The sequence below is a fragment of the Telopea speciosissima genome, chromosome 6, assembly GCF_018873765.1.
Source record: "Telopea speciosissima isolate NSW1024214 ecotype Mountain lineage chromosome 6, Tspe_v1, whole genome shotgun sequence".
Lineage (NCBI taxonomy): Eukaryota > Viridiplantae > Streptophyta > Magnoliopsida > Proteales > Proteaceae > Telopea > Telopea speciosissima.
In genome coordinates, this window is record NC_057921.1 from 49,627,138 (window position 1) to 49,692,461 (window position 65,324).

Below are 65,324 nucleotides of genomic sequence, written 5' to 3' on the forward strand. Positions count from 1 at the left end.
CCTCGGTAACATCCGCGGTGGTAGGCTCGGCAAGGGGGTCTTGGGGTTCAGCGTCAAGGTCGAAGAGGTCAGCCTGCATAGGTTCCTCAATGGGCAGAGCCTGGGTGACCCCGGCTCCCTCCTCATCTCCCAACTCCCCAGCAAAAGTAGTGGCGTCGTCGTCAAAATGAGAGAGATTGAGATCGGGATAGACCGCCTTGATCTCGGCCAAGAGATCAGCCCGGCCTGCCTCAAAACCTTCTGCATAGGAAGGCTTCCTGATCTCATGGCACACATCAGCGTACTCCTTCGATTGGAGATAGTCGCTAATCGCCTCGTCCCGAGCCAGGGCCAGGTCTTCCTTGGCCTTCTCCTCGCCTCGGCGAGTGAGCTCGCGAGCCGGACCTTCTCTTTCGCCGATCACCTCGGCCTTAGAGCTCTCCACTTCGGCCTCGGCGGCAGTAAGCTTCTCTTGGGTCTCCCGACGCCTCTTAACGACATCCTGGGCATCCTGGTAGGCTTTCTTGCACTGGACGCCCAAGGAGTGGTTCTCGATCAAGAGTCGCTCAAAGCGAAGCTAGTCTCCACTGCCTTGGCGAAGCCCTGCAAAAAAGCATGAGAACAAAAGTCAGGACAGATTACATAGGTCGGACCTAATCATAAGAGCCGAGCATAAAACTTACCATGTTGAAATCCTAAAACAGGGTGGAGAGGAGCTCGGGGTCAGACAGCGCCTCAAGCTTCTCCCTGTCGATCGGGAGCCGACCTGCATCCAGCCATTCCTTGGCATGCGTAGCTGACATCAATGCCGAGTCCCCTGAGAAGAGGCGCCAGGTCGGCCTCACTGGAACGTTGTTGGCTGAGGCCCTCCCCAAGACATATCGGGAGATGTTGAGGGGAGAAGCCACGGGCGGAAGGCCACCACTCATCAGATTGACCGAGAGCTTCTGACGCTTGGTATCTTTCGGCGGGCTCCTCTCGCCTTTTTGGCCCTTCCCTTTCCTCGGAGACCCTGTTGGGCCAGTACTCTTCTCGGCCTCAAGGCTGACCACAGCGTCTGGCGAGCTCGACAACACGGCCTTGCCCTTGGGGGCCTTGGAGGACTCACCCCGGGACTTCTTCTCAGCATTTTTCTTCCTTCGGTCCGCAACGGTCTCGGCCCTTAGCCGAGCTGTATCCATAGGGGGAATATGGCCGACCACTGTAAAAGAAACCAAACATCAAAAATAAATTAAAAAAAAGAGGTCAGCTCGGGGACAGAAACTGGCTCGGCTCAGGCTCCTACCAGGGGTCATGTGCCACCTTTGAAGAAACCCCTCGTCCTGAAGCCGAAGGACATCAAAGGGTGGACGCTGGGGGATTAAGTCAAGCGAGGTCAGCTCATTCTCGGTCAGGGGCAGTACCCTATTGACGTAGTTCAAGTTCATCTCCTTCCACTCGGTTCGGAGAGGGCTGTTTGGAATGGAAGCAAAGAAAAAATGAGGCTTCCAATACTTATTGAAAGTCAGCGTGCCGACCAAAAATTTGTGGCTGCCCAGGGCCACACTCTTCCCAGATCGGTGGCTGAAATAGTACCACCCCTTCTCTGGAGACTTTTTCAAGAAAAAGAGCGGAGAGAAAAGTGCCACGCTTGCACCTCGGCCCATCTCGCAAATAGGGTGTAGAAGCCATACACGGCTAGCCAAGAGTTCGACACCAGCTGACCTGGGGACAGGTGGAAGTGGTCCAAGATTTGGTCCACCAAGCTGAGGACGGGGAGCCTGAACGCGTACTTGAAAGGCGTCTCATACAAAGCCACCTCACCGGGCCTGATGAAGCAGGCCATCTCCCCTGGGTTGGGAGCTCAGAGCTGGATGTCCTCGGGGATAGCATAGGTCATCCTCAGATAGTCGAGGTCGGTATCCGTGATCATGATCGGGATGGTGCCGACACTCCCTTCCTCGGGCGCGGGGGCATCAGCAGACGAGCTGACCGAACCAACCCCCACTTCTAAAGAATCGCCCTCACTTGACTCCTTATCATTGGATGAGGCGATCCAGAGTTCTCAGCTCGGTCCCTGGCGATTGGTTGGGCCACGAGGCCGGACTCCAGGAGCAACGGAGGCTCGGCCACCTCGGTCGGACGAGGCTCCACTACATCGGGCTCGTCCGAGGTCAAGCCCAACAAGTCTATGGTGGGAGAACGAGCTGGGAGCTCTCGGCTCAGACTCACGCCCTCTGCCGCCCCGGCGAGCAGCTCGCCCATGTAACTACTACCAACTGACATATGGGGCGAAGAGGACTTACTGGTTCAAGAACAGCTGAGGACGAGCTGAAGCGAACGAAGTAAAGGCCGAGCTGGTCACGAACCAGAAAGCACCGAACGCTGCAGAGCCAAAAAATCCGAGCTTGCCGAGAAGTTAATAACTTGGATCAGTGAAGAATGAACAGTTAGGACTCGCCTATTTATAACTCTTGGGTTGAGTTGATCCAACGGCCGAGGAGAGCTCAGCATAATTCAACGGTCCAGATCAAAAGACGTTTTGAATTCCCGAGCCTGCCATAATGACTCTGCTAACGTGGCACTGACGTCCAACCGTCAGACCGTGCAACGTCAAATCCACGGCAAAGAATAAGCTTGGCTCGGCCGCAAAAATCTTTCAGACAAGCAGACCTAAAAACTTCACTCATCAGTGCCGAGCCGACCCCTGATGAGTGGGGGGGCCTGTGATGAGGCATAAAACACCCCACCAATCAAAGGCTGCCACATGGCCGACCTGACCTCAGTCCGAGAACCGGATTGAGCCGAGCAGGAAACCAGATCGACCCGATCTCCGATAAGTCACCTGACAGAGCTGGACTCGCACAAGTTAGCCGAGGGTTGTGGCCGAGCTCTGAGCCGAGCCCACATAAGTCAGCCATAAACTCCTGGCCGAGACCAACCTTACGGGCCGACCTCTAAGGCCGACCTCCCAGGCCGAGATGATTGCCAAGACCGACCTCCCAGGCTGACCTTCTAGGCCGACCTCCGAGGCTGAGCCCTCCTCCACAGAAGCTACTATAGTGCCCCACAGGGGATCGCGGAGCCACGTCAGCGCATCCCGAGAATCATGGGATGATGATCGAGCCATGATCCCAGCGCAATACGAAATCACACTCTACATGGACTCTTACCTTAATAAGAGTCCGACCCCGAAAATAGCTCTCCACTCCGCTCTACGCGAGAGAGCCTTCCGAAAGAAGGACTCCTACCATACTAGGACTCTCCCAACCGCCCCATCTCATCCTCACTCTATAAATACCCAGGTATGGAGCATCATTCCCCATCTTGCTTTTTGTTAGCTGTTACGTTGTTGCACTAGTGATCTAACTTGAGCATCGGAGAGTCCTAGGCCGGAGCCACACCGGCCCTCTTCTGCTCATCTCTTGGTCCTTGCAGGCTCCTCCGTGGGTGAACCAAGCGTCGGAGATTTCCACACGCAACAAAAACATACATTAAATACTGATTAGTGTGTGAATGTGTTTGAGAGAGAACATTATAACTAATCTATGGCGCCATCAGAATACCATTCACGCTTATACTCGCCTGTCAAATTCCATTAACTTGTTAAAACGGTTCTTGAATACTTCACTCTATTGAACCACCAACAAATGTAACATCCAATTTATTTGCTGATTGGAATATTTGATCATAAGAAACATAAAGCGGTTCCGATGGCCATACTAATGCATTATTTCAGAACATATTCACCATTTTTTTCAGTAAATCTCATCTTCAACAAGATTTGTTCTACCAACTTTCATTCTATTATGTGGTGAGCTTCCTTATATATAGTTTTTAGGACATACATGTTTTTTTTTTAAGCAAACACCAAAGATAAACGGTCAAAAACAAAACAGAGCAAAGATGACACAGAAATTTAACATGGTTCACACGCCAATACGATGTGCTACGTCCACGGGCGAAGCTGAAGATTTTTCATTATGTAAAGCTGGAAGAATATTATAGTGGAGATCTCTTAAGAAAACGCTAGAGGACTATCATGCACTGTCAATTTGGCCATGTTGTCTTGAACCCACCCTGAGCCCCAACAGGGCGGCTTCAGCCACCGCTACAAAGTTCGATCCTATCTCTCATCGGTGGTTCTACGGTCTACCTATGTATTTAATAGTTTATCAGTTCTCTTATTGATTGGATTATTCAAATCTCTGTAATTTGAAACCTTCTTTGCAAATCTTATCGAGTATTTTTTTGTTGGGTTGCGTGTATATTTCATGTTGTTTGGGTTAAAAGCTTTCGATTTCTTTTCCTTTCTTTCTCCCCTAATGAATTTTGTTGAATCTGACTAGGAGACATGGTTTTTAATCTTCCTGACTTGCTTTCATACTTATTTTTCCGTTCGTTTGATTTAGATTGGTATTTAAGATTTCGATTTCTTTTCCTTTTCCATGTTTGCTTGAATTTATCTGTGGCAATTTTATGTTATCTTTATTATATTTACCCGAATACTCTCTCTAGTACGAATGGTATATAAGAACAGTGTAACACAGCTCCTTTTGCCTTTCTCTTCCATAGTAAACAGCCACTGAATGCCAATACAAGAACACCCACACAAACCATTTATTTTCATTCAGGATCAGGGTAAATTAGGGCAGATACAGAGTCAATTAAAGCAACCCGGCCCGGGTTGAGGATATGTAGGCCTTTTAGGTTAAGAACCCTAAGGTTGGACCAGAACAAGTTTTAGGTGACCCCATTTTCGAGTAGATAGTCCTTCCTACAAAAACAATAACTTTGGAGTCTGGCAAAACCAAGACCGTGGGAACTATCGATCGAAGTTTTAACTGTAGAGATATCAGATTGCAGCAGTAGAGAGTTGTTCCAAGGGAAGCCTTTGTAAGACCTTTATTGCTAGTTCTTGCCCTTTGTAAGACCTATAGTTCTTCCCCATTTATTAGTCTCCGCTGGTTCGACCATTTGGGAATCTGATGGACCGACTCAAGCAATATGTTTCCCTGCACCGGATTTTCAATCACATCATATCATATGTGTGACATACATATAGAATACTTTTTTAGTGTTGAAAACTTATAAAAAGACATTTTCTTGTAACAAAATAGGACTGGTTTCTGTTTCTTTCATAGCGCTTCATCCGAGTTAAGCGGTTGACAAACACTATCACAGTATCACATTTATTTGGTTTTTTTTTTCCATCTCTTTTTTATTAACAATGGAGACAATGGAATGAACCACGGTAGAACTTTAACATAGAGAAGAAAACCCAGGCTTTATATTTTAATATTTGCTTAACAATTTTGGAAGCTGGGAACTTTTTTAGTTTTTAGGGTTTACCTTCTAACCCAGTAAATTGTAATTCTTCCAAATATACAAGAAGAAAAAAGAACTTGCAAATTGACTGAAGAGAAACTAAAAGCGCTGATCATGTTAGGGGCTGTCAAGGAAGCCCAAGAGATCAGGAGGGGGAATTGATGGTGTCATAGGATTCTTTAGCTGTGGTGGAGAATTTGGTACATAAACTTTGCCAATCTTTTGTTTTAAATGCTTATAGAAAGTTGTTCAATATAGAACAATTTAGCACTTCGTAATACTTTGGTGTTTATGGATCTTAGTTTTCAGGATAAATTCTTTAGGGTCTTATTGAGGAAGTCATTGGTATTGTTGCAAAGATTTTGAAATCCATGGGCATGAATCGAAAGGAAGCCGTATGGACGTAGAATTAATGAAATGGAATGTATAACTAAGGCTCAAGAGAAATAATTAAAATAATATTTTCATGATATAAGGAGAAAAAATATTCTTAAAGGTTTATGATGAATATACACTTACCAAATTAGTTTTCTCCAATATCTTAGTCTTGAAGGTTTATTATCATGATTCCTTCTCAAATTCTAGCAACACACGTTTAGATTGAAAAAAGAAAGCAGAAAAAAAAAAATGTATGGCGAATGTTTTGGGCAATGTCTAGTTATATCCATATTTCATGCCACTAATGCATGATAAGTTTGTATATCCGCTGGTCATTACTAAGGCATGCCTTTTAATAACTCTCTTAACAACTCTTGACCCACATCTTAAGAAGGTAATAAAATTTCGATTTTGTATTTAGGGATAAGTTATTGTGCATGGCTGTGTATGGTGCATGGACATGCACAGAACCATTGGATGGGGAATAAGACACATCACACTCACTCTCACCACATCCAATGGCTCTTTACATGCCTGTGCATCATATATGATAGTGCACAAAACCTTTTGCCTTGGGCTGCCATTTCGCCCATATTTTTGGGCGCAGGAACCATGCTCCCATACAGAGTCCTTTTTCTCTTATTTTTTGATGATTATATTATGGGAAAAAGAACTCTATCCGGGAGTGTGACCTACGCCAGCACTCCCATGAGTCTATCTCTCTCTTCTCCATATGAAAAGACATCTATGCCCCCTTGTTTCATATGAGGAGGAGAGAGATAGACACATGGGAGTGTTGGATTAGCTTGTGATATGATTCGGTAATGAATCAATAATATGAGTATTTCCATCTCCTAGAGTCTTCTCTATCAAAGTGAAACTTGATTTGAGCGAGCAATTCCATTAACTTGTTAAAACGGTTCTTGAATACTTCACTCTATTCAACCACCAACAAATGTAACATCCAATTTATTTACTTATTGGAATATTTGATCATAAGAAACATAAAGCGATTCCTATGGCCATACATGCATTTTTTTTTCAGTAAATCTAATCTTCACCAAGATTTGTTTTATCAACTTCCATTCTACTATGTGGTGAGCTTGCTTATATTGAGATTTTAGGACATATATGCATTTTTTTTTAAAACAAACACCAAAATACACGATCAGAAACAAAACAGAGCAAAGATGACACAAAGATTTAACGTGGTTTACATACCAATACGATGTGCTACGTCTACAGGCAAAGCTGAAGATGTTTCATTATGTAAAGATGAAAGATGATTACAAGAAGAACACACAAAACGGCACAAAAACTCTCACCCAGAAATCTTAGCTTGAAAAACCCCAAATCTCAAGACTACATCCATTGGTGATAGAGGCACTTAGATACTCTAAAGTATTGTTGTTCAAAATTTCCTACAGCTTATTTTCCACGCAATTGGTAATTAATTTATAAGTAATGCTACAAAAAATTGATCAGCCACAGTTGACCAACTAATCAACCCCTTCACATTTTTAAATTTGTTGAACAGGAATTCATTGTTTTAAGGGCTTTTGGTTTGTTAAAAATCATATTGGGTTGGTTTGTCGGTGATGGTAATGATCCCCTGTGATTCCTACTTAATTGAAAGTTAAAGATCTTTTACGAGAGGTAAGACATTAACGAGATAAGAAAATTTGTTTTCTGACTTTAGAGATGTTAGTGAAATCTTTGCGATTCATGTTAGTGCCAAGAGGATTATCGTGTGTCAATTTGGCCCTATCGTCCCAAACCCGCCTTGAGCCTAAACAAGGATTGGATCAATGGATTGGATTTTTCAACCCTGAAGGTGGGAGACCTTGGTAGCTGCTCCGGAGCCACCGCGCGCTATAAAGTTTGATCCTCTTTCTAATGTATTTAATAGTGTAAATCGGTGTTGGGCCTGAGGCCCAATTGGTCCGCCCATATGGAGCAGGCCGGCCGAGCCAATAACGAGAGAGAGAGAGGGACGGCCACTTAAGTGACCGATCCCTCCTCTGATTGGCCAATCTCAGGGTTTAGCCTATATATAGACATAAGGCATAAACCCTAGGTGCATTAATTAATTAGATCTCTCCTTCCTTCAAGTTTTGTGTTATCCTAGGGTTTTCATCGTTGCCTAGGGTTTTGTGATGTGGAGTTCATCTTCGTGGAGAAACCTTTGGAGATTGTTCCTGATCGTGACCTGTTCGTAACTGCAAGCCGCATTTGATCATCCCTTCTGCTACGATTCCATTCAGTTCAAGTAATCCCTAAACCTCTATGATTAATGCAATACTAATATGCTGACAAATAGTTTAACAGTTGTCTTATTGATTGGATTATTCAAATCTCTGTTATTTGAAACCGTCTTTGCAATTCTTATCGATTCTCTTTTTATTGGGTTGCGTGCATGTTTCATGTTGTTTGGGTTATTAGCTTTCTATTTCTTTTCCTTTCTCTCTTCATGAATTTTGTTTATCTGATTAAGAGACATGGTTTTTCAGAGATTTAAAATTTAAAGTTGTTGATAAATGGTTTTTTTTTCCCCTGAAATTATGCAGCATCTAAACTTCCTGACTTTCTTTCTTACTTATTTATCTCGATTCCGTTAGATTGGTATTTAAGATTTTAGGGTCAATACAGGGTCAATCAAGGCTAACCCGACCCGGGATGAGGATTTGTTAGGGCCTAACAAAACGAGGGGAGGGTGAGTCACGATGTCATGGGGGTAATCATCTACGACAACAATGGCATGGGAGTGATCATCCAGAAGAACGTAGTTTACTCAAGAAAGGCAATACAGTCTCATCCTTGTGTAGATAGTCGAGACCAAGACCGTGGGAACTATGAGTGGAATAATCATCCATGTAAAGATTTCCAAATGCAGCAGTAGAGAGTTGTTCCAAGGCAGCGTTTATAAGACCTTCATTGCTTTTTCTTCCATATTAATAGTGTCCCGCCAGTTCGATCATTTGGGAATCTGATGGATTTCGAACTCCAATAGATTATATTCCTGCACCACAACCGGATTCTCTCAAGGATGTACCATTTATCGCCCATGCGCCGACTCATGCAATATGTTTCCCTGCGCCAGATCCTCAGTCACATGATATGTGAGACATATAGAATACCATTTTAGTGCTGAAAACTTATAAAAAGACATCTTCTTGTAACAAAATAGGACTGGTTCCTGTTTCTTTAATACCGCTTCATCTGAGTTAAGCGGTTAACAAACACTATCACAGTATCCCATTTATATTGGATATAGTTCTAAGTAAACTGTTGTGGAAATACAGGGTGACAGAATAAGGAAGTGTAACAACTGGATCAATTGGCCAACATGATCATCAAGTAAGTTGCTACAACATCAATGTAAACATCAACAATAAATAAGAGATGAGATATTCTTGTTCAATGTCTATTGAGTTTGATTACACTTCTTTGGTTTTTGTTTTTTTTTTTTTTCATCTCTTTTTTATTAATGATAGAGACAATGGAATGAACCACAGTAGAGCTTTAACATAGAGATGAAAATCCAGGATTTATATTTTAATGTTTGCTTAACAATTTTGGAAGCTGGGAACTTTTTTAGTTTTTAGGGTTTACCTTCTATCGCAGTAAATTGTAATTCTTCCAAATATGCAAGAGGAAAAAAGTAATTGCAAATTGACTGAAGAAAAACTAAAAGCACTGATCATGTTAGGGGTTCTCAAGGAAGCCCAAGAGATCAGGAGGGGAAATTGATGGTGTCATAGGATTCTTTAGCTGTGGTGGAGAATTTGGTACATAAACTCTGCCAATCGATCTTTTGTTTTAAATGCTAATAAACAGATGTTCAATTAGAACATTTTAGCACAAATACTTTGGTGTTTATAGATCTTAGTTTTTCACTTTAAAAAAAATATATATTTTTTCTTTTTATAAAAAAATTTTTGAATTATACACATGGTAAATTCTTTAGGGTCTTATTGAGGAAGTCATTGGCATTGTTGCAAAGATTTTGAAATCCATGGGCATCAATCTAAAGGAAACCCGTATGGAAGTACAATTAATGAAATAGAATTTATAACTAAACTCAAGAGTAATATTAAAATAATATTTTCATGATTTAAGGAGAAAAAATATTCTTAAAGGTTATGATAAATATACACTTACCAAATTAGTTTTCTCCAATATCTTAGCCTTTGTATTTGAAGGTTTATTATCATGACTCCTTCTCATATTCTAGCAACACACATTTAGATTGAGAGAAGACAGCAGGAAAATAATGTATGGCGGATGTTTTGGGCAATGTCTAGTTATATTCATATTTCATGCCAATAATGCATGGTAAGTTTGTATGTCCGTTGGTCATAACTAAGGCATGCTTTTTGATAACTCTTTTAACAACACTTGACCCACATCTTATGAAGGCAATACAATTTCGGTTTTGTAGATAGGTTATTGTGCATGGCCGTGTATGGTGTACGGGCATGTACAGAACTGTTGGATGCATATGGGGAATAAGCTAGGGTACACAGTACACTCACTCTCACCTCGTCTAACGGCTCTTTACATGCCGGTGCACCATATATGACTGTGCACAAAACCTTTTGCCTTGGGCTGTTATGGGCGAGTGTGGATGGTCTACGCCAACACTCCCATGAATCTATCACTGTCCTCTTCATATGAAAAGACATCTATGCCCCCTTGTTTTTGTGTAGGACAGAGATAGACACATAGGAGTACTGGTGTAGAACACACTCTCGGACAGAAAACTACTTCCCTTATATTATTTACCTTTTGAAATAAAGATTTTCTTGATCCATACCAACTAATGCCTCGATGGTCCAACTGGAGTGAAGAAATAATTGCTGCGGTAAGTTAGTACCACTTAAACTATGCACATGTATTGGTATTGAAGGAACTCTTCTCCCTATTTAATCTGGGGGTGGGGCCTCACGTAATAGTGCTTCCTAATTTTTCATTTTGAAATTCTTAGCTACCTAAAATAGGTCCAGAACAATTGTATTACACCTCACAGTCCTGCGCAAGGCATGGCCACTAGTTTAGATTTTTTTTTTTTAAATAAAAATTCATTAGGACTGAAAAATGTGGAAGATTGATTACAAAACTTGTATGTGTTCGTCATTTCACGGTCCTAAAAGTTGGTTAACCTTTTGGGATTGATGTGTGGTTTGTGTGATTACACTTTCATCAAAAGAAGAAGTGTGTGGGTTTAGTCCCACATCGGGTATGTGAGTATGGTGTGTGTTGTGTATATCCGTCATTCTACGGTCCTAAAAGTCGATTAACCTTTTGGGATTGGTATGTGGTTTGTGTAATTACACTTTCATCAAAAACAAAAAACAAAAAAATTATGTGAGCTTGGCATCTTCACTTAGGACTAGGGATGGCAGTGGGGTATGGGTCAAAAGGGAGACTTGCCTCACCCTGAAATCCTTTAAAAGAACTGTAAGAATTGGAAAAGTTCTACACATTGTAATCACTTTGGAACAGTTGACCTACACTCAAGAAAGATTCTTGGTAGAGTTTTAATTTTGAATTAGACTACATACTCTTAGCTGAAAAAGGGAAGGCATATAACCATGTCAGCTAGTCATTCTTCCTCTATCTCCTCTGTAGGCTGGGTTTCATGTTATGGCAGAAGAATTCATAGCAACCTCTGTTAAACTAAAGTGAATGACATTCCCATGGGTTTAAACTAAAGTGAATGACATTCCCATGGGTATTTCATAAGCAAATGAAGACAATTTCAAGATGATCCTCTTCCATCTTTTTTGTTTCTAGTGGTCAGAGAAGCTTTGAGCAGGTACATGAGCAAAGCTGTGACAATAATCTATTTCAAAGATTCCAAGTGGGGGACAACAATGAGGATATCCCTCATTTCAAACAAAGAAAATTGCACAATACTAATGCAACATTTGAGCTAATTACTCTGTTTTACCTTATCTTTTTCTTCATTTGTAACAACATTTATATTATTTTTAGGGAGAGGGTTTCCCATGCTACCAGTTTGGGAAGGAATCTACACATCGTACCAAAAAGTATCACTCATATGGGTCCAAATGCTTAAAATATGAGATAGAAAATAATTTAAAAAAAAACCATGTAAGAGGGAAATTGCACTATAGTAACATGCGATTCTTTCCCCATTATTTTTATCAATAAATTTTTTAATGGTTAAATGCATGTGTAATTTTCAATCTCATTACTAGGTTTTAAATGCTTGAAAAAAAATGTTACAATTAAATACTTACAATATTAATAAATGGGCTTGGTCATTTACTATTAAATGCTTACATTATCTGTAAATATATATAATATAAGGAGAAATGTTTCATGTGGGGGAGTGTACCGCTCACGCCCAGACACTGAGGGGGGCGAAATGACCACCCCACCCCCATGAAAGGCAAAAATGATTGCCCGCTTGATGCTTCCTCGTGTGCTCCCATTGGCCCCTGCACCTACAAGGGGTTGACGCTCCCTCACATGAAACACTTCTCAATAATATAATAAGATAATGTAAGAATAAAAATTTCAAAAAAATTTTAATAATTATAATAATATTTTATGTGAATTCATCTAACATATTAATTCTATTAGGTCTAGAATTGTAGAAAAGTAAGCCCCAAGGTCCCTTACTTGCATGCCAACTTTTATCCCAAACGGAATTGATCAAGTTAATTAAAATAACGCTTCATATTTGGAATGCCGATTTTTAATAGTTAGATTATCATGCAACTTCAGGTCTTAAGCACTATTATCAAAGGATTTATTTCTTTTTCAGTCAAAAAGTCATAAACATTCTTTTTTGCCAGCCGATACAAAGCTTTAGCTTAAAGAAAATTCTTCGATTTAGGCTTCGGTGATTTCAGTTGCTTTGGTTTGTTAGGACCTATCTCGATTGCTTTGATTGATTTCGTTCATTCATTTGAATTCAACATGATGCATGGATTTGGCATATATTCATTCGAGTTAATTTAGATCTTTTCCATTAGAGAGCAAGACGATTTATGTTGGATGTGGAGTGGTGGTGGGTTGGTGATGGAAGTGACAATAAGATGCCAACACTTGAGGAGTAAAGTACTAAATTGAAAAAAAATAGCAGAGAATAAGGGTATGATTGATCCTGGTATTGGAAGGAAACAAAAAATAATAGTAGTAAGGTGTTGAGAAAATAGCAATTGCCAAAGGGCTAGCTCAAAGGATTGCTAATGGTAATGTTACAGAAACAATTAAGATTTGGAGGAGATTATTCTTTAGTTTTGCTTTACTTTTGTAGTTTAATTTGGACCACTTCCTTCTCCAGTTTGGTTTTAAGCTCCACCAACTTCTGAAAAAGTTAAACAAAAAAGAAAATGGAAAGTACAAATTAATGCATGCACAGGACATAATTTATGAACTCGGCTAAACAATAAACTATATTATACCTGCTTTTTATCCACATCGGCAGATTCTACAGACGTGGAAGCCTCCACGCACTCCTGTTGAATCCACATGGACAGCATTTTCTCCATTTCTCTGATTTATATACAAAACTGAAAGCATTAAATAAGATAAAAACAGAAATCCAAAAATATGTTTCAATTCATTGGATACCCCTGGCCTATACCTCTTTAGAGTGACCATTTCTTTTTTCAGCCGGTTCAGCTCTTCCCTGCAGGTGCAAACAGTGTGCTGAGATGGGTGAGTCTCAACCATGTCCTTCCCCACCATGTCCATCAGGAGGTTGTCGAGCAGCATTGTATCAATGATGTAGAAAAATTTATGTTTTCGTAATATTGTGTAAATATTTTTCTCTCGCGGAAAAGATGATCGATGGGAACAAAAGTCCCATCGAAATATAAACCCAACTTCTTTATCTCTGTCCAGGATTCCAATCTTTGTGATTCCGTGGTTCTTAAAATTAAGATCCAATGGACCGACATGAAGGCTAACAGCCACAATCTTGCTGTTAGTTGGAAATGTTTACATGAGCTCACAAATGTGACCTCTACTAAACTCCTGCCTCTCCCGGATAAACGGTTCGTTGAACTTTTCGAACCTAGACCTTATGAGCACGAGATCCAACCTCGAATGCTGAACTGACAAGATATCCAACTTCCCAGCGAATGGCTGCTTTCCGATATTTTAGACACCCCTCAAAATATCCCTGAAATGCAACCCGCTACATTTGAAATCCAATCCTCAGGTAATAATCTTTACTTCAAAAGACGAACACCTGTCCCGAGCCAGTTAACACGGACGCCCAGTGGATCATCCCTTGGCGCCTCCTCCTCTCAACCCCATGGCTCTGCTCATTATGTTCCTCGGAACATTCCTGGTTCAACCAAACTCAATCCTTATTGGTTGAATCCTCGCTTCTTCAAAGGACCACTTTCCTCTGATTTTTCTCCCTCCGAAAGAGATACTGACTCAACAGCAGTCATTAACTTCTTTCACCGATATGTCACTGATGACACCAATATTATTTTTCAAACCAACCAAAATCCGAAAAAATATAGCTATGTCAAAGGACATTTTTCTTTCCCTGGTTTCAAACCCTATGATCTCGATATCCTTATGGATACCGGCGCTACCGGTTGTATCTGCAAACACAGTGCAATTCCCGGTTACTTTTGGGAAAAAATGGATGCACCAACTTATGTTAGTGGTGTTTCCGGCTCCACAACTACTCTAGAGTACCGAGCTCTAAACATTCCAATCTTTCTTGGAAACAAAGAGTGCATGATTCCTAAACTCACGTGTTTCCCTTCTATGCATGGTGATTTCATCTTTGATACGAATTTTTTTCACCAATATCTGCCTTTCACCTTGCTCTCTCAAACTATTCAGATCACCCATTCCACCGGAATTGCCACGCCCCCATCCCAACAAGGGATAAAATTCATTATAAGGGGTGACTAGGACAACGCTTGTCATCCTACTAAGCTGCCAGGATCACTGACACAGTGTCCCAACGCACAGTCATAACTAATATTAAAACAATATAATATCAGAGTGCGGAAAGGGAAATATTACATTCCAAATGATCAGTAGTTTTGCGGAAGCGTATAAAATCAATAGTTACAAGATGATCAAAGCCTAGATGATAAATACTGTAGTTAATCCATTTTTCATTACCATCTAATAATGATCAACAAGGGTATAACAGTAAATGTTTATACATGGGCCTACGCCCTAAAATAAGTAGAAGGGGAACAAGTCCCTAGAATTCCCACGGCCCGTAGGCGCAATCGTCACAAGGACACCCGTTGCCATGTTCCTCTAACACAGCTTCCGGCTCCTCCGTACCTGCATCATAATCTAAAAATTGTGTACACGAGGGGGTTAGCTCTCCACTGAGCCAGTGAGGGGATGGGGATGCACAAACACACAATTCACATAGTCCAATGATGCATGCATATGTTAAGTAAATTTTCCACCTAACATCACAACTAAGTCAGAGGTATATGCTACTGTGACAACTCGGGAGACACTGTGGGTCACTTAACTTATCGCCACAATGAAACCTCAATTGTCACGTGGGACCTACGCCGATCGAAGCCTCCAAGACCACTCAGTGGCAGGCCCCTGATAACCAATACTACCATGACTGGCCTCTCCCACCTCCACAGAATCCGGTGTACTGATTACCCAACACCTAAACCCCTGTTGGTAAGGGTCGTAGCATAAGGGTGTAAAATCCTAGCCACAGCTACATGCAAGTCCTATCGTCCCGAGAGGTAATCCGGGCGCATCAACTTTTCATCTGGTTTAGTGCCCGGTTACCAGCACGGCACGGCGCATACAGTTCAACATGACATTCAACATAATTTCTTCATAAATGTATATAGTGTTCGGGGTTCCGGCACCGAGACCCATCAAGGTACAACATTACCAATCAACATCATAACATTCATATATAAAAATATGCAATATGCGCAAGCATGCTTAATAATTTATAATGATGACATAATATACAATGCAATAATAATATCAAGCCCAAACAACCAAACCCACTCACAACGTATACGCCAAGCACCAAGATTATCAGTTGTCGCCTCGATCAAGCAATAAGCCACAAGATGAATATATTATCCTAAACAAAGAGTGAAATAAGGTTAAACGAGCGAAGGGAAAGGATCTCCAAAAGGTCTTCCATAATCACTTAAGTATAAGGTTTTAGAAACAAAGTGGTTGCATGAGTGGTTTCATGCCCAAATTCTGCAACCACATGCAAATCCTAGGAAACCAGGGGTTCAGGACAGTTTTAGTCAAGGTCGGTTGCAGATGTGGTTTCAGAAAACTGAAACCGAGTGTAAATCCTAGGAAACCAGGGGTTCAGGACAGTTTTAGTCAAGGTCGGTTGCAGATGTGGTTTTAGAAAATTGAAACCGAGTGTAAATCCTAGGAAACCAGGGGTTCAGGACAGTTTTAGTCAAGGTCGGTTGCAGATGTGGTTTCAGAAAACTGAAACCGCCCATAAATCCGAGCTTCACAGGGGCCTTCTCGGGAAGGTAATTTCAGGGTGGTTTCTTGCAGGTCTAAAACCACATGTAAATCCTAGCTAACCAGGGGCTTAGAAAGGTCTCGCCAAGGGTGGTTGCGGTGTGGTTTCTCGGTCCGAAACCACATGTAAAACCACATACCGCAGAATCAAAAATTGAAGGGTTTCTTGCTAGGGATTCATTTTCCAAGGGGTTTAAAGGTAGGGAGGCTTCAAGAAAGCTTCCTCCTAGGTCCATTAGGGTTCTAAGACCTCATTAGGTCCATGTAATCCCATGGATTTAAGAGGAAAAACAAAGATAATCTAATTTATGACATAATAGGGTAGAAACCTTAAATTTCTCAAATGGAAAGAGATTACTTAGGCTTAGGGCTTGTAATGGAGTGAAATAACTCCACCATAGTCTAGGTTTAGACGTTCCATCGATTCCTTGGGTTCCAAGAGAACCCTAGGTCGAATCTCTCCCATTTCCCAAACCTCAAAACTCAAAATAGATGAAGAGATGTGGGTTTCAATGGCTTACCTTCCCCAATGTAGAAAAGCTCCATGTAGAGGGCTCCACAAGGTGAGGTTCCAAGCCTTCAACCAAGCTTTTCCATTCCTCCTTCTCCTTTTCTCCTTCCTTCTTTCTTCTTTCCTTCTTTCTTCTTTCTTCTTTCTCCTTTCTCTCCTCTTTCTCTCCTCCACGATTTAGGTTAGATGGGAGAAGAAATGAAAATGAATGCTTCTCCCCCCCCCCCCCCCCTTTGTCTTATTTATAGAAAATGGGCTTGGGTCCTCTAAGTTAAATGGGTCAAATAGCTAAATGGATACTTTAAGTTAAATGGATCAAGAGTTAAATGGGTGGATCCAAGATAAATGGGTCATTAGGCCAAATGGATAGTTTAAGTTAAATGGGTCAAGAGGGCTTAATGGGTTGACCCATGGTCTTATTTAGGGTAAAGGAATGGGTTAACCCATCTTTGGGTCAAATAGAGTTAGATGGACCCTCAGGTTAAATTGCCACTTAAGCCCAATGGGCCTGCACACTAGTTATAATTAGGAAAGAACCTAATTAAAAGATGAGCCCACATGATATGGGTATAATTGCTCTTCACGCGTTTCCCCAGGGCAAGTGGGACCCACAAATAGAATATTCCCAACTCAACTAAAATAGTCCGGGCGGTCCAAATCTTGACCCGCACTTCGAGGGCATCGAGGGAAAGGGTAAATAAATAAACTTAAGGGCTAGAACTTACTATTTCCTTGTCATGGTTTGTCCCCCATGACCCCGAATAGTTTCCTCCACAGGTAAACCCGCACTGTGGTCAATAATTTTGTAGTTGGGTTTGACCACTAGTGAGAACAGCTCACCAGCATACGTGGCAGTGATAACCACACGTCACGGGGAAAAATAAAAATTAATTATGATCCGGGGTGCGGGTATAACAGGAATAATTGATCTTCCCCTTCTTGCGTCACATCAGTCTATTTGTGATAAAAACTTTACCCCGGAGCGACTGACTCCTCTAGTAATTAAACCACTCAGCCTGAAACTTGTTATCACTCACTGGTTGCTAGACCTCCTCGCACCCAATTTTAGTGACGAACCCCTTCTTTGGTGGGATAAAAGCCCTCGCTTTTGCACCATTCAGCTCGATGCTCCACACAAGATCATTTGAGTCAAACCCATTCTTTATCTTAAAGCTAACATTGAGGAATTTGACAAACAAATCCCTGAATTACTTGCCCTCGGACTTATTGAACCCTCAACTAGTCCTCACACTTGTCCAGCGTTTATGGTCCGCAATCATGCAGAAATAAAACGTGGCAAAGCTCGTATGGTTATAAACTACAAACGTTTAAACCAAAACATTATTTTTGACGAATACTTTATCCCTCGAAAAGATGTTCTCATCCACCGTGCCAAACACGCCTCGATATACAGTAAATTCGATTGTAAATCTGGTTTTTGGCAGATTAAGCTAACTGAGAAATCCAAGCCTCTCACCGCTTTCTCCACTCCCTTTAACCGCCATTACCAATGGACGGTTATGCCCTTCGGTCTTTGTACCGCCCCTCAAGTTTTCCAACGATGGATTGATTCTATCTTTGGTGACCTCCCTTTTTGTGTCGCGTATATTGACGACATTCTTGTCTTCTCCAACTCCCCTGCCGAGCATACGAAACATCTTCGTATCGTAGGTAACCTATTCCTGAAACATGGAATCATTCTATCTCCCGCTAAAATCGAATTGGAAAAATCCCAAATCGAATTTTTAGGACTCATCTTAACTGATCACGGACTCCAACTCCAAGATCATATTCTTACTAAAATTAAGGACTTTCCCACTGTTCTTCATGATAAACAACACCTACAACAGTTCCTCGATATCCTTAATTATGGTCGTAATTACATTAAAGACCTATCTTCAAAAGAACAAAGTCTTTTATTAAAATTACGCAAAGACACTACTTTTACTTGGACTAAGTCTGACACACAGACCGTTCAGTCCATCCAGGATGAAATTACCAAATCCTGTCCTACAGTTTATTTCCCTCTTGCTGGCGATCTGCTCATCCTTGAAACAGATGCTAGCAATGAACATTGGGGATGTGTGCTAAAAGCACGCCCTCTTAAAAACCCCTCGAATGAGCAAATTTGCGGCTACAACTCCAACAAATTCACCCCTGCTCAAATCAATTATCTTATTTATGAAAAGGAAATCCTTGCCATCGTTAATGCAATCCAACGATTTCGGATTTACCTACTCCCCGAGAAATTCCTTATTCGTACTGATAATCAAGCGGTACGTGATTTCTTAAAAACCAAAACTAAGGAAACAAATTCTAGTAGGATTAATTGGGTCAATACAATTAATCAATATCAATATGAAATTGTCCATATTAAAGGCACTGATAATTTTCTTGTTGATTATCTTAGCAGAGATGGATCCTCCTCGCCGTCCTCCGGACAAAAAAGATAAAGGTAAAGGAAAAGCCCATGCGACATTATAAACATCCCTATTTGACATATTGCCACGATCGTGCACCAAGTACGCCTCCTATTTTATTTGCATTGGGTTTCTATATTTAGATATTTCCTCGTTAGATGGCACTCTTGTGTATTTAATCTCATCCCATTAATGAAGTCCTTTACTTTTATGCTCTTCCCAGTAATAGTCCTTGTGATTTTCAGTAGAAGAAAAATATGAATCTATACAAAAACATGAAAAAGGAGCTACAAGCCTATAAGGCTACAAAAGAATCCACAAGCTACAAAGGCAATATCTGTCTCTAACACATTTCAAACAAAGAGAAAAAGAAGCTAATTGAATTGTAAGAATCAAACAACAGGACATCAAGAAGTAAAAGAAGCATAAAAAGATTTAGGAGAATTCTTAACGTACCAAGGGTCTGTTATTTATCCAAACATAACAAAACTGTTATTATCCTCTTAAAACTATAGTTACAGGTGCAGTTGAAAATAAATTGATGAGGGTAATTGAGTGAAATCACATCCACTACTGAAAATTCAAATAAAACTTAATACTTTAATTAACTTTTTTTTAAAGGGTTAAAACGTGATTGACCATAACGAAGCTATAGGTTTCTCTCCCTCCCTCTCCCCAAGTCTCTTGTTCCCTTATTCCTCATTTCTCTTTCCCTCGTTCCTTCCGCACCATGCACCATGTGAATGTCGGATTTGTCGCACTTTGCATCGGAGGCAGATGCGCAACACCGTGCGACAGCTGAATCATGGACTCTGCAACTGAGGTAAAACTCTGGGTTTGTCAATGCATCAAAAGGATCCACAAGTTTAAGGGGACTGGGGATGAAATAAATAATCCCAATAAGGATGAAACTAGAGCAAAAAATTACAAATTCGAAGCACCTATTGAAGATTAAAGGCAGAAACTTCAACCAGAAAAAGTTTTCATAGATTAAACCACAAAGCACTATCTCAGTGTAGCCATACATTCCAAGCACAAAGTCAAAAGAAAACGAGGGGGAGGAGGGACGATTCAAGAAGCGCCATTAGAAAAAGTTGTAAACGGAAGCAAAAAAAGAATAAAAATAAATTAACCTACAGTGAGTGAATTGGCATGCTGAATATCAGCTTCAAGAACCTTGAGAGAATTCTTGAAAGATTTTTGCATGGAACACAGGTACATCTCCTCCCTCTGAAATTTCGTAACAGTGGGAATCAATCAATTAGGAGTCATCAAACGACCCTTTCTCACCCTGAAAAAATTCCGGATTCTCTCCTCTTTACTCGGCCTTCCTCAGTTCTTCCTTTCTACTATTTCTCCTTTTTCTGAAAAAGGGGTTTTGCAATCTGTGTCAGGGGCAGAAGTATAGGTAAGAAAATGGAGATAGAAGCTGGCCCGCTGCTGGCCGCCGGTATCTACCAAGTGCAGGCCGTAGAGAATGAAAATGGGGTTTCGAAATTGGGGGTCGGGAAAGAAGCGTAGGTATTTGGGTTTAGAAGAAGAAGAAGAAGACAATGGCTGCAACGGCGATTTGAAGGGAGGTGGCTGTAGGCTTGTCTTCGTCAATGCTTCAATTTGAGCCAACAGGGAACTCGATCCCACCGGAAACGACAGACGGGCAGGGCAGCGAGTTTAATGAAATGACAGAAATACCATTTTTAATGTCAATTTCCAAGATAGCCATGAAATTCTAATAAAAGAAAATGAAATGTCTAATTTGCCCCATTTGATTGATCCTTCAATGTCTCACTACTTATTGTGTATTAGTCTTTTCACCATTTTGTTATTTTTTCAAGTGTAACCTACCTTGTTACATGAATAACAACCCAAAGATTTAATGTATTAAAAAATTCTATAATCCGAACTCAAAATTTTATTTATTTTTTCTAGGTCAAGATTATGTATTTCCTCTTGCCAGAAAAAAGCTTCTGCATAATTTCCTTATTGCCTGACAATTGCTTAACCATTCCCACCATTGGAATCATGGATGTGGTAGCTCTACAAATTATAGCTCTAGCATTAGAGTTTTAACCCTTTATACAAAAGCATTTCTAGTTTACTAAGTTTATCAACAAAGAGTAAGAATGATAGCTTGGTCATCTCTATATATGAAGTGTCCATCAGGCGGATCAAACCATAATTTCCACAATAAAAAAAATGTGCAATACAAAGTATTTGTTAGTGGAGAACCATATTTGGCTAAATTTTTTTCAAATTTGGATAAGTTGAATCTATTGCCAGAAGATGCTTTATATCTAATTCTTCAATTTATATATTTTCTTAAGGATATTAAGAAATTCAAGGCTTCCAAATATCTGATTTCCAAATAAAAAACATAGCAAAAAAGCAACTCTTTGCCAAACGCATCTCATCATATGGTTCAATGACTCCATCTTCTCTACAAATAATGCAAACCCTAATTCAATTCAAAAACAATCCATGGGAAAAATCCATGGCCGCCAACTAAGCTACCCCTTGGATTATTGGCACAACGCTCTAACCAACTAAGCTAATAAGGCAATTTGGAGCCCATATGGTTGTTCTAAGGGCGGGCTTTGTAAGACCTCCACCACTAGTTCTTGCCCATTTATTAGTTCCGCACTAGTTCGACCATTAGGGAATCCAATGGGTTTCCCTGATATGACATCTCCAGTATATTATGTTCCTGCATCACATCCAGATTTCCTCAGGGGTGTGCCATTTGTCGCTCATGTACCGATTTCTGCAACATATTTCCCTACACCAGATCCTCCGTTGTGTGATATGCTTGTGAAACAGATAGAATACTATTTTAGTATCGAAAGCTTATGTAAAGACATTTTCTTGCGACAAACTATGAACGAATAGGACTGGATCTTGTTTCTCTACATACCGCTGCTTACATGTTGAGTTTCAGCTAAAAAAATGTTTGCCACATGGTAAAATGAAGCATTGAAAATTTCTAGACTAACAAGAGGGTGTACAGATTACTAAGGGGATGTAGAGACATGCTTGGCGAGGTATGTCATTACATGAGAGGGTAAATTATTAAATTTCAATATATTTAATATAACATGGGACCAATCCAAATCAATCCCTAAACATCTAATGGTCAAAATTACTACATCATCCTTCATTGTGACAAAAATACCAACAAGAAAAATCATGGTTGGCAAATCGGGAATCTTTTTGCCAAATTGGTGTATAGATAGGAAGGAACCTACAAGTGGGTTTGAATACAATAAGGAATAATAAAATAATTAGCTATATTGGGGATTCTCGAGTAGGAAGGATCTAAATTGACAAATTTCCTCAGAGATGGAAGATTCGATTAGTGAGTGAAATGAAACATAGTAAATTAAAGAAATACATCATCCACTACAAATTGTGCCATTGTAGAAGATAGCATAAAGAATTCTTAAACAGACAAAATTCTCATTTGGACAACTACTATGAAAAATGTGATAAGAATATATTATACTCCTTAAAAGTATAAAACTAAACATACTAAGTGTTTATGTAGAACACACATAAAATATAAAATTTATAGCCTTCATCTTGTTTAATGGGTTTTAGAAAACAAAAAAAAAAACATTTTCTTTTTGTGAGAAATTATTTGAATTATTATCAGGATAAATTCTTTAGGGTCTTATTGGGGAAGCCATTGGTATTGTTGCAAAGATATTGAAATCCATGGGCATCAATCTAAAGGAAGCCCGTATAGAAGTACAATTAATGGAATGAAATTTATAACTAAGCTCAAGAGTAATAAATATTATCTCTTATCAACAAAATACTTCATATTTTCTACAATTGAAATAGAACCTTTGTTCCTTTTATGTTCAACTTAATGTAATTAAAATAATATTTTCATGATTTAAGGAGAAAAAATAATCTTAAAGGTTTATGATAAATATACACTTACCAAATTAGTTTTCTCCAATATCTTAGTTTTTGTATTAGAAGGTTTATTATCATAGTTCCTTCTCATATTCTAGCAACACTTTAAATTGAGAAAGGAAAACAGGCAAAAGATGTATGGCGAATGTTTTGGGTGCAATATCTACTTATATCCATATTTCATGCCAACAATGCATGGTACATTTGTATGTCTGTTGCTCATAACTAAGGCATGACCTTTAACAACTCTTTTAACAACACTTGACCCACATCTCATGAAGGCAATAAAATTTTTATTGTATATTTATTTTCTATTGGAAAGGCAAAAAGAATTGTATTTTAATTTGTTTCATTAAGATCTTTATGATTTGTTTTTGTATTGTAATTGTAAACGTATTTATCAAGGATTATGGTTGTTGATTCAAGGAAAAGTTCTGCTCGTTACTTTAGATAGGTTGACCTAATAAGCTTATCACGGTGGCTGGCCAATTTTTAACCACATGGTGAGATGATGTGACATTTCTGGGTTTTGGATAGATAGGACTAGGATTAGATTGGCCACATGTCAAATATCAAAACCCTATTTCAATCGAATATGCTCATATTTATTAGCTTATATCCTTGTATTTTTTAGTCGTCCGCGTATGCTCATGTGCCCTTCTCTATTCCATTAAATTTCATAGCTTTATCTTGCCACTTAACAAATTTTGTTTGGATTGAAACTCAACACATAGGTTGAAACCCTTGAGATCTATCTGTCCGCAAAATTTGACCCCATTCGATTTCCCACGTGGTAGAAACTTGGGTGTTTGTGAAGGCAGTCCACTTGGGTACCTTAACCCTATTAAAAAAACTATATTAAGGAACTAATTAAAATACCTATTGCAGGAGTAAGCTATACCACTTAAAACTATGCACATGTATTGGGAAAAGGATTCTGTCCAATCGTGGCGAGAGCTGGAGCATCCAGCCCAGCTACACGACAACAAAAATAGGAGTGGGTGGTCATTTCACAGGTGGGTCCCACCTGGGCCCCACATTGAAATAACCACACCCACCCTGTTTTTGGGGTGTTTTCCGGGCTGGATAGAAGCCAGGTCCCATGTATTGGTATTGAAGGGCCTCTACTCCTCATTCAATCTCGGAGGTGGGACCTCATCTAAGAGTACTGACTGATTTTTTATCTTCAAAATCCTAGCTAGCTAATATAGGTCCAGGTCCAAAACAATTGTATTAAATCTCACAGTCCATGCATGAGACATTGTCATTAGTTTAGATTTATTATTTTGGGGTAATTGATTAGGACTGAAAAATATTAAAAGATTGATTGCAAAACTTTCATGCATGTCAACTTGGCATCTTCACTTAGCTAGGGATGGAAGTGGTATGGGTTAAATGGGAGACCTGCCTCACCCCAAAATCCTTTAAAAGAGCTATAAGATTTGGAAAAGTTCTACACATTGTAATCAGAACAGTTGACCTGCACTCAAGAAAGATATTTGGTAGAGTATTAATTTTGAATTATGATACATATTCTTAACTGAAAAGGGCAGGCAATTAAGCACTGCTATTCAAATGAGATGCTGAGAAGGCATATATAACCATGTCAGCTAGTCATTCATCCTTGCACCCATAATATTCACAACCCCACATTGGATTTCCTCTGTGAAAAGTGTCTTCTACATTTACATGAAATATACAACTCATCTTTCAACTGGGATGAAGCTTTGACCTCCAGAGAAGGCCAGGAGACCGAAACATATCATGAGCCATGAGGGAAGCAACGAAAGAAAAATGAAGAAAAGCCTGAAGTGCAACGAACCTGTTGCTGCCAGTTGCCTGAGTGCGGGTGAGAATAGAGAGTCGAGAGCCGGTTGTGCCATTGTCAGAGTCGGGTCGAAAAAATGAAAACGAAAGCCTGAAGGCTGAAAGTCTGAAACGGCTGAAAGAGTAAAACTGTAAAAGGGATTTAGGGATTAGTCGATTAGGGTTAGGGTATTTAGTTTTTTATTTTTACTAGGGTTTGTGTCGGGTCGGTTCAGTCCGGATTCGTGGATATCGATCGGGTTCAATGGTGCACCGTTGGGTTGGCCCGAACCAACCTGAAACCGAATGAGCTCTAAACACACAGATCGAAGCCGATCCAATAAGAGTTCAGTCCGGTGTGGTTCAGTCTAGGTATTGACACCCTCTGAATTTTTTTATTGAATATAATTGTTTTTGGACCGAATTGCCCACACAAAAAACATAAAGGGGTGCTGTTCTCCGTGCTGCAGCGCAGGCTGCATCCAGAAAACACCCCAAAAACAGGGTGGATGCAATGACCTCACAAGCTGCCCACGTGTCTGGGCGTAGCCTGCGTTGCAGCACAGAGAACATTCTCCCAAACATAAATTATAAAGCTATTTATATTGGAATTGAACCCTCTATCGAATTTTCTAACTTCATGAATCCCTAAAATTGAACCTGTCCCACATCATCTGATATCACATGGGATCAATTTGCTGCATCATATTTCACAGAATAAACTCAGCCACTCCCATCGCCCCTGTTTAATTGCCAAGACTTCCTGGGACAATGGTTACGCATACACTCATGATATGCTTCCATATTGCTTCTTCCTTTATTCCCTATATTTTTATTATTCCGGATTTTTGGTATCCAATATTAAGTATTTGGAAAAGATAAAAATAGGAGCAGAAGAAGAATCAAGCATATCTTCATGGCCGAGAGAGAAAGGCAACTGAAAAGATAGACAATAGATATTGATTTGAGTTCTCGTCATATAAAAAAAATCAAAAAAAAAAAAAAAAAAAAATACTAGAATAACAACTTGAAATTTCAAAAAATAATCTTACAGATCTATGATCAATGTACACTAACCAAATTAGTTTTCTCCAATATCTTAGTCTTTGTATTTGAAAGTTTATCATCATAATTCCTTCTCATATTATTCTACCAACATACATTTAGATTGAGAAAGGAAAGTAGAAAGAAGGTGTACGGAGAATGTTTTAGGCAAATATGTTGTTATAACCACGTTTCATTCCAACAATGCATGGAGAGTTTGTATGTCCGTTGCTCATAATTAAAGCATGCATTTTAATAGTTATTTTAATTACACTTGGCCCACATCTTATGAAGGTAATAATATTTCTATTTTATATAATGGCAAAAAGTTTCGTACACAATTGTGCATGGTGCACGATCATGACTTCAACCATTAGATGGGGATGAGAAGCCGTATATTGTACACGGTCATGCCCATCTAATGGTTCAAAACACAACCGTGTATCATACTTGACCGTGTATGAAAACATGTCCCTTACATTATCTATTTTCTATTGGAGAAGCAAACGTTACTTTAGATAGACCGACCTAATAAGCTTTTCAAAGTGACTCACTAATTTTTAGCCATATGGAGGGATGACGTGGAAATTCTAACTTCTACATAGATTGGACGAGGATAGAATTAGCCACATGTCAAATATTAAAACCTAATTCAACCAAATATGCTCATGCGTATTAGCCTATATCCTTGTATTTTTCAGCCACCCGTGTACATTCATGCACCTATTTTTAGTCCATGTATTTTCAAAGCCTTATCTTGCCACATAGAGAACTTCGTTGAGATTCTTGAGATTTATCCGTCCACAAAATTGGACCCCATTCGATTTGCCACATGACAAAAACTTGGCCGCCCTTACAAAATTATCAGCTCAACCCATTTTGAGTACTTATCCCAATTAAAAATGATGTTTAGGAACTCATTAACAATAATTATTTCAGTTTTATGATGACTATATTATTTACCTTTTGGAAGAAATATTTTGTCTTTCACTTTCAACTAATGCCTTGATGGTCCATCTGGTGTGAAGAAAGCATTGCAGGGGTAAGTTAATCTCTTGAAATTATGCACATGTATTGGTATTGAAAGGCCTCTAATCATCCAACAAATCATATAAACAAAGATCGCTTCACTAGCTAGTAATTGATTGGATAAGCTCCGGGCCTAGGGGTGTAAGTTTGGCCCTGCCAGCCCGAGCTTGCCTTGGCCCGCCCTAAGCCCGAATAGGGCCTAGGTTGGATTTTTCAACCCTGAGGGCGGGTTAGGGTTGGAATTTTTAGGCCCGAGGTTAGGGTCGGGCTGGGCCAAGGTTGAGGCCTCGGGCTGAGCTTAGTCTGGCCTGGCCCTGTGTTAGGTTATGTTTTACAATTTAGTGTTTACATATTACAATTTTTGTTTAGTATCTAATTATCTATTGATTTACCAAAAAAATGTCTAATTATCTATTGAACGAAAGTATTAAAATTTAAGATTAGACTAAGTTTTTTAACCCAAAGAAAAATATAATAATAAATTGAGTATGAAACTACCTAATCACATGTTTGTCATTTTTTCAATGCATAGGACGACGCAAATGGGAAAAAAGAAGGGTCAGTTAGGATCGCAAAAATAGGATCAATCAAAGCCAACTCGGCCTAACCCAGCCCAATCAGGGTCAATCAGCCTGGGCTAGGCTGGACTGAGCCCGACAGGGTTGGACCTAGGCTGAGATATCTCAACCAGACTTAAGGCCGGGCTGGGCTGGGCTTGGGCTGAGCTAAGAGGACTAAGGGTTGGGTTGAGGTTTTAAGAACCCGGCCCTGTTTCACCCCTATCCGATCCCCTCTGAGGCTGAGAATCACTTATCCCCAATACGAGCATCGATGAGACTTATACTTCCATTGATACAGAGCCAATTCTAATAAACTCATTGAATGTTCCCATTCGTGTGCATCTAGTAGGAATTAAATGGATATGATGGAAGAGGACTGGCTCTTCGATTTCATGAATGTCCCTTTACTGGATAGGGACGGCACAGGTAGGTAGCCTGCTGGATTAAAAATCCTAAAGTCTGCCCCTAACTGTTTAATCTTGTAGATGGGGCCTCATCCAATAGTACTTCCTAATTTCCATCTTGAAATATGTAGCTAGCTAGTGATGGTCCAAAACAATTGTATTAGCCCTCGTAGCCCATGCCATTAGTTAATATTTTTTTTTTTATGGATTAAGACTGAAAAATGTAGAAGATTGATTGCAAAACTTTATCCCTTGATCTTTTGGGACATGCACTCCAACTGACAAACCACTAAATAATCGATCAAGCGATTATTTACATATTGTGTCAAAAAAAGGAATCCGATCCCCCTCCTCGCTAAAACAAAAAAAAAATTGGCATCTTTACTTGAGCCTAGGGATCGATGGAAGTGGGTTGGGTTAAATGGGTGACCCGGCCCACCTTGAAATCCTGCCGAAGAACCTTGATAGAAATTTCGGAGAAGTTGTACACATTGTAACACATTGGAACAGTTGCCTGCACTGAAGAAAGATTCTTGGTGGAGTTTTAATTTTGAATTAGGCTATATAGTCTTGGCTGAACAAGGAAGGGAAGTATAGTTGTTCAAATTGGATGCTAGAGAAGGCGTATAACCATGTAAGCTGGAAATTCCTTTCCCTATCTCCTCTGTCAGCTGGGTTTCAGGTTATGGTGGAGGAATTGGATTGAAAATGCACCGTAACAACCTCTGTTAAAACTTACAAGTGAATGTCATTCCCCTGGGTATTTCATAAGCAAATGAAGAAAACAACAAAGTGATCCTCTTTCACTTTTCTTGTTTTGATTGGTCAGAGAAACTTTGAGCAGGTGCATGAGCAATCTGTGAGTCTGTGACAATAATCTGTTTCAAAGATCCAGTTGTAGACTACACTTTATTGTGCTATAAATGCAGATCTCACGAGCTTGTTCAAAGTAAATTACAATTTGATACATGAAGCCTTCCTCTAGCAGATGATAGTTACACTCATGAAATCCACTCCCCAAAGTTTAACTACCTATTTAGTATCTCTCTTTGCCATTCCAGCTTCTAAAGCAATATATTTTCTAAGGCAAGGGTGGAAGGAAGGAAGGAAGCATCATTAATTTCCTAGGAAGAGATGTTTGCATATCCAAAACTCTGGATGTATTATGATCTTTTCTTCCAGTCCTAAACAGATATCCTTTGTCATTAATGGTTGAGCATATTCAGTATAGAAAAGGAAAATCTAGCACAAATTTTAAAGAGAATAAGTATGGAGTGCTAGGTCATTAGGAATCTAAGACCTCAGTTTGTGTTTGGCTTCTATAATCAGAGGCCTCTGGAAAGGCATTATGCAGCTAAAGGAAATTGTTGCTACATGGTGCTTGCTTGGTAGTGAAAAACAGTACCTTTATTGGCTTGACTAAATGGAAATCCATTCTAGACATTGGTTGTTGCAACTACCTTTGCATCAACAACCAATGCTATAATGGGGATATGAATACTGAATCGCTTCTCTTCCATCCGTATCAATTTAGTTGTTTCATAAAAATAAATAAAAAAATGTACCCAGTGCATGAGGCTCCTGCTATTGTGAGGTCAAGGGAGGGTCATAATCTAATCTTTTTTTTTTTTTTGTTAACGTTTGGTCAAAATTACTACATCATCCTTTCACATGGCACAAATAAATGTAGCAACCTAAAGAGTCTTGGTTGGTCCGTTAGAAAATTTGTTTTCTCCAAATTCATATGGAGGTGGGTAAATCTCATTTTGCTACTTTGGATTGGCAATTGGGGCTCATAATGAATCTGGTTTGGAGCCCGCTCTGCCTTCCTTTTCAGTGCAGACCGAAGCATAGGCTGCCACCCCTTGCTGATCCAATATATTCAGTAGAGCCCGCTTGGCTTGGCTTGGCTTGCTCATACCTATGGACATACGTTACATATATAAATAAATTATAAGAACCACCCAGAAACTACAAATGATTAAAGAATGTGAACATTAATGCATGGGTTATTCTATTCTTGTCCTTGTTTCATTACTGCCAACAAGGGCAGTTCCAAAGCAATTTGCAAAAGGGTATACACAAAATACCCTCTATAAATAAATAAATAACTATATTAAATTAAGGGAATTACCTCCACATGTTATACAGTAAAATTGGCCTTGGAGGGATTGAATTATCAATTTTTCTCTTCTTACTAGGGAAGTTCATCTTCATGTCTTTCTTAAGAGTAGTAAGTGTGACATTGACAATATCCCCAACAGAATTGATTAATACACTGATAATTCCAAAATAGTAATAATTATGCTTGCCCAGAAGGAAACAACAAGGCTTGGACACAGTTTTGTTGGGACACTAGCAAATTCTCTTGGATCTCATCCGGAAGTTCTAGTATTACTGCCAAGGTTCTGAAATCTATGGACATCAATTGAAGGAAGTTCTTGTACAACTACTGCAATGAAATTTACAATTAAATCCAAATATGAAAAAATAAATAAATAATTATCTCTTAACAACCAAATACTTCATAGTTCTTACAATTGAAATATAACCTACATTCCTTGTATGTATCAAATGTAATAGAATTAAAAATTAATATTTTTATAAAACTATAAAAATATATATATATATATTAAAAATGTATACTAAATATACACTTACCAAATTAGTTTTCTCCAATATCTTAGGATTTGCATTTAATAATTTATCATCATAATTCACTCTCATATTCTCGCCGCAAACATTTAGATTGAGAAAGGAAAGCTGAAAAAAAGGTGTATGGAGAATGTTTTGGGCAATGTGTATTTATAACCAAATTTTATGCCAACAATGTGTGATGAGTTTGTATATCTGTTGCTCATAACTAAAGCTTGTCTTTATTTTTTTGGGACTTAGTTTTCTTGCACAATCGTGTATTAGAGGAATCTTTTACACTGGTTTTTAGTAACTGTCAGATTAAAGTGTTTCAAAGCTGAATCATCCAAGGATAAAGTAATGGTAGATACGGTTACCTTTCAGTTACTTTTTCAAATACATGTAAAAGATTTTTGTATTTATCTAAATGATTAAAAAAACAAAAACGAAACAACTTCCTTTTGTTTTGTTCTCTACAACTCTCTTTTTTAAATACGTTCTCATCACCTCTTCTGCAACTCGCGGCTCCGCCCAATCCCTCTTACCTCTGGCAAGACAGTATGGGTTTCATGTGTGATGGAATTTTGCCTATCCTCACCTCTTCTCAACTTTGAATTTCTGAAAGCCGGGGATTAGAACACGGACTTCTTCGAGTCCTTAGGTTGTGGTGTGAATCATAGAATTGGGAACACAGTTTCAAGAACCGGGAATTGGATTTAGGAATTGGCCGATTTAAATTAGAATTGGTTGTGATTGACTTACCAATTTAATCAGAGAGATCGACAAAAAATATCGAACAAAAGGATGATCAATTTCATTGATTAGACGCAATAGATTTCTTCATCATGGACAAATCCCAGATTTGATACAAGATAAATTAAAATGAAAAAAAAAAGGTACTTCGAAACTGAAATTTTTGTTTTGGACAGTGACGGTGATATCAGATTAAGCCCTCCTTAGGCATAATGGTGACTCTCTTAGAATGAATAGCACAGAGATTCGTGTCCTCAAACAATCCACCTCGCTGCCTCCTGCAAAGCCGAAACAGCACTGCTTTGGAATCTCAGATTAGCAAACAGCGAGGAAGTCCACTGGTGGCAAGGTTCCGAGGAAGCAGCTTGCAACCAAAACCGCTTGGAAATCTGCTCCGGCAACCGGTGGAGTGAAGAAACCCCACAGGTTCAGGCCAGGAACAGTGGCGCTTAGAGAAATCAGGAAGTACCAGAAGAGTACAGAGCTCTTGATCCGAAAGCTCCCTTTCCAGAGGCTTAATTGAATTGCAAAGAAAACTTAGGATTTGTAAATGTAGAAAAGCGGAAGAGATAGAAGAGCGTATGAGGGAGTTGCAAAGAGCGAAACAAAAGGAAGAGGGAAGCGTATTTGAAAAAGGGAGTTGGAGAGATTTTTTTTTTTTAATCATGTAGATAAACACAAAAATCTTTTACGTATTTGAAAAAGTAACTGAAAGGTAACCGTAGTATAGGAGAAGTATCTATCATTACTTTATTTTTGGACAGTTCAGATTAAAACATTTTAATCTGACGGTTACTAAAAACCAGTGTAAAAGATTCTTCTTGTACACGATTGTGCATGAAACTTTTTTCCATTTTTTTGGGTAAACAACTAAAGCATGTCTTTATTGTTGGGTAAACACTAAGACACCGTCTATTTGACGGGGACTTAGGTGGGGTGGAAATGTGCTGATGTTGCACTTCAAAATTCCACCCCCAACATTGTTTGTATAACTTGGGGTAGTAAATTTACAAAAGCTTGGGAAACAACATTAAATGCTTTGTCTACTAATGTGGCATTTGAAAACCTCACCCTTGTGCTATCCAAAATCCCACAAATAATAAAGGACTTTGGCCATTGTTCATGGAAAAAGTATAACTCCCACCCATGTTCCCCAACCCACTACGCTGAGGATTTAGTCCCACAACATTCCTACTCCATCCTCCCCGTCAAACAAATGGGGCCCTAAAGCATATCTTTCATCAATAGCTGTTTAAACTTTAAACCATAGCTTTTGATAAACCAGGTTTTTCAACTCGACTCATCTTCATCAAAACCTGGTAACTCGGCCGTCCCAATTTCCTGGATTGATAGTGACCCAAACTGATCACCAACCCACAAATGGTGAAATTGCAGTCCTTCCATACCAATCCCAGTTATCAACGGCCATTCTTATTGACCTATTTCTGAGGCCAGCGAACCCAGAAGAGAACCAGACAGAGCACGCCTGCACATTTGGACCTGTTTCGGTTACAATTGCAGCAGCTCCAACGAGAATAGTGACCACGGCAGAGTCCCTTTCTTCCGAATATCTTATGAGCCCACGGGATTTTTATCTGCTGATGCACGCATCATGCGGCGCAGCAGCGCTCCAGTTACAGCAGCTGATAAAGGTCCAGTATTGCATGCTTAGGCTGGAAGGTTTTAGAGAGGCCATCCAAGACGGTTTTTTTTTTTTTTTGAGTGTAAATCCCAGCTTAAGCACGGTTCTCTCTCTCTCTCTCTCTCTCTCTCTCTGAATTAACAGACTACTGCTCTATTGCCTAACTCGACTGACTAGACTGCTCTTTAAGCGAAGGGCTGCTAGAAAAGAAGGAAGTCTTATCTCTACAGGCAGAAGGCTAATCTTTTCTTGTCTAATTGAGTTGAGTCTTTGTCTCTAAAGGCTGAAAGGCTAATCTTTTTTATCTTTTCTAACCTAAAAATAATTGAGTGTATTCTCATAGAAGTGACTTACCACAATTTAATGGGGGGGGAAGGCCTAGCTATATACACATATACCTGCCCGTTAGAGTTGTCTGCGAGAGATCGAACCTAAAGGAAAACTAGTCTTTTTTCTAATCTAGACAAGATAGTTCTCTCACAGAATTCCATATGAAACCGAAAAACAGTCACCGACCCTTTCATTCATGTCATATATTACTGAAAGCTGGTGAATCGAACATCAGCCACCAACTGAAAATAATACTCAAAACAAAGCCTCCTAACAGCCACTACGGAAAATTATACTCAAAACAAAGCCTCCCAATCCCCCTGACAAGAACTAAAACCCAATTAATAACAACACAGCTCGTTCAACAAAATTGGAGCAACAGCAAACCTAAATGGTTCTGGTTTTCCTGATAGAACCTCAGTTTTTGCTGAATACTAATGCTAAACCAAAGAATCTAGAACCAGTCACCTAAGTGGTTTAATGTGTGGTTCGGTTTTGATAAACTGGGTTCGGAATACATGCAATACCTCACAGCCGTCCAATAAAGACTTCTTTTGACTCATTAGAGGATGGGTCTTTATCCAGTCTCATTCAGGGTTCCATTTTCAGATTGGATTTGAAGGCCAAAATGTATTCCTCTCAAACAAATTATATGATTCAAAATACAAAACCAACAAAAATACCAAACTGAAATAGCAGAAAGTAACCCCTTTGCTTTTATTTTCAGGATAGAAAGGTCACTGCCTCCAGAAAAGCAGGGGAAAACAACTGGACCTTACAAAAAATGGAAATTTAAATTCCTCTTCTGCCAAAACGAGGACTGCAGAAGCAACTGAAGAAAAGGCATTTGTAGCAAGTTCATCAAGCATAGGTTGAGGCATCTTTAAAGGCTATCAAAGTTGATTGGTTCCCTAAGGAACCGCTCCATCTGCATTGCCCTAGTCTTTATCGACATGTCCAAAACCTTTTGATCAAATTCTACCACCAGTCCACCAAGAATGCTAGGATTAATCTGGCAAATTAAACAAGAATTAAATTCACTTCCATTACATGCCAGGAAAATAGAAAACACCACCAGTGTAAAATGGGAATTCAAGGTGAAAGAATGTAAGAAATGGTTTTTAGTTTTTGTGTAAAAAACAACATGAAGGGCAACATCACAGTGATGTGCAACAAAACCATCAGATTGGAATCACACTATTATGTCCTGATGCCCTTTTATTTCAATCAATGGTTTCATTGGGGCCCCAGTGGAAGGTCTCCACAAAGAATACACCACCCAAGGAAAATTGAAAAAGAATATGAGGATCATTTTAATGAGTTAAAGCACAAAATAATAAATATTGCTCACATATCTAATATTGAAAATTGAAAGTGCAACACATGGAACAAACAGAACGAGAGAGTGGGTAATAGAATGCATAGGAAGATCATTCTAGGATAGCTAGGAACAATTAGGTTGGATCTAACTCGAACCGACGGGGCCGACCTACTTGAGCCAAAGTAGGGCTGCATTTTATTTACAGCATCAATTGATCTCAAGCAAAGGAAACAATCTGATCTAAATAAGGCTCGGTAGGTATTCATCATTTAAAAAAAACAAAAGACTTCTGTCAGGTTGATATCACCCAATCTACACCATCTCTGATTGCAATCTCAGTCATCAAATTTTAACTGAATGATAACAAATATGTTAAAAGCAATTTATACACGATCAAGGAGCAAACCGAAATGAAACCCCATCATTTTTCCTTTTAAGAACTTGACATGTTGGAACCTAGTAGTGCAGCAGTTGGGTCCAACAGACCATAGCTAAAATGGTTATGACACACAAAGATTGTGATCGGAACAACAACAACAACTCAGCCTTATCCCAACTAAATGGGATCGGCTACATGGAACCTTTCAAAACAAAGTAATGAGATAAGAAAAGTAAGAAATGGAAAATGAAACCTGAAAATAAGAGGAAAGAGGATAGCCCAGGAAATCAGGAAAATCTCAGCAACATGGTGTCGACAACATGGATCCTTGCCCTCCAATAGGCTCTATCTGTCATACTTGGCACAAGACCCAAACTATGCATGTAATTCTTCACAACCTCACCTACGCTCATTTTAGGCCTGCCCCTAGATATTTTAGCTCATTCAATCGGAATCAAATCACTCCTCCTTACTAGGGCATCCCCAAGCCTCCGTTGCACATGGCCAAACCACCTCAGACGATATTCTCGAAGCTTGTCATTGATTGGGGCAACTCCCACATCAGCTCTAATACGTCCGTTCCTCACTTTATTATCCTTCCTAGTTTTGTTACACATCCATATTAACATCCTTATCTCTGCAACACACAGCTTCGCTATATGCCACTTCTTAACTGCCCAACATTCTGTGCCATACATCATAGCAAGTCAGATAACAATCCTGTAGAACTTTCCTTTAAGCTTTAAAGGAATGTGTCGGTCACATAATACTCCGGTCGCACCTCTCCACTTCATCCATCCCACTTTTATTCTTTGTGAAACATCATCATCTATGTCACCTTCTTTGTGCATGATAGACCCCAGATATCTGAAATAGTTACTTGGCGGTATCTCTCTCTCCCCCTCCATTTTCAACATGTCATCATCCATCATAGTGTGACTAAAGTTACATAATCCGTCTTTGATCTACTAATCTTAAAGCCTCTTGTTTCCAAGGTCGATCTCCACATTTCTAACTAAGCGTTAATCTCTACTTTTGTCTCATCCACCATAATGATATCATCAGCGAAGAGCATACACCACGGTACCTCGTCTTGGATGTTCTTGGTTAATTCATCCATGATAAACGCAAATATATAAGGGCTTAGGGCTGATCCTTTATGTAACCCAAATGCAATTGGGAATTTCTTGACCTAGACTCCCACAAATCTCACACTAGTCACCACACCCTCGTACATATCTTTAATTACCTCTAAATACTTACAACACCCCTCTCTTTGCAAGAACAGATCGGATTAAATCTCTAGGGACTCTTAACATAGGCTTTCTTCCGGTCAATAAAGACCATATGGAGATCCTTCTTGCAAGCTCTACATCTTTCCATGAGCCTCCTCAGTAGGTAGATTAAACTTCTGTCATGGATCTACCTGAATATCAATCTCTCTTCGCAGACGGGCTTCAATAGTCTTCTCACAAAGTTTCATAGTATGACTAATTAGATTTATGCTTCTATATTTATTGCACCTCTAGACATCGCCCGTATTTTTGTTGACCGGAACTACAATGCTTCTCCAATCATCTGGCATTTCCCTTGTGATCATAATCTTGTTAAATAACTTGGTCAACAAATATACCCCACATACTCCTAGGGCCTTCCACACTTCTATTGGGATCTCATCCGGGCCTGGTGTCTTGCCTACTTTCATCTTTCTTAAGGCTTCTTTAACTTCCAGCACACTAACCTTTCGTACATATCTAAGATGTGTGGTGTCTTGATGACTAATGCAATTAACCAGTTCGGTCATATTCAAACTATCTCCATTTAGGAGTTCACAGATATACTCATCACATCTCCTCATCCCTTACCAACACTCTCCCATCCTCCCCCATAACACATCTCACTTGGTCGAAATCTCTACTCTTCCATTCTTTCATTTTAGTTATTTTATAAATAGCTTTTTCCCCTTCCTTTGTAGTTAGATTAATATACAGCTCCATATATTCTCGACCTAGCCATCCCTACCATCTTGTTCGCCTCGTTTCTGGCCTCATTATACCTCTCTTATCTTCTGTTTCTTTAGTCTGTTGCCACGTCTTAACCCTCTCTTTCTTGGTCCTAATGGTTGTTTGGACCTCATCCCACCACCAAGTCTCTCTAGGGCCCTAACGCCTACCCTTTGCTTCCCCTAGAATTTCTTTGGCAACCCTCTTAATAAAAGTCATCATCTCGTTCCACATCACATTGATGTCTCCCTCAAGGTCCCACTTTCCTTGTTTGACCATATTTCAGTAAATGTGCCAAGGGACTCCCCTTTTAGTCTCCACCATCTTATCTTAGGGTCCATAGATTCCCCCCTCCTACGCTTTTGTGCACTGAGGCACATATCCAAGACCACCAGTCTATGTTGGGTGGTTAGACTCTCCCCAGGTTTAACCTTACAATCCTTACACAACATTTTGTCTGCCCTTCTAGTTAGGAAGAAATCGATTTAACTGATATGAATCCCCCTTTTGTAGGTAACTAAGTGCTCCACTGTTTTTTCAAAGAAAGTGTTCACAACAGAAAGGTCATAAGTTACTGCAAAGTCTAGGATTGAGGTCCCCTCCTCATTCCTCTCCCCAACCCCGAAGCCTCCATGGATACCTTCATAGCCTCTACAATCGCTCCAAACATGGCCGTTCAGGTCACCTCCAATAATAATTGTTTCATCTTAGCCAAAACCCTACAATAACGCATCCATGTGGTCCCAAAATTTAAACATGCGTTCTTAAATTTTAATGTAGCAGTCAAAATTTGGTCAAACGTTTTATAAATAGCAAAAAAAATGAAAACGGAATATACAGGTTTTAAATGCTTGGATTTGAAAAATACTGCTATACAGTTAAATAAAAAACATATATTTATAAAAATATGCATATATATATAATACATAGCATTACAACTTTTTCAACTTTTTCTTTTTACTCCAGAACAGGGATACATACATCATACATGTCTCTTTCAAATAAAGGATGAGAGAGGAGAGAGAAGTGGTCATCTTTTGTGGATTTTAAATTTTAATATGGACAGAAAAGAGGGGTAGAGAAGGTAAAGGCAGAGAGCAGCGGGGTTTGCGGGCTTCACAAGTGCACCGCAGAACCCAGGCATGGGGAGAAAGAGAAAATGAAGGAAATATTGCCATGGGAGCTTCTGAGTTGCAAAACATTGGGGAGCTTTGTCCTCAACTTCTAGGTCAAGCTGAAAGGGCTTTGGGGCATAAAAAAATGGGGGTTTTTAACTGGGTTTTAAATATGCCATATTTTTAGCAATGTTTAATATGTTTGCCATTTTATACAGCTACTAGTAGCATACACATATTTTACCGTATCTTTCAGCCACATATGGAAAACGGCATAATAGAGGAACAGTGTATTATACAGGTTCTAACTAACTATGCCACGTATTAGCAAGAAGTGGCAGTCATCTCAAAAGCCTGCAACTGACTTGGAAGGAAAACAAAATGGACTGTGAAAGAAATCCATAAATATTCCGAAAAACAAATGACACTCCACAAATGAGGTCATCTCTTCATCCTTGTATGGAATGGATTTGTTCATAGAAAAGTAGTTTTTCCTTTCTTTCTCTATTTGGTAGGTGAGGCATTTTTACAAGTACTTTCTGTAGATATTTAAAAATGTTTTACCATGTTTTGTCTTCTAAACCAAACGCATTATAGGAAATCAGGTTAATCACATTGAATTAGGGTTATAGAAATTTACATTAGGTTGGATAGGGAGGTTGAGGATCTCGTCCAGGTTAAATTATAGGGTTGTTAAGCCCAACAGAACCAACCCTTTCCAACTTGCATCTGTAATATATTAAAGCAGCTTGCTAGCCACTGTTTGATTTTTAATCCCTTATACCCTGAAAAGAACGTCTTGTTAAGAAAATAAAACTCCTCCTCCCCTCCCTCAGTTCTTATATTTAATATTAACTAAGAAAAACAATTGTCCAGAGGGAGAACATTATAAAGCTAGACCTACAACATGAAACTAAGCACATACCTTCTGCTCAAGCTTAACTGTCTTTCCCTGTCCAATAATATCCTGCAGTGTCTCCTTCAGTTCTTTCTCCTCCTCTGGAGGAAGGGGCTGCAAAATTGAAAGGAAAAATTAAAATATAGATATCTAAGAAATGATTCATGTATTTAGCATCAAAACCAAAGTGGGAAAAAAATCAAATTCTGACTAATGGCTTCATAAAAATAAAAAACTGTAGAAGACGAGCAGGTTCATGCATTACAGTGCACGGTGGAGTCAAGTTAGGTGGCTAGGTAAGAAATGTACATCAGTTTTGTGTGTGTGTGTGTGTTGGGGAGGGGGGGGCACAAGTGTCAACCTCCATGAGATCATAAATGGTCAGGAAAATTGAACTCAGTATTTAGATGAGACCTAATAAAAAAGGTAACCAAATCAGAACATCGGGGTAGGTTCTCCAAGAACTTGCACATTTCCAGTCCCAGCTTTCCCAGTGGGGGAGCAGAAAGGGGGGACGGGGAGGGCAGAGTAGAATCCCTGGACATTGATGCAGTATTGTTCTAGCATTTTCCTGCATATGGTTTTTCCTAGTACAAATTGGAGTCATTAAGTCAGTCTGGCATGGGTTAGTTAGGAGTTAGATTGAATTCTGATATTAGTTAGTGGCCTAGAAACTGCTGGAATTAAGTATTTTACCACTTTGGTTTATGATAAATTTTATGGAGTCCTAGTTGGTATAGGCGTTCCATTCTAGCATGCCAACAGGTTTGTCTAGCTAATCTTAGTTTTGGAATTGGTTTTAGTCACAACCCAAATTAGAGTTTAAGTCTGTAAGACCCAAAGTTATAAATATGTGTAAGCCTATGGCCAGACCCCCACAATTTTATGAGTAATAGAAGCCACTCTTTAAGCCGGACTCTCTTGAGGCATTCGTTTGAGGTGGCCTCATCTGCATCCTTGAGCCCTGCTGTCCACCAACCCTCCCCACCCCCACCCAATTTCCCAAAATGAATGTAGATCGAAGCTCTTAGGGAAATCCTGGTCCAGCTGAGATTGAAGGTTTTGTTAGGAATGCAGATCATGTATTGCTGATTTTTTCTGGGCCTATTAGATGCTCTGACTCTACATCTGCTGAGCTTAGGGCTGTGGCCAACAAGGCATTAAGGAAGACAACAAGTGTCCTTTACTTGCTCAAGTAAAATTATCCTTGTCTTGGAGACAGAGATCAGCAAACTCCTCTGGCTGACCAAGTGGCCAAGGGATTAACAGGGACAAATTATTTGTGGGCTAATAATCCATTGTAGATCACTTTTTTCTTTTTCTTTTCCTGCTCCAGGGAGGGCTACCTTAGCTGTTTAGAGAGCCCTAGTCTGTTGTCATTGTATCATAGTTTGTTCTTAATAAAATCTTCATCTTTTTATTTGTCATATCTCTCGGGTAGCTGATCAGAATTACACCAAATTTGATAATACTGGTTTCTCTTTATATACTCTCTTGATACTGTTCTGAAAATCTGAATTACACCTCTTTTAGTATTCAAGTTCCAGCACCACTGCTCTGTTTAACTATACACTAAGAAAATTCTGCAGCCCTTATTTGATGTCAGCTTCCTGAATTTTCCTGCAGAAGATAGTACTACCCATTCTGAACAATCAACTGAAGTTTCCAACTATTCTAATTTTTCTGTTTTGAAGCCATATTATTTTCTCTTTCAACTATAACTTCTCTAGTTTTATCAGTGTTCCGGAGATTCTGGCTTGCATGTCTCTTCTAGTTTACTAGTTGGGACTGGAAATTGAATTAGATACGGCTCTTTTTGCAGCATAGCGGTCAAAGCAGAAAGTAAAAATTGGGTTAATATTAAAGTGGGGACCTCTGATCTCTCCAAGAGAATGTGGAAATGTTTGTTCCATTATCGCAGTCCCTCCATAAAGCTTTGCTAAACTGAATTAAATGGTAAATGGATGCTCATTAGGTAAAACTAGACATCAAGAATGGGGGTGGACAATGTTAATTGCACGGACACACAGCATGCTTCCACTGTGATTACCTCCATACAATGGGACCCGCAGTGTGGGACAATCACAGCAGGAGCATACCCACACTAGTGTGTGCAGCTAGCACTCCCCATAGGTGATGCAGATTCATCATCGAAATGGGCTTATTTCTTTAGAAATAAGTCCAAGGTTGGGATATATATATGTTGGGTCTTCGATCCCAAGGGTTTTCTATGTAATAGGCCACTTTAATGGGCCTAAACTAGGGGTACTTAGGTTGCATACGGGATTAGCCCAATACTTAGTTTATTTTTCATGTTTTAGTGTTTTAAATTGAACCGGTTGAACCACTGGTCCAATTTAAGTGAAATGTTCCTATTGGCTAATAATAGGGTCTTATATCCTATTGGTTATTTAAGAATCTTCTTAGTTTTAAGTATTTTAGTTGGTTTTAAGTTGTAAATTCCTACCCTTCCACGATTTAAGTGAAGGAAGTGTTTAATTGTATTAGGATTTGGCTATTAGCCTTTTATTATAAATATTAAATCGTGGGAGGCTCCCCCACAGTTTTATGAATTAAAAAAAGAAATTATTTTTGCTGCCTTTGTTGCTGCTGCTGTTCCTTGAGAGTGTTCATCCTTGTGGTTCTATCAAGGTGGACAGGGTAGGTGGATCTCCTACGACTCCTTGCGCCATGATGGCCAGGAGGATCCCTAAGATTGAAGGTGGTTCTATCCTTCTCTGCTGTCCAAGCTTGCTGCCAGTGGATTCTACTGTAAGTTTGAGACTCAATTCTGTTTCTAATTCTCTACTCCCCCCCCCCCCCCTCCGATCAATTCCCCTTTGTTTTTGTTTGAATTTCATAAAACCTGATCACCCTTAACCCTGTCCAGCCTTAACCCCTAATCAGAATTTCATCAGATTTGGACCATAGTTTCCCCTTAGCATCCCCTCCACTCAATCCCAGTCTGCTACCCCAAATTGTCATTCAAACCCTAATTCCCTCTTTTCCATGAAAGCTACACAAACCCTAAAATTTCCACAGTCTAATCTAACCATCAAAACCAGCCCAAAATTGGTTCGAACCTCGTACCCACTGTCCCCTACACTCAATCCAAAGTGCATCCCAAAATTCCCACCCTAAACCCTAGTTTCACCTACTTTCCTATTTCCAAAACCCGAAACCCTAACTCTAAATTTTTTGGAATTCTAGTTTTCATTTAAACCTAGTTAAACCTACTTCAATATCATCCTAAACACCTGCCCAGCTTTACTGTTTATCACAATCTCACATCCCCTTCATCTTAACCCTAGAATTTGACCTAAAACTCCTATTCTGCTCTATTGGAACTGCTGAACCAGCAGCCCCTTTGGTCCTTTGTCATTAGATCCTGGATAATTGGCCTCTAGTAGGACCTTTACCTATCTAGAGCTACATTAATAGGGCGTGTCATTAGGGTCTACTATGGTAAGAGTGGTTGTGATGCTGCCCGATTGGGCATAGGAAGATCTTGTTTAGGACCCTGGATGGGTTCTATGGGCCTTGGACTACTTGTTTATGGGTCATTTGTTGCAACAAGCCTAATTTATAAGCCCATTAATGAGGGGGTTTAAGTGTACAAGAATATGGAAAGTCTTAGTTTGTTAATTTAAAGGAGTTTGAATTAGAATAAGATGCTTAAATAGCTTTCTAGGAGTTCTATTAAGTTAATTAGTGTGTACGAGTGAATACTTCTTATATGAGACAGTTTAGGAAAATCAAAAGCTTATATCCATACATAATGCCCTCCCATCATATGACATATTTTGAGTAAATCCGAGTTCATTTTAAGAGTTTTGGTGCTGCTATGCTGTGCATAAGTGGGTGAAGGCTCCTCTCCTAACCGCTTGCTTTTCTGCTGTATTACTTCTTCTAGTTCTGGCATACTATAATCAGGTACTACCTATACTTGATTCCTGCTACTTATCATCCTCCCTTTCCTCTTAATTCAATTCTATTCTCTCTCTTCCTTTCAATTAATCACATCAATATTAGAGCTGATCTGGCAGTAGCTCCGATACATGATAAGCTACAGGAAAGTCATTTGAAGTGGCATGGCCATGTTCAACGGAGGCTGGATGCTCCACTACGGGAGAGTGATTTGATTCAGATTGAAGGAGCTAAAAGAGCCAGGGGCAGACAATCTCTGCTCTATTTTTCAGAGATTGTCTAGAAGTGGTGGGGAAAGACATGCATAGCTTAGGCCTTGTGTCAAGTATGACCTCGAACAGGGCTGATTGGAGGGTAAGGATCCATGTAGCTGGCCGCATTTAGTTGGGATAAAGCTGAGTTGTTGTCATAGTTGTCACGGCGTCTCAGCAACCCAAGGAGTTGGAGAGTGTCCAAATTTTAGGCGACCAAGGTGTGTCCAAGGCGCCCAAGTCGGCCAAGGTGCCTTGACAACTATGGTTGTTCAAAATTCTAGTTATTTCTAGATTCCAAATTTTAGATCTAGTATTCTGGACTCCTATTTGAATCATATTTAATCGATTACGTAGATCTGATCGTCAATCTCTGCTCTATTTTTCAGTTTCTTTCTTTTAGCTTGAACCTTAAGCAGCCTGGAAATCATCTATCAGATCTTATCTGAATTTGAAAACTCTCATACCACCTATTGATAGATCAAATTATCCTTCCCACTCTACCAGAATCTCAGCCTGGTCTGGACGCTAGGTTAAAAGGTATGAAACTTCATTTATCTTCTATTGAAACTGTCCCTGTTTTGATCTGATCCTATCGATTTCTCACACAGATCCTGGTTCTAATTGTTTTTCTTGGTTCAAGATTCTTTCCAGAACCCTGAACTGCATTAGGCTGGAATCCTTTTACAGTCTGATTGTAGACAGCAAGAGAATCAATGAGTGCTGAAATGGTTGCGTTGAAGATTGAAGTGGATTGCAGATTCTAATGGATAAGGAACTTAAAGGAGGGTCCATGGCTTCACTCACATTATTAGACTTGTGTCACCTTCCTTCCTGGATAAACCACTCTCTTTCCAATGGAAGCCGAGATGTGCTAATGAAGATCCTGATGAATCGGCCAAGAAAGGGAGGTTTGTTCTAGATTATGTTTTGGGATTGAATTACCTCGGGACATATGATTACAGTTTTGCCCTCTAGCACCAGGCAACTCAAGCACCCTGATGCTAGGATTACCACAAAGCTGTGAATTTCTTAAGACACCCATGTCTCTACAGAGAGTTTTAAAGATGTGCACCGAGCAGACACTGCCCCTTTTCAGGCATGCCCACACTCAGGTTGTCCCAGTGAATCTGAAACACAGTTTCCCATGATATAACATACCATCAGTTGCACCCCCAAAACCCACTTGCCTTCCAGGCTTCCTTTCCTTTAGGAGATCCATTTAATTGACTGTATTGGCCAGTGCCTCTCACACGTAAGGTTATCTCCTTGAACTTTTTCCCTCTTGGAGGGTGGTACGTACATCTAGCCATTTTCTGCCACTATCAATTCAATTGTTAATTATAAACACAATTACTAGTTAAATTAAAGGACAAAGAAAAACCTCTCTAAACGAGTACCATTATGGGCCATGAAGGCAACATAATGATGGTGTACACTCTCACAATTGGAATTTGTTTATCACCATTCACCGCTCAGGTGAAAACGATTGCTGGGGGTTTGAGGATTTTTGTCATCCCAAGGATTGTATTATCTGATTACTGAAGAAAGTGCAGTGCTGATTATCAGATGGCTGTCTTTCTAACTATAGAGGCCAGTGGAAATAGCTGCATCTCATTAGGAGCAGTTTATTAGTTCAACTGGGAATGTATCCTTTATTAGCTGCATCTCATTAGGCCCAGGTTGTCAGACAGCATATGCATGTGGGGTCTGGGCCTTACCCTATTATGTACTATATTCCTTGGTTTTGTGGCCACTGGACTTTTTAATTTACTATATATATATATTGGTAAAGAATGTACTATGAATTTGTAGCTTCTTTTTCCCTACCTTACGAATAAAATCAGTAATTTAGAAAATAAAGTTAGTTGACAGCCTGACATTAGCTGTGCAACAGTAAAGGTCTTCTAAATTTTAGCACAAACACATAGTACCAATTTGAATTAAATGGAAAAAGTTCCCCGATGGGATATGAGAAGAAGATGTAGAGCACAAAACTCAATGGTGATCTTAACAAAGAAAAACAGAAACCTAATATAAGTTGACCACTACAGGATATTGATAACTTTAAAAGGAAAATAGTTTAGCAAAATTAAGGAATAAGAAGCGGGGTTGTGGTTGTAGGTTTTTGAAGATCGAGCTAAAAAAAGAATATTATGGTTTTAAAAGGGGCAAAATAAGGCATTAGGAAGAGGAGTAATCAAAGGGATTGTGCCTGTCCCTAGTTATGCCCTTATGGGACCATTGACATTATTGACACAGCATACAGGAATTGATAGTCACTTGTGAAATATGATCATAAGTGACGGATCTGTGACTTTCTAATATCTAAACATCATCTCATTACATATTTACTCTTGCCAGTGCCTTGACACTGCCAGCCCTAAGCCCACATCTGGGAATGTGGGTGTATTTGGCAGTGGGCATTTAAAACCATCAACCCCACACTCTAAGCATGGGTCCAGAAAATTTGCTATCTTGATGGCCATAAATAGGGTGGAATGGTGGATCAGGTCTCGAGTAGCAGACCTCAATTAGTTCAGATAAGGTTTCGTTAGTTGACTTGAGCTGTCCCATTTCAAATAAAACTTAAAAGACTCGATTTCCATAGAAACATAACCTACCACTACAGAATCTGCTGGCTCAAATTAAAAAACCCATGATTTGCTGGCCAGCAAACCACATTACAAATGCCAAAAGGGGGGGAAAAACACTCTCATGAGAGATTACATCCAATGCCAGGTTGCCAGGTCAAAGATTCCTTCCTCCCCATCCCCTCTTTTGGCTTTTGGGTAGGCAAAAGGCATAGTATATTCAAGGCCATGCCACAACACTAACTCCAAGGAATAGAGAACTTCACATCCCAAGAATCATGGACAATGTCAAAACTCCAACACAAAATGGGAGCTCGGGCCAGCAGATAGGTGAGGAGATGACTGATCTGAAGGAATCAACCTTTTAAAATCACTGTAACCCAAATGGAAATAACCTTGGATACATCAAAACAAATAAAAGACATAAGCACACCTCCACACCTCTTAGTTATAATTCCACCTATAACCCTAAGGGAGCACAAATTGTCAGGAAACAATCACCAACGGTAAATAACCAAGATCAAAGATCAGCATGTAATGATATATTTTAACTGGCTTCCCAAAATAAAAGCATGCAAGAGAAAAAGAGAACTTTTGACATCCACTTCAAATGCATCACTAACAAATGCCATCCACAGTAACTTAATCATGCAATGATGCAAACACACCATTGATATTCCAGTAATCGAAATTGTCCCCAAAGAAGTGTGTTGTGCATAGATATACATTGTTGTGGGTTCTGCTTAACAGCTCGAGTTTTTACGATAAACGATTGTAATTTGGTATCACAGTAAGGAGGTCGGCTGTTCAACCCCTAGTAAGTGCAAGGGGTTTTGTGCCATGTGTTGTTGTGCCTCTACACGTTGTGCCCCTTTGGTGCCACGTAATCGTGTCACATGCAGAGCCGTGTGTGTGTGTGTGGGTTACACGTGCGCGGGGGGGGGGGGGGGGGTTGTGTGTTAACATACATTGTTGTGGCCCTTAATTAACAGCTCGAGCTTTTAGGATAAACGGTTGTAACAAAGTATAAGGTACCGAACCTCCAAAATTCTAGAGAGATGCTAGTTTATAAGCTACTAACAAGTAGCAAAATGATAAATTATGAAATATGGGCCCATTTGCAATGCAAGGTGCAAATATCAAGGAGTAGGACTTACAATAACAGTTGTCACCACAGCTTTCACCTCTTTCTTATGTGCCATGGTCAAGTCCAGAAATCTCTTTGCAATACTATCAATATGTCTTAGTCTCCCATTCTCAGCCAGAATAGCTGAGGTAAATAAATTCAGAATGTGCATGTAAGAATAATAATAAAAAGAGTTGTCTAGAAGCATGATGAATCAAGCATAAGAAAACTTCAGATAAAAGGTTAACACTTAACAGTATTTGAAATAACATTTGAAAAGCAAACCAGTAACAGACCAATAACAAGCACCTATTGAGTGTTAATTCACAGGGATAACTACTCAATGTTTCAGATTTCTGTTTGGTGGTGAGTTATGAATTGTATCAACCAATTCTTATAGCAGTGTGTCTGGGTCAAATATAGGGGGAAAAAATTTATATGGATATGCAAGTGGAATAGAGTACTATGATAATAGAATGTACAGTCAATATCATTTAGAAGGGTAAATTTTCAGCATTCATACAAAACTTGGCACAGTAGAAGCATTTAGAATCAAACCAAGTGATGGCCCCATCAGCATACAGTTGGGAGAAGCCCTGGTTTTAGGCATCATTTTTGGTTCAGTATTGGAACCGATACCATGACCAATATCGGTCAGTATCAGCGTATCGGTCAATTTTTCCCTCAAAGATGATACCATACACTTTGGACTAAGGGTATTTTTGGGATTTCTTACCATGTCAGTGACCCGTATCAGATCGGTATGGGTCGATACCAAACTGATACCTAAAACCATGGACAAAGCACAATGCATTGGTATTCGTAGAGTACCAGAGCATATAGCAATTGCATAATGCCATTCTGCTTGAGGGAATTAATCCCCAAAAAAAAAAATCTATAAAATGAACTGAACCATGATATGCATATCCAACAGACACATCACCCCAATAAATTTAAAAAAAAAAGAAGGGTACAAACAGATTTCTTCAACTTATTGCAAGTAACATATAATGGTGACAGATTCTATCCCTTACTTACCAAAAGATGAATACCATGAACGATTATAACCACAAAGGGTGTCTGAATCCCACAATGAACAAAAAAATAATTGGAAAAGAAAACAATAAATATTATTTTCTTAAATTCGATTTTTAATGCAGTACACCTGACAAAATTTTCAATTTAACATTATCTGGAAAAAGTGACTCCACTGACCACTTGAATGCAGATTGGTATCCTTACACTCAACTAATGAATCTCAAGGGATACATTTACACCAAAAGGGAACAGCAGAAACTGGTAAATAACAAAGTCTGGAATAAGTAAAAGAAAGGACAAAAACTCAATAGCAGAGAAGGATTTGATAGAAGCAAATATAGGACAGTAGTGGAGAAAAGTGAGGACTTGACCAATATTTTTCTGTCGAAGCTTTTGTGATAAACTCTATCAGATCTCCAAGTATCAAAGAAAAGCCAGCTCATCTAGGGGATGCTACCGTACTTGTTATGAGAAAAGCAAGGAAACAGAGCAGGTTCGGATCTAAAGATATGATTGAAATAATTAACAATTAAGAACAGGAACTAAGAGGGAATGCAATCAAACACAATTTGAAGAAAAACTGAAAACTACTAAGTTATGTTCAGTTGAAGCATGCAGAAAGTTGTCAGAAAAACTGAGTTCCCCCAGGTTCTAAAAAGGATGGCAAAACTGATTTGTGAACTGAAAAATCAGAAGGGAAACTAAGAAGGATAAAAGAGAAGAGGGGTGGTGCAGGAGTCCACCTGCTGTGGGCTTGGAATCCACCAAAATCCCTTCGAGAATCCATCCAAGTCAACAGCTTTGAATCAACAGAAGCAAGTTGCAGAAAACCTGAATTCTATTGCTCATAATACGTATAGTGCTTGTAGCCTTGCATGCATATTTATTTACTGCTACTGGACCTTCTACTACTATTACAACTTGGCAATCAAATACCAACAAGGAAAACTAAAATTGAAACACGATGCCATGACTAAAACTCCTACTACAACAAGGACTCCCAATTAACTCACATAAACAGAAGAGAAAACTGAAATAATATTCCTAATGACTCTAGGACAGACTATGGCAAATCAAAGTAGAAAGACAAGACACCAATATTGACCCATGATTTTACTATCTAACTGGCCCAACTAAGACCAGGAATGGATAGCGCTTTCTCCTCTTCCATTGTGCTGCTGCATCACACCTATTTCTAAAGTCTCTAATAGCCCATCCACTTTTAGCATCACTTTTCCAACGGCAGGTAATAAAGGGTTCAGAAGTGTCCACCCAGGAATGAGGTTCAAGATAGGTGATACATGAACAAACTATGCATCAAAGAATGAAATATGTTGCCAAACCAACCAATCAAATAACTGTCAGTAGATAATTAAGCACAATGACTACAAGTTTAAAATGCAGAGTCAAAAATGTCACTATTATAAAGAGGGGGGGGGGGGGGGCAGGATCTAGCATCATCACTGAAGCCAACCTCAACCACCCAGTTAATCCAACCAAGTTCAGTTGAGACTTGAAGATATAAGTTTTATTCTTGAACATGAAAGAAAAGTGGAGAAAAAAGTATGCTGCCGAGAAAATGCTGGCACTGACTTCTATTGTTCCGAATACGTCGCATGACTAAGTAGATCTATCTAATGGTGGATCCAAAGGGGGGGGAAAAGAAGAAAAGAAAAATCTAACAAAGTAGCATACAGCCATGAAGAAACTGCTTTCAGAAAAAAACCTCTTAGAAAGCTAGCTTGTTCCATGGTTAGAAAGAATACATATTGGATGCATTCTACAACCCAAAAAAAATTCCAACAGCGAGTAAAGTGCATATGGTATCATATAATGGGAAAGAGGGGGGCATGTATTATATTTATATTGCAGGTCAGACTAAAGAAGACTGAGCCTTAATTTTGACTCAATTCACATATGACAAAAACAGGCAGATAGTTGCAGCAATTTGGCAGACCCAAGGTTTCAAGAATCGGTGAATCGGATCAGGAATCGCCCAATTCAAATCGGAATTGTTGATCACATGATCCCGATTCTTGACGATTAAATACGGTCAATTCCTCGATAAATACAACAGAATCATTGGAATATTCCTCAGATCTGCCTATTCTAGGGATTTTTCAGACCGATTCTAGGGCTCTAACCGCTTCCATCCCCAATTCTGCGTTTCATAACCCTGGGCACACCCAGGTAGAGCTGTATCTTAAACTTTGACTAATGCTCCTCAAGTCCACGAGTTTCGGCCTTAAATATTTATGAGGACTATATTGCATGCATTCTCAGGTCCATTGGTGAGGGAAATTTCTATGGGAGCACAATTATGGAAGGGTCTTAGGATATCATTTTTCTTTTTCGCCTTTTTTTTCGGGGGTTTGGGGGAGAGGGATGTCCAAAGATCACATACTGTAATATATGGCCCCCAATAATTCTCCTCGAAAGACCCTAGATCATTTCAGAGAGAACAGGGCTTCAATTCTTGGCCAGTTATCTCACTGCAACAGGGTGCAACATGCAAGCTTCTCCAACAAAGTAGCACAAAGCCATGAAGAAACTGCTGCATCTAAGGGATTATTACACATGCACCATTCCATTCTAGGATAGTCATTGTTTGTCATATCTGATCCAGTCTAAAACCAGTGAGCTTGCTTGCATTTTTGCTCTAATATCAATTCACAAAAAGGAAATGTTGTCAAATGTGCAAATGCTGTAGTTTCTCCTTAGAGAAGCGTTTTTCACGATATGAACATCTCATCAGATAGACTCCATCAGTACACAAAAAGGATAAGACATGTTCACTCTTCTTTTCCCACCAATGATTTGTAAGTTCTCTATATAAAATTTAAGTTTCAAAAATAGGTAAACATACCCAAAAAGTTCTTGGTAACATCTGAGAATTTAGCTGCCGAACTTATATCATTTACAGCCTTCACTCTGGTCTCCCCAGGCACTGACAGATCCTTTATGAACTGGGAAAATGAAGGACTCTTTTTGGTAGCCTCAACAAGGTCAAGAATTTCAGTCTCAACTTTGTCCAATGCATTGGCTTTAACAGCAGAGAGGTACAAAGCAGAGGCATAGTTTCCCGTTCCTCCAAATAATGTAAGAGGCACCTGAAATGTTAGAAAGGACCAGAGAGGAAAGATTAACAAAATTAAAAACTAACAGACCAAATACGTTCTGACTATTGATACAAAACTATCTTGCCAGAAACTAAGAAACTCAATAACCAAGGAGATACCGAAATCCCATTTAGATATTCACAAATGAGCAGTCTATGTAGATCACTTCTTCATACTAGGAGCATATCTCTTTCCAATGGAGAGAAAGATAGAGTACATCTTAGCAGATGAACTGGCCAAAGAGGGTGCTAAAAGGAATTAACTTTACACAGGACTGGACATATCCAATAATGTTAAGTTATACTTATTGATGTTCTGCTTTCTTTATGTGTAAATATCTTACTGATATGCCCCTTTGGGGGGGGGCTTTTAACAGCATTGTCTTGCTCTTCAGACAACTAAAATTTGTTACTTATCTTTAAAAAAATAAAAGGAAAAAATCTCAATATCGAAGGAGTAGTTTTTGAAGTCATCTTAGAAGATAACAAGAGAACCTTAATGAAATGAATGATGAAGCATCGAATAGATCTATACTCCTAAATCCTATTCCTATCAATGTTCAACTGTTAAGTGGTCTTCAAAGAAATCAACTATTGGGAAAAAATAAAGGGTTTGATTAATGAGAAAGTGTCACAATGAGAAATCCACACAGCGAACCAATCACCTGGTTCTGTTTGAGCAAACCTAACTGCAAATAAATGTCAATAGTTATAAACCTATGTGTTGACTATGGACAACCTTATCAAGGTCCCAATATTGCATTGGATTTCCTTTTCTAAGTATAGGCCTTTTTGGTGAGCGTTTTTAATCCTTAAATCCCCTCCCCTTTTATTTTTTTGGGAGGGGGGTTGTGGGATTGGGTTTCAATTACTTGATGATGCAAGCATATGGCAAATTTTCCAAAAGATAAACATTCTTACTTGTAGACTTAACATTTTGGGTTTTTATTTTCCTCTTCACTTGCTTTTTCCGAAAGGATGCTAAAAAAGATGATATCCTACAGCACATATAAGCCATAAGCTAATTCCAGCCTAGTAAGAATTTAGATCCTTAAGTAAGCAAAATGACCTCCAATCCTAACCTAGTGAGAGCTTTAAAGCCTTAAAAGAAACAAAATGAACTTTTAAAAAGGCACGTCCATCAAAAATACTTCCACAACACACTCCTTAAGTTGTTTGGTTATTAAAGGATAACTTGCCTCTCAAATGTGGAACTTAGATGCATAACCATTAGGAACTGGAACTTTTTAAAACAATTCCAAATGAATTAAGAAATAAGCAGAGCTTGCTAAACCAACCATTCTTGACTGACAATCCCAGCAGTATTGACATTAAAAATCAGTTTCACTACCTGTTCTAAAGTGACAACACCAAAAAAAAATCACCTTCAATTACTATTTACTATGTTCCTCGAACTTGGAGTTTCAGCAATTTCATATTTCTAATAAAAAAAATTGCATTACTCTGCCTTGTTCAACCCACTAGTAGCTAGAGGCCCTTGCAAGCAATGAAGAATTGCTGCATAACCACTCCAGCATTGTTCAAATTACCAAACCAGTAGTACCACAAACTAGATGTCCAAACTACAATAAGGGATGATCCTTCATCTAAAAACCACATAAATGGGTTACCACTGACCTCCTTGGTTTAAAAGGGGATAGTGCTGTCCCCGTTCCTTTTTCCTTTTTAAGATCTTTTTTCTCTTTATTGATTTTGTCTATGCAGATGATCAAAGGGTCCTGAGAATCACCAAAAAGCTAATTTCTGCAGAAGACCAATCGGTGTGTCCAGTAACATCCAAAATTAAATAAAAAAAAATTGACAATTGGCATAAAGCTTCTGATCTGGACGGTAAAGGGGCTGAAATACACCTAGATGATGGTTTTTCCTATAGAAAGACGGGATGGAGATTCCAGAAATTGATGTTGAGATATGCTCTCTCAACACTACCGAATCGAGAGGTAAGCAATTATATTTCATGAGTTCAATGAAAATGCACGCTTGCTATGGTTCTTATACTTGTCATATTCTGGGTCTATCAACAATCGCACACCATCAAAAGACCAAACGTTTATTAAAGAGAATGGGCTTACATAATTGGAAACGCCGGTAGCTTAAATGTCACGCAAGGTCACAAGTCTAACATGCTAAAAGAGATTTTTCACCAAAAAAACAAAAAAAGGGAGAGCGGAGCAGGAGAAAAATACTTGCAAGCATATCAAAACAAAGATATAACAGCATGGTCAGAACTCGAATGCTAATCCATTTACCATCTGAGTCTTCACAGGTATTAAATTTAGCTCACCTTAATCTTAATTTCCTTTGACCCTGATGCCGTCGAATAATTCCTTAATAACTGTAATAACACCAGAGCCAACAATTAGATCATTGCGATCTAGCCAGACCAATCAATCAAATTTAGTTCGTCACGACGAGCGAGCAAAAGAGGATGAAAAAAAATCGACGAACAAAAAAATTTTCGTTATACCTCATTAGTTGCTAAACTAGGGCTGCCCGACCTCTGGGCATAAAAGGATTCGGCTCTGAAAATGTTCTGAACGAGAGAAAGATTTGCTCTGAGACGCCCGGCCAACGCCATTACTAACCCTCGATTCTCAGAGTAAATGCCACCGTAGTGAGATATCAGGAATGGGAGAAAGATTGTTTAGGCTCACGTAGAGTCTTGAGCAATGTCCTGGGAGTATACTCTCCAATGTCGTCGGATGATCCATCATTTTCTTTCCAATTTTATCCTCTTTGCTTTCCAAATTTCCCATCTAAGGGTATAGATGACGGGGTGAAAGAGGGCTGGGTAGCCTGGGTTGGGCTCGGTTTTTTAAAACCCTAGCCCAATCCTAAGTCCCCTTAACTCAACTCAAGCCCAACCCTGCCCTAGGTCGGGCTGAGATGTCTCAGCTCAGGCCCAATCTTGCTGGGCGCAGCCCGGCCCTAATTGACCCTGATTGGGCCGGGGTTGGCCTTGATTGACCCTGATTTTTGCTAGGGCCTTGATCATGTGATTGAATATTGGTCTATTTCATACTCAAATGACTATTAGACTTTTCTTTAGATTAAAAAACCTAGCCCAATCTTAAAATTTTAAATACTTTTGTTCAATAGATAGATAACTAGCCTTTGTTTTTTGGTAAATCAATAGATAAATAGATACAAAACAAAAATTACAAAATATAATCAATATATTGTAAAACATAACAAAGGGTCGGGCCAAGTTGGGCTTAGCCCGAGATCTGAAGCTGGGCTTGAAAATTTCAACTGTAACCCGCTCTGAGGTTTGAAAAATCCAACCTAGGCCCTATTCGAGTTCAAGGTGGGCTTGAGCCAATAGGGCCAAACTTACACCCCTAATAGATGTGTAGAACAAGTTGGCTACTTGGATTAAGGTCCGTTTGGTTGCACTTCCATTATGTCAAAATGTTCCTTTTTGATTGCATTCTATAAGAACGTTCTTTAACTGGAGATTAGCGTTTGGTAAAACTATTTCAAAAGTGTTCTAAGAATTGGGGGGAAAAAAAACCCTTATAACAAAAACAACGTTTGACAAACCTTTTACAAAAGGGTTTTTTACAATTACCATCCCAAAAACTTTGATATCTACTATTACCCTTTTAAAAACTTTCAAACAACTGTTACTCTCCCCTGTTACATACTAATAACTAACTGGCTCCCACCATTACATACCTGTAACGGAGGGGGTTAGCTGTGACAGTGTGCCGTTGTCATGGATTTTTTAGGATCAAAATACCCTTATGTCAAAACAAAATAAAACAAATCTTCAAATGGGACCCTTCCTCTTCACTTCACCTGCACTTCATCTTCTTCACTTCCTCTTCACTTCACCTACACTTCATCTTCTTCACTTCCTCTTCACTTCACCTGTTGCAGCAAACCGGAGGAATAGTAGATATCAAAGTTTTTGGGCTGAAAACAGATCAAATAAAAACTTTGAAACGAGAAACCCCAAGCCAGGCACAAGTAACCCATACAATGAATCCATAGCGCAAGAGCTCCCCGCCCATCTACCAAATAATATGAGAAAGCTTCAGATTCCAGACACTAAACCCACATCGAAGAATGGATCAAAAAATTTAATAAATTATTCAAAACAGGAAAATAGTGGAAGCTGTTCTAAATATTAGGTTCAATTTAGAATACAGAAATGGAGAGAGAGAGATTTCTGAAGAAAACCTACCTTTCCTTTGAACTTGCATTACTGAACTGATGGAGGATCCCCTTCTTATTGTGTATTGCATTAATGCACATCCTCGAAGGCATAACAAAAGTTCTGTAACAGAGAAGAATTTTTATTTTATGAACATAACAAGGGGAAAGGGGAAAAATATAGAAAAGAAACAACTGACCCCTTTGTATAGGTAAACTTTTGATTCTGCATGCATTCAATGTCATATGTCAAGCTGCTGTAACAAATCTATAACTACTATTGTAGACAAAGGAAAGACCAACGGGAAATTTTGGGAGTAGGCTCGAAAAGAGTCCAGAATGTGTAGCATGCAAACATGGAACTGGGTTCCGATCTCTTCTCCTTCGGATCAAGCAATTGTTAAATACAATTAAAAATAAAAGAAAAAGGAATCCGCATGCCCAAATCCTGAAGACTAAACACACCATAAAGCCATTTCAATGTAGAGTTTAAAGAAATAGCAGCAAAAAAGAAAGAAAATCAAAATCCCAGAAAATGGAGTTACCTACTAAGGAACATGGCTTCTTCAAGAGTGCAACGCAAGCTAGATTCTTGATGACCCAGACTGTTGGAATTTTTCAAAATATTGATGTGGACTTTTAGTCCCACATCGGCTATGAAAGGAAAGCTCATTGGGTTTATATGTGTGAGTAGTAAGTAGTTATTATTATCACATGTAATGCTAGAAGAGATTATACGGTGCACTTGCGAGTGAGGACGGTACCCGTCCGGCGTATGCGTCTTGGCGTGCGTGAGGCACAATGTGGCGCTTTGATGACGCACTTTGTACTTCGCACGTGCGCATCATCGCGATATGTCGCCTTAATCTTTTCGGGATCGACGATTGTCCGATCAAAGGGTGCTTAGGATCGATCCGACCGTTGGATCGGTGGCGATCAAAGAGGGAGTGCAACCCTTGGTTTAACATTGACCCCAAGAGTTGCAGCCCACACGAACGACCAGGGGAGCCCCAATAGTCATGACTGTCGAGTCAAGCTATATGAGCCAATGGGTGTGACCCATCCGACAGGCCTTGTGGGCCTATAAATGGGCCACGAATTCTCTCGAGTCTAGATGATCAAAAATCTCGATAGCTTCACGAGTGTTACTATCCCCGCAACCGATGATCCGCTGATTTATCTTGGGAGGCGGGTTTTCGCAACCCTTTGCAGGATTAAGAGGGTGCAAATCTGTCTTAGGGCGAGAGCGATTTCGTTCGACTCAGGCCTTCTTTCTATCCTCTCCTTTTTGTTGATTTCTAACAATCTTAAGACGATATTTGTTCAATGGAGGAGACTCGCAATCATGAAGATACCGGAGCGAGATAAGCAAACTTGAGAAGTTTGATGGGTCATTTTTCAAGCGTTGGAAAGGGAAGATGTATTTCTTCCTCACGCTTTGAAACTTGCTCATGTCCGAGCGAAGAGAAGCAGCGACACCGATAGACACCACCGCGAAGCTTCAAGTGGAGAGACAGGTGCGATCTGCGATGCGAGTGGGAGCAAGACGACTTCATGTGCAAGGGCTACATCCTCAATGGGTTATCAAACACACTTTATGATGTGTATGAGCCCAAATTTGAGGCAAGACGTCGAGAGAACTATGGGAGGATCTCGACAAAAGTACAAAATTGAGGATCTTGGCAACAAGAAGCTTCTTATAAGTAAGTTGTTTGATTACAGGATGGTAGGAGATAAGTCTATTATTTCACAAACCTATGAGCTGCAAGGTCTCATGAATCAAATCATCTCTGAGGGCCATTCTCTTGACGAATCTTTCCAAGTGTCATCTATTATTTCAAAGTTACCTTTTGCTTGGAAAGATTGTCGAAAAGAGTTGAACAGAAGAAGGATGCAATGACTATGCAAGAGTTGATTAAGTATATCCAAGTTGAAGAGAATTCTCGTAAACTGGATAAACTTGAATTGGAGGAAAAATCTCCAAAGGCTCATGTCATAGAAAATGCATCTTCTAAGGGCAAGAAAAGAAAGTATGATGGGGAAGGCACTGTTTCTGAGAAGAAAAAGGGTACATTTATTAACCCCAAAGCGGCTTGCTGGAAATGCGAAAAAACCGATCATTTCAAGAAACAGTGCAGAGTTTATATCAAGGAGAAGCAACAAAAGGACCAAGCCAACATGGATGACAATGATGACTGGGCTGCTATGATATCTGAGGTATATGCAGTGGGTGATGATGAGGAATGGTGGATCGATTCCGGTGCAACCAAACATGTTGCCAAGAACAAAAATTTGTTCAAAGTTTATGAACCTATAGCAGATGGACAAGATCTCTTTATGGGAAATTCTTCAATTACTAAGGTCATAGGTAAAGGCACAGTGGTTCTGAATCTCACATCCGGGAAAAAGCTTACTTTGAATGATGTACTTCATGTTCCTGATATTAGGAAGAACTTAATGTCAGTAAGCTTGCTTGACAAACATGGATTTAAAATCTGTTTGAGTCGGGGAACATCATAGTGTCCAAAGGGGAGTTTATGTTGGGAAAGGATATGCATCGAACGGGATGTATAAATTTAATATGATTAATGAAAACTCATCTTCTGCTTACATTGTTTCTACTTTTGATACATGGCATTCTAGACTTGGGCAAGTTAATTATAAGTGCATGAGAAATATGGTTAAATTAGGTTTATTACCAGAATGCACATCTTCTAGTCATGACAAATGTTCAGTATGCATCAAGTCTAAAATTGTTAGGAAATCTTTTAAGAAAGTAGAAAGGAATACACAACTCTTAGAATTAGTACATTCGATTTGTGTGAGTTAGAAGGTATTCTAACTAGAGGTGGTAAAAGATATTTCATCACATTTATAGATGATGTTCAAAATACACATATGTATATCTCATTAAGGATTAAAGATGAGGCTTTGGAGAAATTCAAAATCTACAAAGCCGAAGTGGAAAACCAATTGGATCGTAAGATTAAAATCTTACGAACTAATAGGGAAGGGAATACTTCTCCACTTGATGATTTTTGTGAAGTTTATGGAATTATCCATCAAACAACGGCACCCTATAGTCCTCAACGAATGGAGTAGCGAGAAAGGAAAAATAGGACTCTAACGAGAAATGGTGAATACACTTTTACTTACTTCGACTTACCAAAGAATTTATGGGGGAAGCATTAATGATCGCTTGTCATATAGTTAACCGTATACCCCATAAAAAGACTAATATCACTCCCTATGAATATTGGATGAAGAGAAAACCTTCTCTTGGATATTTCAAAGTATGGGGATGTAGAGCATTGGTAAGATTAACTGATCCTAAAAGACCTAAATTAGGTGAAAAGGCAATTGAATGTATTTTCATTGGCTATGCCCAACATAGCAAGGCCTATAGATTTCTAACGATGGAATCTATAGAGACCGTTAGCCAAAATATAATTTTGGAATCTAGAGATGTTGAGTTCTTTAAGGATTCATTCTCTAGGAAACGGAAGAATGAAAATACAAACAAGGAGGATCAAGATATTGTTCAATCAAATTCTGAGAATAATGAGAGTGTTGAACTTAGAAGAAGTAAAAGAGTTAGAGTGAAAAAATCCTTTGGTCCAGATTTCTATCAATTCTTGGTAGAAGGAAACAGAAATGAAGTTACATATTCTTGTGTGTATAATGTTGAACATGATCCATTGACTTTTCGAGAAGCCATGAATTCTCAAGATTACGCTTTTTGGCAAGAAGCTATAAATGATGAAATGGATTCTCTCATGGGTAATAAAACATGGGTTTTAATGATTTACCTCCTGGATTTAAATCTATTGGTTGTAAGTGAATTTTTAAGTGAAAGCTTAAAGTGATGGAACCATTAATAAGTTTAAAGCTAGGCTTGTAGCAAAGGGCTTTAAGCAAAAAGAAGGCATTGATTATTTCGATACATATGCTCCTGTTGCTAGAATTAGTACGATTAGATTGTTAATTGCTTTAGCATCGATTAATAAACTTGTTATACACCAAATGGATGTTAAAACTGCTTTTCTAAATGGAGATTTAGAAGAAGAAGTTTACATGGAACAACTTGAAGGGTTTGTTTTGAAAGGCCAGGAAAGTAAGGTTTGTAAACTAGTCAAATCTTTATATGGTCTAAAACAAGCTCTTAAGCAATGGCATGATAAATTTGACCAAAGGTTGTAGCAAATGGATTTAGAATAAATGAATCGATAAATGTGTTTATTCTAAATTCAAGAATGGACATGGTGTTATAATATGTTTATATGTTGATGATATGTTAATCTTTGGTACTAATACAAACACTGTTTTGGAGACAAAGGCTTTCTTATCTTCGTGTTTTGATATGAAAGATATGGGTGAAGCAAATATAATTTTGGGAATCAAAATTGTTAGATCCTCTGATTGTATTTCTTTAACACAGTCTCATTACATAAAGAAAATATTAAAGAAATTCAATCATGAGGATGTAAACCGTTGCTACCCTATATGATCATTCTATTAGATTAATTTCTAATGAAGGAAATTGTATATCTCAATTGGAATACGTTAGTATCATTGGCGCTTAATGTATGCCATGCGTGCACTCGTCTCCGATATAACTTTTGCGAGTTGATGTTTTGAGTAGGTTTACTCATAACCCTAGACAAATTCATTGGAATGCGGTTTCTAGAGTACTTAAGTACTTAAAGGGCATAATGAATTATGCATTAAGTTATAAAGATTTTCCCAGCATACTAGAAGGATACACGGATGCTAATTGGATCACAGGATCCGATGAATCAAAGTCCACAAGTGGTTGGATATTTACCTTGGGTGGAGGATCAATTTCTTGGGGATCCAAGAAACAGATGAGTTTCACACTCCACTATGGAGTCTGAATTTATCGCTTAGCAATGGCATAAAGGAAGCGAGAATGGCTTAGGGACCTCTTAAGAGAGATTCCTCTGTGGCCTAAGCCAATACCGCTTATATCAATATCTTGTGATAATGAAGCAACATTATCAAGGGCTTATAATAAAGTCTACAATGGAAAGTCAAGGCATATCGTTTAAGACATAGCTATGTAAGAGAACAACTCATCAAAGGAGTTGTGACTATTAGTTATGTAAAGTCAAAGGAAAATTTGGCTGATCCCTTTACAAAAGGCCGGGTAGGAATGTGGTATGGAAGACTTCCGGGAGATGGGTTTAAAACTTTTAAATGAGAGGTAACCTGCAAGTGGAAACCAACTAGACACTAGACCAACATCTAGTCAACTAGTTCAATGGAAAAACACTTGTAGTAATAACCTGATTATGCACTCAACTAGTAGAGATAAGATCTCTTGACATCTCAAGGTAGTGCATGTTTGTATGGAGAAACCGACAGAGGGTAGGATCAGTCCTTCAATGAGTCTATGCCTTATAGGAAATGCAAGTCATACAATTGCATTTTATTAGATTCACCTATATAAGTGCGAGAAAGTGGGGCCGCTTCTGAGATTCAAAGCTTGTCTCTAAGGCACTTATGAAAACCTAAGATGAAAGCACAATGCCACAAATGTGCGGGTGTTATTGAAACTATGTTCAAGTAAGTCATACGTCTAGTATATTAGATTTGTCGCTATAAAATTCTAAGTTCAAGGCTACGGCTACTTCGTTTTTGACAAGTACTAATGTATTTTGACAACATAAAGGTTCAAGTCGAAAGACACCTTTATGTAAGTATGATTTAGAAGTCAGAGAGTTTATTGGTGAGGCTCAATTATTTTAAAAATTGGGGAAATTGTTGGAATTTTTCAAAATATTGATGTGGACTTTTAGTCCCACATCGGCTATGAAAGGAAAGCTCATTGGGTTTATATGTGTTAGTAGTAAGTAGTTATTATTATCACATGTAATGCTAGAAGAGATTGTACGGTGCACTTGCGGCGTGGGACGGTATCCGTCCGAGCGCGTGCGTGAGGCACAATGTGGCGCTTTGATGGCGCACTTTGTACCCACGTGCGCATCGTCGCGAGATGTCACCTTAATCTTTCGGGATCGGCGGTGTCCGATCAAAGGGTGCTTAGGATCGATCCGACCGTTGGATCGGTGGTCGATCAAAGAGGAGTGCAACCCTTGGTTTAACATTGACCCCAAGAGTTGCGGCCCACACGAATGACAAGGAGCCCACCAATAGTCATGACTGTCAGGTCAAGCCATATGAGCCAATGGGTGTGACCCATCCGACAGGCCTTGTGGGCCTATAAATGGGCCACGAATTCTCTCGACCCGGATGATCAAAAATCTCGATAGCTTCACAGTGTTCTGTCCCACGCAGCGATGCTTGATCCGCTGATTTATCTTGGGAAGCGGAGTTTGCTGCAACCCTTTGCGGATTAGGAGGGTGCAAATCTTGTCTTAAGGACAGAACGATTTCGTTCGACTCAGACCTTCTTTCTGTCCTCTCCTTTTTGTTCAGATTTCTAACACAGACCCTCGCAAGAATCACAATGTTTGCCAGGGCAATCGATTCTGTCACCCCAGAACAAGTACTTCTCCAATGCATGATGTCTGTGATACCTACTTTTCACGACCTTCACTAGGGCTCCTACAGAAAGGGAAGGATAACCCAGCAATAGAAGTGGAGAGAAGGTAGAGAAACAAAATGGAAGCAATAGAGATGATTAGTATGAGAAATGGGGATCTGGGTTTGTATTTATTGTACTTTGGATTCCTCTGAATAGCCATTACTGTGGTTGAAGAGAGGAGAAGAATGAAGAACAAAGAAGAGAAAAGGAGAAAACTGTGTTGGAGACGGAAGAGGTCGGACCAGAGATTCTTCCTCCGGTTTGCTGCAACAGGTGAAGTGAAGAGGAAGTGAAGAAGATGAAGTGTAGGTGAAGTGAAGAGGAAGTGAAGAGGAAGTGAAGAGGAAAGGTCCCATTTGAAGATTTATTTTATTCCGTTTTGACATAAGGGTATTTTGGTCCTAAAAAATCTATGACAACGGCGCACTGTCACGACTAACCCTCTCCGTTACGGATATGTAACGGTGGGGGCCAGATAGTTATTAGTATGCAACAAGGGAGGGTAATAGTTGTTTGACAGTTTTTAGAGGGATAATAGTAGATATCAAAGTTTTTTAGGTGGTAATTGTAAAAAATCCTTTACAAAATCACTTCTTTAACACTAAAACTAATAATTATGTAAAACCCATTATCCTCACAATTAACCCAAATAATTATGAAAATTCCATTATCATGTTTGACACTTAACCAATAATTATGAAAAGTATACTATTGAACAAAAACAACTCGGAGATCATATTGAGAAGTTCAATTGTTCCAACATAGAAGTATTTCTATGTTGCTAAACCCAAGGAAAGAAACCCATGTCCATTTCTCATGCAAGCAAAGACTGCCAAGGATGGTACTACTCCTAGGAATCTGAATCGATTGGACATGATTTGTCGTCAACATTAGAGAGCAAGTCAGAAAAGGTTGAGCTTGGGTCTATGCATCCAGTACAAAGTCTAAGGCTGCGTTTGGTAGCACTTAAAAAAACGTTTTTGGTGTTTTTCTATCCTAGTGACACAAAAAAATGGAATCTTGTGTTTGGATTCACTGGTCTATTTTTCCGTTTATTAAAACGGACCAGCCTCATATTCGTTTTTGGAACAGGTTTTTCAAAATAAGGTTTACCTTATTTTGCAAAATAAAAAACGTATTTTATAGAACAAAAGGTTTGAAATAAAAAAACTTGTTCCCAATAAAACTTCTTGCAAGGCTCGAACGAAGAAAATAGGAGTTTTAACTGCAACTCTCCATCAGCTTCTACTGCCTGTTATCGCTTGCTCAAACGAACGGAAAACAGAAACAACGCAAGGCTGTAGTGAAAGAGATTTGCTACCGTCTACAAGTGGCATAAAGAAATCCACCTAAGAGGTGCAATAAAAAGGCATCACATATTGAAGGGCAGTGAGGACATTAAATATGAGTAAGAGAGAGACAGACACATAGATGCTAGTGCACCCTACACCAGTGACTCGGAGAACCATTTTCCCTTTTATTATTTACAACTTGAAATAAAGATTTTTGGATGGCTATCAACTACTTCCTTTATGGTCCACCTAGGGTGAAGAAAGAATTATGGGGTACATTAACATGACTGCAACTATGCACATGTATTGGTGTCGAAGGGCCTCATCTAATAGACTAATAGTACTAGGGTTGCAACAAGGTCGGGCTGGGCCATGCCTTTTAAAACCCCAGCCCAACCCTGAGTTCCCTTAGCTGGGACCAAGCCAGCCTGACACGGACCTGACTCAGGGCTAGAAAAACCCAACCCTTACCCTCGAGGTCGGGCTGGGCTGACACTGATTGGCCTGACCATGGGAGGGAGATTAACTATGTGTCAAATTTCATATTCAAATTCAATCAAATATTCTTTATGTATGTCCAAGCATCCCCATGTACATCCATGTAAATCTTTGGTAATAATCTAGCCATAGCTGTACAATCTCATATGATCTTGATATTTTGATGCTCTATTTGGTGACTACGCTAAGAACTTCTTTTTCCTCTGTTACCTTCTCTTTTATTCCTAGGGCTATGAACTATGTCTCGGATGCTCTAGCAAGGAAGGCGTTGTCTATTGGGTACATGACTTGGTCAAACTCCATTCGGTGGCTTCAGGACCTTTGTGTGACTGATGCCACTAGTTGTACTCACCCCTCGCATCAATAAATTTCCCGTTTACCAAAAAAAAAACATTTTTGATGACAGGGAAAACTCTATTTGGGGGTGGCTGGGGACCTTGAGGTCTTCTTGTTCCCAAAATCTAGGTTCCATTTGATCTACCATATGACAAATATTTAAGCCAATTTGATAAGCTAAGCATGCTGGAAGTTTTTGCCCATTTTTCAAACATCAGTAAATTGTCTTCGGTCGAAAGAGTACGTATGTGTGCCCATTGACAAACCTTATTTTTTATGAAGAGAACATAGATAGTTCAGATCGGGAATGAAAGGGTTGGTTTGTCAGGCCCTGAAGGAAACCTACGATTTCATGAGTAATATTTCCTTTCTTCGATCATTCTCGACTGCTTCAACTTTTAGTAGATCTACCAATCATTCTGTTTCGATAAATATGCATGAGGTGAATGGACCATACTGAAATGTAAAAAGATCTCATCTCATTGACAACCCACTTGTCAATCTGAGATGGTCAAGTTATGGCCCACCAGCTCAAAAGGTTTCTTGATGGACACAAATTAAGGGAGCACATTCTCTGGTTGGGAGTGTGGCCCCTGCGAGTGTGGAGGCATCAACATGGGCAAAATATATGCCTTTCATAGGGGCAAGGCAATCATTTTGGCTCATCTTATGTCTGGGCACAGGAGCCACTCTCCTGGATAGAGTCCTTTTCCCCTCAAATTAATGGATCTTTATCTGCTCCATTTCCCTGTCTGGGCCATTTCCCAAGTTCCTCTAATAGGGGGCAAAAATGACTACCCTACCCCTATCCAGATGGGATCCACCCCCTTATTAGAGAGACTTGAGGAATTGGACCGGGCAGAAACGGGCAGAAAATGGAACAGATAATTTTCCTAAATTAATAAGGGCTAACTATTTTTTTATCCTGTCAGCCCTAGCCCACCAAATATTCACGTTGGTGTAAACATTAAACGTTGGCCCATTTTATTAGTTAGCTTTTCATGTTCACTGAGGTCTAACATTTGTGGGCCATTAAGTGCTTTCTAAAAAGTCTTATGAAACCATTGGAGGGATAAATGTTAATAGATTAAGTTTCTATTGGTTTTTTATCCGCTGTTGTGCCATCGTGCGGTGCAGCAGCGGACATGTGTGCATAGCAGGTCTTACTGTGCACACATGGTTGCTACTGCGCCACACGATGCGCATAGCAGCGCCTCCAATACTGGAGCGGATAAAGGTCCATTTTTATAACCCACAATGAAGAAAGGACCTCTTCAGTCGTGGATTATGATGCCTGGATGAGAATCTTGCAATAATGAAAAGGATATTTCAGACCTTCAGGCTTAGTCAATAGAGTAATGACGACATCACATTGGTTGGTAAAGAAAAACTTTCCCCAATGTTAATCTTGCTTGAGTAGGGTTGCTTATTTATGGTCATGGGTCAGGCCCAGACCTAGAAATGTT

At 39.4% G+C, this 65,324-nt stretch overlaps 1 protein-coding gene across 1 annotated transcript; it reads right to left on the reverse strand.

Annotated features, from left to right (window-relative positions):
- Positions 1 to 33,878: 33,878 nt before the first annotated feature.
- LOC122665345 (ATP synthase subunit O, mitochondrial-like) lies at positions 33,879 to 53,638 on the reverse strand. The gene is made up of 6 exons (XM_043861466.1): positions 53,474 to 53,638; positions 53,291 to 53,341; positions 50,734 to 50,977; positions 46,861 to 46,973; positions 38,959 to 39,045; positions 33,879 to 34,227 (listed from the first exon to the last, which is right to left on the reverse strand). The coding sequence occupies exons 1-6, from the start codon at positions 53,582 to 53,584 to the stop codon at positions 34,099 to 34,101; spliced, it is 735 nt and encodes a 244-aa protein (XP_043717401.1). The 5' UTR covers positions 53,585 to 53,638; the 3' UTR covers positions 33,879 to 34,098.
- Positions 53,639 to 65,324: the final 11,686 nt, after the last annotated feature.

Bases quoted from the DNA above. Each gene is read 5' to 3' on its own strand.
- LOC122665345 (XM_043861466.1), bottom strand. From the start codon at position 53,584: ATGGCGTTGGCCGGGCGTCTCAGAGCAAATCTTTCTCTCGTTCAGAAC. The intron at 53,342-53,473 runs GTATAACGAAAA...GTGTTATTACAG, and splicing joins CTAGTTTAGCAACTAATGAG to TTATTAAGGAATTATTCGAC. The intron at 34,228-38,958 runs GTATGTGCTTAG...TTAATTTGCCAG, and splicing joins CAGTTAAGCTTGAGCAGAAG to ATTAATCCTAGCATTCTTGG.